The sequence below is a fragment of the Phaseolus vulgaris genome, chromosome 8 (assembly GCF_000499845.2).
Source record: "Phaseolus vulgaris cultivar G19833 chromosome 8, P. vulgaris v2.0, whole genome shotgun sequence".
NCBI lineage: Eukaryota > Viridiplantae > Streptophyta > Magnoliopsida > Fabales > Fabaceae > Phaseolus > Phaseolus vulgaris.
The window spans coordinates 52,819,941-52,875,061 of NC_023752.2; the positions used below are offsets into that span (position 1 = coordinate 52,819,941).

General features: G+C 33.1%; 3 protein-coding genes across 8 annotated transcripts; 2 read left to right on the forward strand and 1 right to left on the reverse strand.

Moving 5' to 3' along the window:
• Positions 1-6,367: 6,367 nt before the first annotated feature.
• On the forward strand, positions 6,368-8,979 carry LOC137823505 (uncharacterized). 4 transcript variants are annotated; one of them, XM_068628675.1, is made up of 2 exons: positions 6,368-6,782; positions 7,035-8,979. In XM_068628675.1, exon 2 carries the CDS (start codon positions 7,072-7,074, stop codon positions 8,779-8,781), a length of 1,710 nt encoding a protein of 569 aa, XP_068484776.1. In that variant the 5' UTR covers positions 6,368-6,782; positions 7,035-7,071; the 3' UTR covers positions 8,782-8,979. The 4 variants fall into 4 exon arrangements, with proteins under 4 accessions (XP_068484776.1, XP_068484779.1, XP_068484778.1 ...); XM_068628678.1 differs by having other exon boundaries at positions 6,425-6,496; XM_068628677.1 differs by having other exon boundaries at positions 6,437-6,527.
• A 935-nt stretch (positions 8,980-9,914) lies between these two features.
• LOC137823736 (ribonuclease E/G-like protein, chloroplastic) lies at positions 9,915-33,394 on the reverse strand. 3 transcript variants are annotated; one of them, XM_068628984.1, is made up of 14 exons: positions 33,058-33,394; positions 31,930-32,033; positions 22,602-22,783; positions 21,866-22,118; positions 20,753-21,777; positions 20,330-20,647; positions 20,156-20,197; positions 19,590-19,714; positions 18,575-18,722; positions 12,965-13,037; positions 12,004-12,116; positions 11,523-11,642; positions 11,068-11,223; positions 9,915-10,653 (listed from the first exon to the last, which is right to left on the reverse strand). In XM_068628984.1, the coding sequence occupies exons 1-14, from the start codon at positions 33,129-33,131 to the stop codon at positions 10,471-10,473; spliced, it is 2,916 nt and encodes a 971-aa protein (XP_068485085.1). In that variant the 5' UTR covers positions 33,132-33,394; the 3' UTR covers positions 9,915-10,470. The 3 variants fall into 3 exon arrangements, 2 of the variants coding, with proteins under 2 accessions (XP_068485085.1, XP_068485086.1); XM_068628985.1 differs by having other exon boundaries at positions 31,930-32,073; positions 33,058-33,379; XR_011083158.1 differs by lacking the exon at positions 12,004-12,116 and having other exon boundaries at positions 33,058-33,377.
• A 1,357-nt stretch (positions 33,395-34,751) lies between these two features.
• Positions 34,752-36,041, forward strand: LOC137825341 (uncharacterized). The gene has a single exon (XM_068631013.1). The coding sequence runs from the start codon at positions 34,752-34,754 to the stop codon at positions 36,039-36,041; it is 1,290 nt and encodes a 429-aa protein (XP_068487114.1).
• Positions 36,042-55,121: the final 19,080 nt, after the last annotated feature.

Genomic DNA, 55,121 nt, shown 5'->3' on the forward strand with positions numbered 1-55,121 from the left:
GAGGCATCCCAAATTTACGTAATTTCCTATCATGGGATACCAATTTAAGTTCTCCCCGATCCTAATATAAAATTTGTATATATTAAATACAATTAAATAAATTTAAACAATAATTAACAAAGACCATTTAATTGAAGGTTTTTTCATTCTTACCTCACCCTCCCAAAGCTTAACAACAACATGGTCAACAAAATTTACCAGTCAAGACAAATTAGAAGGTCCTCTAGGAAACCCTTCTCCCTAGTCTACTTGGTCATCTCTAGAAAACCCTTCTCCCTAGTCTACTTGGTCATCATCCCGTAATCCTTGTTCATTATCTTTATCAATATGAAAATCATCATCAATCATTTTCTCGACACCACCTCAGTCTTTTCTACGGATGGATGTCGTTGGTCTTCTGCGATCATAACCCTGAGATCCATCACCTCTTGTTTTAGCCATATCTGTCCATAACACAATTTGAATTTCAATTATTTACAAATAATGAATAATATAATCATGAAGTTGGGTACATAATATAAGATATAAAAAATGTTTTTACCCAAGTGGGTAGGAAACTCAAAATACTTTAAACACCTAAACCGGATTATGTAATCTGGAATTACTTTAAACACTGAAACCGTATCGGATTTCATAATTCGGTACCTATTTCTGCGAAGGAACAAACAAACACACAAACGCTTTCAAATACTTGCGCAAGAATGAAGAATGAAAACCAATACCAGTGAAATTACTAACCTGTGAATGAAAAGGGCAGTGGTGAATGATGGAAAAGGAGAGATTTAGAAGGGATGACAACTTTAAGAGAAGAAGAGTTTGAGAGAAGGAGACTTTGAGAGAAGAAGAAAGCTTGGAAGGAGGTGGGAGGGGGTGGGTTGCGGCGCTGGAGACTTAAAGAGGCACCGGGAAAGAGAATTACAATTAGGTTAAAGTAGGTTAAAAATATTTTTTCATTTTTTAATATTTTTTTACTGAAGGGTGTAATAGTAAATGTGCTTTTAATATGGGGGTAGTGAAAGAAGTCATGGAGGTGCAAGAAGAAGTTGTCTTCACATCCACCTCACGGCTTTTGCTTCCTGCACCCCCCATTTCTCAAACTGCTCCCCCGATTTTTCAGCCTGCACCCCACAATTAGGTGAAATGACCAAATAATCTTCCATTTGTTTCAACCTCACTACACCCATCACCGCTAATTGTCGCCGCCACTACACCATTAACGTTGTAGAAGAAGAAGAGAAGGAAAGAGCCAAAGAAGAAGAGCGAAAAAAAATTTGTTCTAGAATTTTTATTCTAGATAATGTATCTGAAATGTATTATTTTTCTAGAAAGTTTGTTCCAGAAAGTTTGTCTATACATTCGAGAAATTCCATTATGAAAATTGTTCCAAAAAAACATGTTTCAAAATCTATTTTATAAATTCAAGAAAACATGTTATGGAAAAAAATTCAAAATACATAATCCAAAAGTCACTTTTAAGAAAGGTAAATAGGCCATTTTAGAAATTATGGGGTGCAAATACAAATTAAGAGGGTGAAGGAAGAAAAAGCTCCACATACTTTAGCATGACTAGGCAACGATAAAACATAAAGGCTTTTGGTTTCTGCACTAGATCATTTGTAAGTTGCACTATATCATTGAATTAAAATTATAGAAACACCTTCATAAGGTTTCTAAAATCTTTTAGGATTTTGGATCTTTTTCCTTATGCGTTGAAGAACATTGTTCCAATGGTTTTGGGGTGCAAATCCTGAGCGTTTTGAGTGTTTTGAGTGCTTTGTGCGAGTTTTGAGTGTTGTTGGTCGTTAATCAGTGCATTTGCAGTTGTTTTCTGATGGTTCTCCGATGTTTTCTCATACGGGTTTCGTGGGAGAATCTTAAGGTCATATTTTCCCTTTTGAAATTCATATTTTGAAATTCATAATTAACATTCCAAATTTTTATGTCTAGAATACATTTTCCTTTACAAAAATCTATTCCAGATTTACAGTTCCAAAAAGTAAATAACCCTCTTTCTGATTAGAGTTTCTGGAATGATTATCTCTCTATTTTGGATTTAAAAATCTAAAACCAAAAACATAATACCCACAAAATGTTTCTTATTTTGAAAGGTCTTTCCATAACCTGGTTTTCGAAAGTACTACCTTCGTCATTTCATCCCAAACTCATATTCAATCACCTATTCTTACCTCAATCCTCTAACCCAAGCTTTCAATCGCAACCACAACTTCCAATGCACCTTGTCGGAGCTCACCTCCACCTCCATTGTAATCCACCAGTACTAAAAACCAACCTTCACACTACTTCTTTTTAAATCAAAATTCCAAGAGTGGTTTGGACATTTAAAATAATTATACTAACCAAGTTCCAAATGATTTAATTCAAGAAGCAAAAGTTAAACATAGATATTTCCATGTCCCATTGAGAAATATTTCGCCATGTATGTAACCATTTTTCATCAACTAAAATTAACTGTGATTCTTAAAAGAAATCTATATATGAAAGTGAGTAATGTTGATCAAGTGTGATCAAGTTCTTTAAAGAAACCAAATCCAAAGTGTTTGATGAAAGGCTGGTGTTGCTGCTGTGTTTGGGTGGGATCTGGGTAGACTAAAGTATGATCCACTCCTTTGTTGAATCTAAAACTGATGTGAATTAAAACCTTTTTGAAATTAAGTGTTTTTCTAACTAAGTGAAAAATAACCTGTTGTTTTGTCGAATCAACCGGTTGTTTTACTCTTAGGTTGTTAAAGGTTGAAAGGTGTTTGGTTTGGTTGACTTAACTGTCAAGCCAAAACAATCGGTTGTTTCGTGATTTCAACCGATTGTTTCTTTGAAAATCCTAACAGAATTCAGTTTTGAATGGTGAATTTGTTTTAAATGTTTTCTAACTGAATACGCTCCTTCATTAATTGTTTTGACGAATCTTTGGAAAATATAAATGGTTTGTTTATGTTTTCAAATAAGTAAGAAACAGCTTTGAGAAATTCAGTTTGACAGATTTGATTATAAGATTTCAAGATTCACATCAAGCTTTGGATTTTCAAAGAGAGTGGAATAGGATTGCAATTGTATTCAAATGAGATTGTACTGTGATCAGGTGTAATCCTTTTTAAACCTACTGTATTTCTGGTGTTGTGTTGCCAAGGAGTATTGTATGTTCTTGAGGTGTTCAAGATCAATACTCTTGGTGTGGTTTGCCAAAGGTAGTTGGTTTCTTCAAGGGTTCAAGGTCACTACTTTGGTGGTTTGTGTTTTGTAATCTGGTTTGATTGCTTAGTGGATTACCCAGTGGTATACTGGGGACTGGATGTAGCTCTTGGTTTAAGAGTGAACCAGTATAAGCTGTTTGTGTGATTCTCTCTTACCCTGAAATCTTTTTAACTCTATTTTTAGCTTAACTGATATAAACAACTGATTGTTTTTTTGTGTATTGCTGCATAACTGCTTGAGTTCTTGGCTAACTTGATTCCTGTTCTGGATCTATACAAAGAATTTCATTAAACCTGGAAAAGTTTTCAAAAACCCCTTTTAAACAATTCACCCCCCCTCCCATCAAACCCTTGCTCTAAGTTTAGGATTAGTCTTTGTTAGTTTAAGGTCATAGTGATGTGTTCAGATAATTGATCAGGACATTATGGTATAGGTTAGGTTATCCCTGCTTTCTTTAAGAGTTGAAGCTCTTTGTGAGTGTTCATCCTTTTAATCAGGTAAGGAAAACTAGTTTTATCTTTCTATATAACTCTAAGCTAGAGGATTTTGATGTGAATTTGACGTCAAAAGTTCTAAAATTTTATTGCAGGGCTTGCTTTATTAATTAAAATAGATATTATTTGATGAAAATGGTTGTAATTTTAAACAATTGGATAAGTGGTAGATGATTTAAATTGACTATGATATGTGTTTTAAAGTTAAGTCTTGGTTTTTACATGTCAAATTGTGATTTTGAATGAGAAAGTGGTTTTTAGGGTGTTCTCTGCCTAAAATTCGCTTAGCACAATTTCCTTACACTTAAGAAGATTTGAGTTAAGTTTTTTGAGTGCTCTCGACCTCAAATCCAACGCAATTTTTTTGCACTTAACTGGATTGAGCTTCAATTTTTTGAGTGCTCTAGATCTCAAATTCGCTCAGCGCCAACACCCTGTGCTTAACGCATTTCCCTGAGCTCAAGCCTCAGCCTCCTAAGCTTGAGCTGTTTTCACAACATTTGTCATTTTTCTTAGATACTTTTTTGTTTCTTTTCTATAGGCCATGAAATTGAATTAAATCTTATGAAAGTTTATCATGTTGTAAATTGTAAGTGATTTTTAAAGACTAATAGTTTATTCAACTCATGCAACTTAATGTTTAAAACAAATAAATTTAACACTTATCAAAATTTAAAGTAAATACTAGTTACATATTCAATTGATTTGTGAAATTTTGAAAGTTGTGTGATTGAATTGTATGTTGACGAGTGAGATGAACTGTGAATCATGTGGATGTAAATTGATACATAATATTTTCAGGAAAGAAAATACCGTGTTGAAATGTTTAGGTGGTATTAATTTTGAGACTTTATGAAAGAGATGATTCTGACTCTACAGGTATACTGGAATCATATAGATGAAGATTATCAAGTGATGAGAGTCGAAATAAGTCCATTAACTAAGTCTAGAATTTGAAAAATAACTAGTCAGAGCAAATCATATGGTTGAATGGATTCATATCTATATGTGGTTGTGTGGAGATCTCTAAGCAGGAGTAGTATGACAAGTACAAATCTAAGAGTCTAATTTCAATATACAAGTATTTTGAAAGTATAGTCAAGTGTCTATGTATGGATGTCAGTGAATTTCTTACATGAGTGATATTAAACATGAGATATTTAAAGACACTTGGTTATTTAGTACATGGAAATGGATGAAATGTGATGACTCATAGGTTCATGATTGTATTTATTAAATTAGACACTATATCACTACAAGAAAATTATTAAATAACAATTAATTTAAAGACAAAGAAATAATTAGTCATTATATTGACTAAGTTAGATGTTATTTTATAAACTAAAAAATTATTGGTATCTAAAGTAGTTCTATTATTAATATAAGTTTATAAAGTAGTTTCCAAATATATATCTAACATTAGCTACTAATATTTTAGCTACTAACTATTTTAAATTATAAATTATTCATTAATTTATAATTAAAGGCTAATTTAGAATCTAAAGTAACTAGTAGTTAAAATTTCGATAACTAATGTTAGATATCAATTTAAAATCTACTTTATAAATTTTCATTAATAATAAAAACTATTTTAGAAATCAATAATTTTTTAATTTATAAAATAATATTTAACTTAGTCAATATAATAACTAATTATTTTTTATATCTAAATTAGTTCTTATTTAATGATTTTTTTTTAATCGATAGAGTTATTGTATTTATTGAAAGTCTTACTAGTTTACCATGTCTTCTTCTTCATGTTACTGATTTAAAAAATTTGCGATGATTGTATTTTACATCAAGGTTATATTTGATAAATTTTAGTAGTAAATAGCATAGAAAACTAGAAAGATCTTTTGTTTTTAGTTGTAATCAATATTAACTTTTAAACTTGTTTCTCTATTAAAAAATTTTGTTCTAATATCAAGCAAAAATATTAATGGATGACGTTGATAACTCAGTAACTTGTTACACTGTCTAAAAATTTGATGGGGCAATGTTGCTGCTCCATTATGGGTTAATGTGTTTCTTAACAACAGAGACCAAGAATAATAATACAAATTCAAAAAATCAAGACTAGTCAAAATTTTCTTTAAGAACTAAAATGAAATAAAGTTTTAATACATTATATTTTTTATCTTTCAAAAGTTTTAAAAGTTCGATTTTCGTCCTCTAATTATTTTTTAGCTCTAATTTTGAAATGAATTCCTCTAAATAATATTTTACAAATAAAAAGAACTAGACGGTGCATTTCAAAATTAGAAAATTAAAACAATAATTTTATTAAAACCAAACTTTGACTTGATGAAAAACAATATTTTATTTAAAATAATTAAAGACTAATATCAAATAATTCCAAATCCTGAATATCGATATAAAATATATGTCAACGAATTTTGCTTTATTTAATAAGAGTTCTATAAATGGCATTCATTTTATTATAATTTTCAAATATTTATTTTTAACCAAAAATATAAAATAGTTTCATAAAATGTTATTTTAAAATGAAATTAATAAATTATTTTTGTAAAAAAAAAAGTTAATACAGTTAAATACTAGTTTCTAATTTTTGAATATGTAAGATTTAGTTTTTCTTTTATCAGAAATTTAACTGTCCAAAAAGGAAAGGTTTGGAACTACGTGGCAGAGTAGAGTGGCGTGTCACAATTACCTTTTTGCCATTGTCGGTGACCAAGTTCTACTCTTTCCATCTTCTTGTCACCGAAAACCCATTTAATTGTGAAAATATCAAACAAATAATTTTCTTCCAAAAATTTACTTTATTTAAAAGGGTAAATTATTAATTTTAAATTTGTGAATTAAGTAAGGATTTCATCTTTTCATTCATTCATTCATTAATTATCGTTGTTCTGGGTGCGCAATCCGCTCATAATCTTATATTTTTATACTTTTATCCTTTTTTCTTTTAATATTTTAATTATCATAATTCGATTTTGTGTTGACAATTTTCATATATGCACAGCACCGAAAGATTCGGTGAGTTAGTGTGTGTGTGTGAGAGAGAGAGAGGGTGTCAGTGATGCTCTTTGCTTGATCCCTCTTTTTCCAAGATAAAAGGTTTGTTATCAATTGAATTCTGAATTCTGAATTCAGATCTTGCAATTTGGATAAATGGGTATTTGTATTTGTACATGTTCAATCTCATAAGATTTAGTTTCTTCTGGTTCCGTTCGTTTCAGATCTTCAAATTACACTGCTTGTTCAATTCATCATTTATTCTCTCTATTAGAAAATGACTTCTTTAAACCCTTTTTGCTGTCTTAATCCGTTTTAGTTTACTGGGTATCATTGTTTTTGATGTTCTTGTAGGATACATATCTCGGGGGTGATTTGATACACAATAAGAATGATGGGTCGGTCTGCATTTTCAAGAACTGGGACATTCCGGCCTGAGAATTTAGGTCAGAATGCAATGGCCATGATTGGGAACGTTTGCTTCTCATTTTTTGTTATTGGGGTTTTGGTTTTCACCATTATGGCTGCCACTTATGAACCCGAGGATCCCTTGTTTCACCCTTCAACCAAGATCACCACATTCCTCACTTCCAAATCCAATGCCACTTTTAAGGCTGATAACAGTGTTGTTAGAACTGGGGAGGATTTCATGGCCGCTAATGAAACCGTCTTTGGCTCCATTATCAACTCAACTGATGTTGATAACTTGGTTAGTGCCGAAACTATTGATGGCGGCGATGCTGCCTCAGCTTCTCAGTGTGATGTGAGTGGCCCCATTGATTGTAAGGACCCTGAGGTGTTTCATTTGATGATGAGGGCGACCATTGACAAGTTTCAGGATATCCATTTTTACCGATTTGGAAAACCAGTTGCCGGTTCCAATGACAGCACTTGCGATATGGCTTGGCGATTTAGGCCTAAGGAAGGGAAAGCTGCTGCATTTTATAAGGATTATAGGAGGTTTGTGATTGATAGGTTTGAGAATTGTACACTTAGTATTGTTAGCATTGGGGAGTACCATACTGGTCTAAATGCCAGGAAGAGGAAGAAGCATCAGAAAGCTGGGCTAGAGAAGACGCCTCCTAATCTGGACCAGGCCAACGCATTACCTGTTGTTGGAGAGTTTGTCAATGACAGTCTCCCTGTGGTAGAATCTGAAAGTTCATTTAGTCATGGTAAATACTTGATTTATGAAGGAGGTGGTGACAGGTGTAAGAGCATGAATCATTACTTATGGAGTTTCTTGTGTGCTCTTGGGGAAGCTCAGTACCTGAACCGAACGTTGATTATGGATTTGAGCATATGTCTGTCTTCGATTTACACATCATCAAGGCTGGATGAGGAGGGCAAAGATTTCAGGTTCTACTTTGATTTTGAGCATTTAAAGGAGGCGGCATCTGTATTGGACAAGGAGCAGTTTTGGGTAGATTGGAACAAGTGGCAACATAAAGATGGGATGAATCTTCATCTTGTGGAGGATTTTAGGGTTACACCCATGAAGCTTAGGGATGTGAAGGATGCCTTGATCATGAGGAAGTTTGGATCTGTCGAGCCAGATAACTACTGGTATAGAGTCTGTGAAGGAGAGACAGAATCCGCAGTTCAAAGGCCTTGGCATTTGTTATGGAAATCAAGGAGGTTGATGGATATAGTGTCTGCAATAGCTTCAAAGATGAATTGGGACTACGATTCTGTTCATGTTGTGAGAGGGGAAAAGGCAAGGAACAAGGAGCTGTGGCCTAATCTTGATGCACATACTTCTCCTGATGCACTTCTTTCAACCTTGGGTGACAAGATTGAGGAAGGAAGGAATCTCTACATAGCAACAAATGAACCTGATGCATCTTTCTTCGACCCTCTAAAAGATAAGTATACGACTCATTTTCTTGACGAGTATAAAGAACTTTGGGATGAAACTAGTGAGTGGTACTCTGAGACAACAAAACTCAATAAGGGAGTTGGAGTTGAATTCGATGGTTACATGAGGGTGTCCATTGATACAGAAGTGTTCTTGAGAGGTAAAAAGCAGCTTGAAACTTTCAATGATTTGACCAGTGATTGCAAGGATGGCATTAACACCTGTAATCTAGCAGCAAACTAATGTGAGAATTGAAACTCCAATGTCTGATATATTGAAATGTATCTCATGTACTTTTAGCTGTTATATGTGTTGCATTTGAGAATTTGTATCCTTTAGCCTTAGCAGTGAGGAGTAAAATCGTTATAGTTCTTGTATTGTAAGAGTAGTGACTACTTTGAAGTTTTGATGTTCTTAATTTAAATTTGTTTCGTTCTTAAACCCCTTATATTCATTAGCCATGTGGATGACTGAAGCACAATTTCTTAAGTTGATCTATTTTTTATTCTGTGCTTTTCCTTTTTGCATTGAGCTTAATTTCTATGCATTATCAGTATAATAATTAAATAATCAGAAATCACGTTTTCTATTATTTTTAAGAGAACTATTGTAAAAATTAATAAACTTACAGATATGATTGACGACCATGTAATACTCCTTTTCCGCCCTTTCAATGTGAACGTCATTTTCTTTTATCAGTGTTAGGCAACTGGGATGACACTTAGTATTGTGATGTTACAAATTCATTTATTTTCCTTAAAAGTTTGTTATGGTGTTACAGGTTCTTTTGTTCATTGTTTTTATACTTGGACTGGTCGGTTTAACCAATTACATAATTAGGAACTAGCTTTAACTTTATCTACTTCATTAATTTTTAGCTACATCCCATGGTTTTCCTGAATATATTTTACACCTGAAAAGTCTATTCTGGAATGAATAAGAGGTGGTTATTATCAGTTGGATTCAACTCAGACTAATCAATGAATCATGAACCGGTGATTTTTCAAGTTCAATAATTTTTCTGATCTTAAAAGCATTGCATTTTGACAAACTGTATCCTTAACTCACATCAAACTTTGCTTTTAAAAATGTAACAAATAGTTGAGGGACTAAATGGCAATTCAAGGACAAAAAGGCTAAGTATTTTTTCCATATCATTTTAGTTAAAGGACTAAAGGCTAGCTTTTTCCAGTTACAATTATAAGTAATAACAGTAATATTATAATATTGAAATTTAATTATTATATTTATAAGTTATATACTTATTAGTCTATTTAAAAACTTGTTGACTTGCATATAAATATAAACTCATTAGTCTATTCCAAGATATGTTCTTGTTTAATAAATAAAGTAGATTTTCAAATTAGAGACCTACATTGAATAATAAATCAAACTTAGAGCATATAATTTGCAAAGCAAGTCAAGCTGGGGCCTTGTACAGCACAATCTAGCTCAACCTAACTCATTTTCACCAAACTATAAGTGACCGTAAAATATTGAGAAATTATAATATAAAAAAATGATGTACAAGAATAAAACTCATGGGGGTAGCCACTGCAACATTCACTTGGACAGGAAGTAAAATTTTCAATCTTTGTAGATTTTATTTCTGTAGATAATGCCAAATGGTGTACCCCGGTTTCTCTTTATTATCCTTCCATGGCACAGTTCTTTGGTATGTCAAATGGTGTGAAAACTGCTACCTGTAATCACTTGATAAAATTACGAACAAAATTGATCGTAGAGATTAGTTTGGGGGTGGCATTTACCTGCCTAAAAGCTGTACCTACAAGAGTCAATTTCTAACTTACTCCCAAAAGTGAACTCAATATTTTTGCCCTTCCAACCTGGGACCCTTGTTTTACTCCCTGAGTATGGCAAAAACAAAATTCATGTAGAACAAGATCAAATAATGTTTCAAGGAAGAACTGTTTATTTTCCCCTAGCCTTTTTTGATTTTTTCACTTGAACAAGAGTCACATTCTGGCCAGGCTTTTTGGTTCTGGCCTCCGAGGATCTTAACATTGAAATGGCAACTTGATGCTGGTTTTTTTCCACCTTGTCATCTGTAAATGGTTTGACCTCGAACGATCCTCTGGTCAACCCTCTGGCAACCTGAAGTATTACAAACAGCTAATCAGTGCTAAGCAATGCAGGACTTGCTTATAAACGTGTGAGAATTAACTTAAACACAATTATTTCATAGCAGTACTTTATCAATCCAAAATCAATTTTAATAGAGGCTGACACTGAAATCTAGTACGACAAAAAATTACACCATAAAAATAAAATCTAGGAAGCATTCCTAAAATAGAGGATTCAAAATATTAGGATTATCATGATGATGATAGCCATGGCAACGATAATTTGCCCCACACTTCACAATATAAATCCAACATTTCCAGTACTTCCCTTGAGTAATGGAAGGTATTTCATTCTAAAAGTAACCCGAGTTGATAAATACAAAGCATGGTAAAAGTGTACAATCATAGCAACAATTATTGAAATTTATCTGGTGATCAGTTATACCTTCAGAAGAATCCAGACTTTGAGATAACTGCTCAATGTCGCCAGTCTTGTCTTTTTCCCTGAAGTCAGGTACTCACACATACGATGATCAACCCTCAGAATAAATTTTGGCCACGACTTGGGTTTTTCAGGGTCTGGCTTATGGTCCATTGTTGCCTGGGATGTGCATGATAACAAACAAGAAATCACACTCACTAGTCATCCGATGAGTATCAACACTATGATAAGTGAACGGAATATTATTATGATCTAGAGATACCAACTATCAACAACTAAGAAAAGAAGAGAAATATATTGCAGCAGCAACTAGGACAAGCCAATAAGGAATTATTGGTTCTAGGTGCTTAGGAAATCTCAAATATAACTTCAATTATCCCACTATTGCGTTCGAGGGGTTTTTCTCCTGATGATTTTAGGGCTGAAACAAAATTCTGGGATTGAAAGTTTCTACTTACAAGAAGCCGGCAGATTTGCTGTTCAATTTTTGAGAAGGACGTTTCTAAAGCTTCCACCCTGCCTGTGGCATGGCAACAAGCACATGGTTCACTAATCATGAATGTCACACTTGGCCGTACCTGTCAAGCAATTGTAAGGCATTGGTAATTCATTTTAATAAATCTAACTAAACTAAGTGCAGTGCCAAGAATTATCAGAGGAGAATGCAAGCTAAAAAAAATGCAGTTCAAGCATTATTTTTTTTTTAGTCAATAGACATTTCACTGCGTCTTTGTTGAAGCAAGCATGAAATATGGTGATCAGTAAATTTGGCATACTACTTAAGTTATGCTTGAATAAAACAACAGGAAAACTATATACAAAAGAAAAATAGGGAAGGTCACATAATGTTTCATATGAAACACATCTTCTTATTTCAACGCTTGTCTCTGATACATGGGATAACAAATAGCTAATATTCACCATAGACAAGCAACCTACCCTCTTTCGAGTTATTTCCATAAGTCCATGTCTAGACAATTCAGAGACCTTCACCATTGATTTATCTCTCTCAATGGCTTTCTTGACTTCTTCATAGACCAATCTTTTATTAGCTGATATAGAAGAATCCAAATTTAATAAATAAATATATTGATAAGGACTTCAAGAATAAGAACACCGAGAGAGAAGTTATATTAGAGTGGCATAAAAAACGAATATTTCATACTTAAATATCATAATCAAACTTAAACTTGAGAACATTATAAAATTCATGACATTGTTTACACTGAGCCCTTCTTGAGGCACAGCCTCAATCAGTCAGATGGAGAATAGTTCACAGGAAAAAACATTTTAATAAGTGAAAATACTGTTTTAGCAAGAAGAACACTAACAATAAACTCTCTCAACCACACTCCTTCTAGCACACTTCATTATTGGTTAAAATTTCTTGGAAATTACAAAAGCATTGGTGGAAATAAGTGGAACCCACAATTTTGTGTTTTACAAAAATTTTCATAAAAAACAAAAAATGTGTTAAAAGTGTAGAAAGAATGTTACAAGCACTTCTCTCGAGAGCAAATTTAATGTGCCAAATTCAAGCTAAATAATCCATCAATGATAAACCTTTGTTGCCATTGATAACTTAATTTGTAATCATACACATCATACCATGCATGCATAAAAGTTAGGTTGACAAAATTCTGCATGGTGATAGTCATGAATACTGAGCTTATGAGGTGAAGATTAAAAGCTATGCATTCATAAATATGTCCCCCCCCCCACTAAAAGTAACAAAATATTTCCGTCCAAACTACCAAGTAGGATTAGTTAAAGTTTTAGTCAGGTGATTTTGAAACTGCAATCAGTAGTACGAAAATATTTTAAAAGTATGTCTGAGAGATGCCTTCTTCAAGTAACTAAATACTTGAAATGCTCAAACAAGTGGAAGATTTCCATTTACCTTCATCTGACATATCAATGAAATCTACTACAATAATACCGCCAATATCCCGTAGTCGCAACTCCCTTGCAATCTGTAATACATTGTTTCTAATAAAAAGATTGTACTGCTTTACATGAAATAATATTGCAACACAAAAACAAAAGCATGTATACTTGTACTTCAAATAAAAAGAGTACTGCAATCATGTCACAAGTATTAATATTCAGTCTATTCTCTTATTTATTTAGATTAAATTAATCAGTAGGTCCCTAAACTATGAAATTCTTAATTAAAATCATTTTAATTGGTCCTTGATCAAGTAAAATTTTTGTATAAGTTAATATGTGACGACTTGAAACCACCAAAAAATAAATATTTGCGGCAATTGTAGAAACCCTAGGCGTGTGCTTGTTTCTTACAAAATAATTCCTAGTAATAGTACTCCCAAGAATATAAATTCTGAGAATATAATTTAATCCAAAAAACAAATGCCCCCTAGAACTTAATTAAAAAGAATTATAAAGATCAAGGATCCAATTACAAATTTTAAGTTTGGAGACCTACTGATTAATTTAACCATTTTTTTATATGTATTCTCTCGTGTTTATGTAAGAGGTGGGTTTAAGCCCCTAATTGAACTCCAAAAGCTAGCTCTACAGTGGTTATATTTAAAGTCGTTGTGGGATCTCAATAGACCTCTTCATGTTTAGGATTGGAAGTCCGAAACGTGAAGATTGTAGGTCTGATTTGTTATATACTAGAAAGTTACATGGCCAAGTAGATTGCATTGGGAAAGCTGGCTGGCCAGTCCAGGTAGTTTTTGGATATTTGAGGGTAACCCAACATCAAATATATGATAGTCTCAAGCAACATCTTATATTTAGGGTGGGGCCTAAATCTCAAAAGCTAGTTCATGAGATGAGGATGGCCCAAAACCGCTTAGGCTCCACTTTGGTCGTATTTGTAGTCAATGTGGGATCATAACAAAGGAATTGAACTAGAAAGGGCAATACTTTTCTTTTTGTTTTGGTTTGTTGGGCTTCAGTTTAAGTCCAGTTTAGCTTCTCTTATTTTATTTTTTTAAAATATTTACATATAGTATATTAAAAATATATGTAATAACTAAATAAATAAAAGTAATAAAATATATAAAAAATCATTTAAAGAATAATATAATATAATAAACTAAAGGACAATGGTAATTAAAATTTAATAAAACATAACATATAATATAATAAATTAAATAATAGTAGTAATAAAAAATTCAGAAGAGCAACTATCTGACTTTAGCAGTTTTGGCCCCTATATGCTGGTGCTGCTATCCAGAGTTGACTACTTAGATATATATTTTATAAGGTAATTTGCTACCTTTTAGGATGTTGAAAACTTGAAATTGTAGAAGAAACTCTTGTCCGTTATTAAAAGACTTGGAAGCATAGTATAACTTATTTTGGAAAATAAGTTTGCAAAGTATGCTTTTTTATTAGTTAGGCTTGCCAAGCTAAGGGGTGTTGTAACTTAGCTTGTGCACCTGTAAAGGCTTCGGTTTTGGGTGATGACAAATAAAAGCTTAAGCTGACAAGGGAAGGTTCATTAATGGTTTTATCTTCATTCAACCCATTGTGTAAGAGCCTTCTAGGCTTTAATCATGGACAATAATGAGTAAGGAGGTTTATTTTTCTTTATGCTGAAATTCAACTGTATTTAAAGAATGGGGAGGCTCAACTATTGACCACTTGATCAAAAAGGCTCTAATTGCATGCTCGTGACCAACTATCCTAAAAGCTTAAGTTGTTTGCTGAAGGCTCATTAATGACTTAATATCTAACTGATAGTAAGCATCAACATGTTAAACATTTTATTCACAGAAAGCTTCTAAGCTTATCACCAAATGAGAGGTTATGGCTGCTACATTGATTAACAAAAAAGTTATAAACAGTGTCAATGTAAATCACTCAAGACTGCCATGGCCGAATATACCACTACCTATTAGTACTCCTGAAAGTAAAATATCATCATTTCAAATCTCCTGTTTGAAGTGGATAATCAAGCTAAGGAAATGTCCCCTTCAGGTTTCTTTCTATGTGATCCAAACATCAAGATTTTCGAAAGGAGATTTCGATGCTTGCAGATTAGGAGGTATGGTTGTCCTGTTCATTCTCTCTCAAAAGCTTAAGGAGGTAGAGATTGAACTTATCCAATGGAATAGAGATGTCTTTGGCAATGTTCACTCTAAGGGTGCTGCTGCTTTGAATAAAATTGACCAGGTTCAACAAAACATTGATAAAATTGGTTCTATACAAAATCTTCTGGATGCTGAAGATCTGCTCTTCTGGAATTAGATAAAGCTCTCATGTTTGAAGAGGAATTTCAGAAGGAAAAATCCAAAATTAAATGGCATTTACACGGAGACAGAAATACTAAATATTTTCATCAGGTTCCCAAGGTTAAGAACGGTTTCACAAAGATTCTTTTCTTGAGAAATGGTGCACATATTCTTGCAGAGCAGAAGAACATTCAGAATCATACTTCAATATCATAATTTGTTTAACGGAGCTTTGCCTAGTGTCAATTCTGATTTGATTAGCAGAACTATTCCTTGCCTGGTTAATGATGCTGACAATGCAGCTTTAACTCAGTTACCTACCTTTAGAGAGGTTGAGTAGGTAGTGTTCCTGGGCCAGGTATTGGTGGCTTCTTTTATCAAACCTATTGGGCAATTATCTCTCATGATGTGTATAGTGCCTTGATTCAGCTTTTCAAAGGCAATTGGATGACCCCTAACTTTAATTCCACCTTGCTGATTTTGATTCCCAGGGGTACTGGTGCTGACTGTGTGGAAAATTACAGACCTGTTGCTTTGTCCAATTGAAGTTTAAATTTGACAAATATCCTTGCTGACAGAATCAGTTCATAGGTGATAAACTTATTTCTACTCAGCAAAGAGCTTTTCTCAAGGATAGGAACATTTTTTATTGTAGTGTACTTTCCAAAGGGATTAACTTGCTTAGGAAAAGACATTATGCTGGTAATCTTGCCATAAAAGTGGTATCGAAAAAGCTTTTGACACTCTTTAAGTGGGATTTCACTCTGCATGTTCTGCATCAGTTTGGCTTCTGTCCTCAGCTATGTTTATGGGTCAAGTTGGTGCTGCAATCTGCCAAGATTTTTATGTCTGTCAATGGAAAAGCTGTTGGTTTCTTTCCTGCTCTAGAGAAGTTGGACAGGGGGATCCTTTATCCCCTATTCTCTTGTCTCGCAAAAAAGTTTTTTAGTCTTGCCATTACTCTTCTGTCTCCACAGCAAATTCTGCTCCCTGTGACAAGATCTTCTGGTATGTGTTTTCCAACTCACTTTATATGCTACTGATGTTATCATTTTTCATAGGGCAACCAAGTGAAACTTGCAGCAGCTGGTGCACCTTTTCCAATCTTATAAAGATAATGCTGGTAAGGAACTCAGTATTACCAAGTCCAAGTTCCATACTTCTGGTTGGACACATTCTAGAAAGAAAGTTGTGGCTGATACTCTTGGTTTCTCAGAAAATTCATTGGCTTTTTATTTGGGTGTTCCTATTTTTGTTGATAAACCTCCTAGAATTCATTTTCCAGGCTTGGCTGATAGAATTAAGGAAAACCTTCTTGCTTGGAAAGGTTCTTTGCTGTCATATACGGGCATGATAAGTCTCTCTTCTGTTATCGACAACTTTTTGCACTACTTTAGTTTACTTGTAGCCCAAGGGATTGAGTATAACCATGGAATTCAGGATCAGAAACTTTATGTGAACTTTGCAATGTTAACAATGTTAAGTTGGTAACTGTTTCTTGGAAGCAATCTTGTCGGTCTATCAAGGATGCTGGTTTGGGCCTTAAATCCTTGTATTCTCTTAATAAAGCTCCTTTGATGAAACTTGGCATGGATTTTCTTGATTTTGACTTTGAAATGGCCAGAATTCTTAAGTTGAGAGCTGTGTGTGGGAATTCTTTCAACAATTTATATTGTCAGTCATCTGTTTAGCATGGTATTAAGCAGAATGTTGCTTTGATTATTGATAACTCGACTTGGCATATTGGTAATGGTCAGAGGGTTAATTTTTGGCTAGATAAATGGCTAACTATTCCAATAGTTGATTGGATGAGATTCCTAAGCATTTGCACAATAAGTTGGAGGCTAAGAATGCACACTTTAATATCAAATAGATCCTGGTCTATACCTGATGCTATTAGTTCTTAAGATCCCACACTCACTGTTGAAATCTGTTTTAATTTTACCTCAGTTTGATATTGAGGACCATCTTAGATGGAATGGTTCTTCTGACGGTATTCTCAGCCTCAAAACTGCACATAATTTCCTTTTGAATCAGACAACTCTCTAATTGGTTCAACACAGGTTTGGAGCAAATTATTCCTCCTTCTATCTCTTCTTGTTTGACATATTTATCACAATAGGTTTCCTACAGATGATAACTTAATCAAGTGCAGTATGGTCATTGTTTCTTGTTATCATTTTTGTGGCGGTGCTGCTGAAACTGCTCAATACTTGTTCTTTGAATGCACATTTGCTTCACATCTATGGGCTTGGCTTACCAGCTATTTCCACTGCCACTTTGCTACTTATTCCATCTCTTCCATTCTTTGTTTCTTTCAAAGATCCTTGAGTGCTCAAGTCAAGACTGTAATGCAGGCCTCCTGTTTGGTGTCATGAAAGCTATATGCATAACCAGAAACAATTTCTACTTTGGTAACCACATACCATCCTAAGACAGAATTAAAAATATGATTAATGTTGCTACTTATTGTTCAGAGTTTTTCAGGAATAGATTTTATTTACCCTTATATAAGGTTAGGGATTAGTTGTGGATCAGATGTGGTCCCCCCACTCTTTTTCGACCTTTTCCTCCTTTTTATGATATTCTGAGATGCTGCATATGATTGATATTGCTTGTGCCAACATAGTTTGTATGACAAGCAACATGGTGATGCCTTAGCACTCACTTCTATTAAAATAAATAAATAAAAACAGTGTACTTTTTACTTGATACTTGAGTGTAAAAATTTATATTAATAACAAGTCAAGGTTTAACTCCAAATTAAATATTAAATTTCTTGAAACATCTGTGAAGAGGAATTCATTGACTATTCTGAAATATACTAGGAATTACTCCACTTTAATGGATGTTCTGAATCTATATTATAAGATAGAAATAAACTAATGTAGATTGAAGAATAAACAGTTCTGTAGGATAAGAAAAAAATAGCAGTGTTGAAAGGATTGGTTACAAAACAGGCCACAAAGGATGGTAATGCTCTGGTACTAAATTGAGAAGAGAGAAACTAAATGTAATGAATTTCGTGCGTTGGGTACACATGAATATTCTTATTTATAATAAAAAGATAATATACTAAGGAACAAAACCAATATCTAACAAAAAGAAATATTTGAAAAGATATTTCTCTATCAAATCATATCACATCATAACTCCATATTGAATGTGATCAAATATAATCAAATCATAACATAGTAACAAGCAGTATTTGTCAGCAAAAAAAAAAAGAAAAAAGAAAACAGGAGACTAAAGCCTATGTGACACATAAATAACTGATAATGGTGTTGCATCTAACAACATACTTGTTTTGCAGCGGCAAGATTGACATCTAGAATAGCTTGCTGTTGTGAATTTCCATGACCAAGCATCCCATGTCCTCCATTTACATCAATAGAAACTAACGCCTCAGTTTGTTCAATGATTAGAGAACCTCCATTGGCAAGAGGAACTCTATAAAGTGATCAACATAAAGAAAGATATCACGTTAAGAATTTAATACCGTGTTCAGGAAGGACAGATCAATTGACATTTTACACAAAAATATCAGGGGGGGAAACTCCTATTTACAGTTTTCCCTTTTTCTATAATTTTTAACAATGTTCTGATTTTTAATTACACTGAACAATTAGGTATGTTATGAAAACTGAACTGTTTGATATCAGGAGAGGAAGATATGATTAAGAATTTGCTTAATTTAATAAAGTCTTTGCATTGAAAAACTCCATTATGATTTGTTGAATGTAGATTTATCCCAAATAACCAAGAACTACATGATTAAAAACCAAATGATTTCTGCCATTAGCTTAAAAAGGTTGAGAAATAATAATCATCTACCTACCTACTACAGTTTATATCAGGCTACGCAATAAAACAGTTTAGCTAAGAAAGTAATAAAATAGAGACACAAGCCATGGAGTAATCTGATATTGATATTAAGTTGTTGTGTTGCATCATGATACAAAATACTAATCCATCATTACTCGTTATACTGATATATAAATATATATATATATAAAATAATTTAAGTACTAGTGTAGTATACTAGTATTACTATCACTATCACAAACCTACCAATACATTAAGACTAACAACCCTAAATAAATTCTGGAACAAAAAGTGATGACTAAGATTGCCTCCTCAATTAGACAGCTAACTGATTCCATGAAATGCTCTAAGATCTTTTAACATATTCTCAAACACTGTAAGATGAGGATATTATAACACAATCTAAGAAAATAACTATAAGAAAAGGAAGATAATAAGGACAAGGATAATACACACTAAAAGTAGTTATAAAAAGAAGTAACGACATATCACCTTTTGCTGAGGATATTGCCTATCTCTCCTTCAATGTTGAATTCATCAAACAAGGGAACTTTTTTATCATATAATTCAACTCGATCACAAAGATCAGGGGCAATTTCTTGAAGGTAACTGGTCACCTGAAGATTAAATAAAAAGGTTGAAATCACCAAAATGAGAAGTGCCAGTTTGTATATTGAACCTTAAATTAATTAGTGAAACTAGTTCTTCGATTACGTAAAACAATTATACCATTCACATTGCACTATTTGACTACAAATAACTTGATCAGCATGCTAACCTAGCACCATAATTTAAATAAAGTTTTGAACACATGTAATATGTAAGATTCAGTTCTTCACTTCGAGCTTTGATAGAGTTTGCTAATCGAAAATGGTAAACTGCAATGTGACAGCCTGCTATGCTACAGTTAGGTTCACAAACCAATTCTCACAATGAGTTACTCTTTTTGATTAAAATTATTGACGGGGAAAAAATGGCAATATTTGTTCACATTAAAAACAGACATCCTCCAGTCCTAGTATTGCAACTTAGCCCTCTGTAATTAGCTAATGCCTTACCTCATGGAATGTCCTTGGGGAATCGACCACCATTTTCTTAACCTGAAGTATATCATGATAAAATGAAATCAGGAGAAGCAGAATGTAAACTGGATTTTCTTTTTAATATAGATAGATATCATTAAGTTAAACACTTGTAATCAATAGTGACTCTAAACTAGTAACAGAACTAACATTTTCATTGAAATAATCCTGGACCACTGAGAGAGTTTGACCCATTGCCCTGTGCAAAAGTATAGGAACAGCTCCATCCACCCCTTCATCAGCAGCAAGAGCAGCAGACTTTGCATGTTCCATTATATTTTTCCATGTTGAAAGCAAACCTTCTAAATCTTTCTGCAGTTCCTCAAAAGATTGACAAGCAGCAACAGTTCTTACAGTGAGGCCAAAACCCTCAGGCTGCAATGTCTTTGCTATAACCTTCAACCTTGTGCGCTCAACACCAGAAATCTTTTTGGAGACTCCAACTTTATCACAGCATGCAAGCAACACCTGCAAGTCACAGTCGGATTCAGATGAAACACAGTATGGATAATTTACATAAGATAAGAATGATATACAATCAAACTTTGTCTAAGATGCAATCATAGCACATACCCAGAATCTACTTCTTAGTTTAGGATATGCAGTCAGAGTGGGACCCTTTGTACCAAGGTCCTCTTTGACAACTTGGACAATTATTTTGGTTCCCTTGCGAACTTGGATCCATTTGTTTTCTCTAGAAGCCACCTGGCTAGCTCTTTTTGTATCTTTTGTTTGCAAAACAGGAGAGCTGACAGACCCATTCATACCAAGTGCAAGAGCACAGTTATTTGTTTCTCCTTCTACTTGGACATCACTTCCCTCTATATCATCTTCAAAGTCAGCTTCTACTTCATCATCAACCATGCTACCATTTACGTTCCCCTTAAGAACTTCAGAAATATAAAAGTCATCCTCTCCGTCATGCTCATCACAGTCATTGTGTACAGATTTTAAATAACCATCCTCTCCTTCACGGGACGTGTGATCATTTTTTCTCTCAAGATCCTCTTGTTTCTTTGTCCTTTGACGAAATGGGGGGAATATAAATGGCTTCTTATTTTGTTTAATATCCATAAAGGCAAATCTAGAATTCCCAATATCAACAAAGGCCCCTCCCATATGAGGAACAAGCTTTGTGACCACCCCAACATATACACTATCACATTGCACGTTACTCTTGACTGGTTGCAATAATAATTCAACCAATTTTTCATCCTCCAGTACTGCAATTCTTTGCATGGTACATATTGATGAGTTAATAAGAATAGTGGTTGAAATAGATTCTTTTGACATTATATTACTACTTTCTTCAAGTAACAACTGTTCTCTATCTACCAGCTTCACCTTCTCTTCTACAGTGTCACCGGTTTCAGATTTGTTTGATTCTATTTTTTCCTTAGAGACAATGGAAAGTAATGAATGTAGCCAGGGTTCCTCAACAGGCTGGTAATTCTCAAAAAGAATATCAGTAGACTGGAAATCCTTGTCATTTGCAATCACCAAGCCATCAACATTGTCGTAAAATAATTGATCCTCCAAACCAAGTGTCTCAAAATTTAGGATGTCATTTTCAAGGAGACTCTCAATCCTTCCATCATCTGTCAAATCACTGGAAGCATTTGAGTGTTCAGAAACATATTAGGAAAATAAATATTTCAATAATAGTGTAAAAACACTAAGTAATACCTTTGCTCAGGAAAGAAATAGAGGGTTGCTCTAGAAGATATGTTTCCTCTGTGAAGGGGCTCAGTGAATGAGTTGAAGACATCTGGGAATACGATCTAATCCATGAATCCCTGACCACTATTTTATTGTCTTCAATGACTTTTAGAGGTACTGACAGCGAAAAGGATGGTCCAGGCCTCCAAAGAACGTCACTTGAGGACTTCACTTTACCCTTAATGAAATAATTATATTTAAAGTTCAAGCCAAAAGCAATCTGCAATCACAAAATTAGAACTGAGTCACTTAATAAAAATGCATATTTTGATCTTCATACAGTATTACAAGCAATTGAAGCTTCATATAATAATCTAACTAAATTTTAATGGAAGATTTTTTTAAGGGGAGGATGCAAAATTAGTTGCAATGTCTCCTGTCATTTATTATAAGAATATAAACTATAGTCATATTGACAGGGACTGCAGAATCTTCAACACACAAGATTAGCTTATCAAGGGTAGTTGGTTAAGGATTCCAAATTTGAAGCAGTGTCTTTCTAATATTCGCAATACACTATGAATTTGCTTTATATTTTTATTTGTTTGTATGAGAAACACATAAGTGGGCTCAGGTCTTGGGCAAGATGAATAAAAAACTCAATGTTAATGTAGAAACATCTCTTTTAAACTTGTTCATAAGTATTATTTCTTTACAAAAAAATAAACATATAAGTTTAGATTTGACAGCCCAGCCAAATTACCGGAAATTCAGCTTTCCATATGTTAGCATGCTCTGTAGGAGAGAATAGTACAGCCATGTTTGGTTTCCAGCAGCCTAATACAGCAGGATCACCAGTTAGATACAGGAGGTGACCATCTTCTAAATCTGCTTCCACAGTCCAAATGATCTTGCATAACTCGTCAACATTAGTGGCTGACTTTCCTGCAAAATCAGACAGCCCAGGTTTATTATTCATTCTAAACTGGAGTAAAATATATTAAGACAGCATGATTTTGAACATTAATCACCAAAAGGTAGATTTTGTACCCATGCAAAAAGTATATTACTGAGAGGAGTTATTTAATAGTAAAAATGAAGAATGAGAAACTATCCTTAGATTATATAAAAAGATGAAGAGAAGCACGAACACAATTCCAAGTATTTTTTTTCTTTAAAATCAAAATATCAGGAATAGTGTAGCAAACATCAAGAACAGGGGTTGTTATGGTTGTATGCAGCATTAACTTCTGCAATAGATCTGGGTCAACTTTCTTGGCTTTTTCCTCCATTTCATAAAAAAAAACTGCTCTTATTCATGAAGTTTGTTTCCAATTATTTTACAATCGCTTGAAATTTTAAGAGACTACTCCATTGCTGCTTACGAACATATTTACAGATGTTTATTAAATACTTCCTCCGTTCCACTTTGTATTATTAAGATTTTGACACAAATACTAAGGAATGCAATCAATATTTTGTATTTCATAAGAACATTATGTAACTTCCTAATATACCCTTAATCCTTCTAATTAATTATTCATTAACTCCTACCACTACACAATACTTCCACTAAGGGTAGTTCTGGAAAAATATTTAACGCAGCATTAGTCTTATAAAATGACAATTACCTTAAAACATATTTTTTTCTCTAATATGTCAAAAAGTGGATAGAAGGAAGTAGTATTTATCAACTTATTAATCCATCAAGCTAATTCTTTACTTTTCTTAATCAGCAAAGGAAAGGACATAAGAAGTATAATTCTAACACAATTTAAGGATGAAGCACATGATCTAACTCCTAAGTCCTAACTGTTAGGAAATGACTTGATTCAAAATCCCAACATTGAAAATTTAGAATATGATCCCGGGATATATAAAAAGCAAACATAATCAATAAAAAAAGGAAATTGCAAAACTGCCTTACTTATACACACCCTTAGCCCACCTTAGTTGCACCACCTTGGGGTTGCCTTACTAGCAACCTCAAGGTGGTGGTTTAGTCCATATTGACTATAAATATGACTTTATATAGAATTTATATAGTTTGGATAGTCATCACCTTAAAAGTTGGTTTTATGGGGTTCAATTAAGTCCAAAATCTAAGAAGTAATTTCCTATTTAGCTCAAAATAAATCCCTTTATTTAAGGAATTGAAGGTTGATTGTCTTATGTTGGAAAGTTGTCTTAATTGCAATCAACCAGACCTGCCTTAAATGCATAGCGTGGAAGGGGGTATGTTTAAAAATATTCCTTAAGCTGGTAGCCCTAGTCATGAGAAGGAGTGTATGAAAGTCACCTTAATTGTGGTCACCCTTGGGTATGCCTTAGTTGCAGCATGAAGGACCTATCTTGTGGGTTGAGTCAACCTTCAAACTCAAATTCTAAGATCTTAATAATTTTGTTATATCAAATATTTTTATAATAATTATATGTAATGCAAATGTGTAAATTATTGCTCAATATTCCACCTCAAACTCATGAATAGATGTCATCCATTCCCAACTTGGCTATGAAAAATTGAACTGATCAACCCCTTTGTAAGAACATCATCCAATTGTTGTTGTAATGTAACATAGGACATACACACTATACCTTCCTCCAAGTTATCTTTAATGAAATTATCAATTTCCATATGTTGTGTCCTATCATGCTGCAGAAAGTATAAGCAATATTGGTAGCTGACTTGTTGCACTAGAGACTCCTTGACCTTTCGATTGCTTCTTCTCAGCCCTGCCTCACAGCCAGCCCTTTTCTCTCGGTATTCTCAGACGCTGACAGGGGATCAGGGCTAGATGACAGAAGATCCACTGTTGGATCCTCTATATATCTTGGCACAAACCTTACGACCTAGTGGTCCAAGAAACAAACAGTTTTTGCCAGATCTAGTACAGAAGTCTGACCAATAAGCAGCTGAAATACTGTGGATTCAGTCTCTTTCGTCAGAATTAAGATTGCCTTTCTACCACTCCTGTTCTGCTATGTTACAATCTAAGCACAATTTCAGTCTCAATCCTATTCTACATGCCAAAAAGAAATACGGAACTTGAGATTTTCTTTCTCGGAGAAAGTCCTAGAAAAATTCTCATGCTCCAGCATATTCCAACTCCTTCCTAAAATGCAGACATTTCACCAAGCTGCTTTCTTCTCAGATTTTTGGCCTTGTGAGATAAACTCAGGCTAGTTGACAGGTTCTCCCTCACTTACCCACCCAGAGTTTGAGTGGGGAATATTAAGATATGCACATATATTCATTTCATTTCACTGTAATTTCATTATTAGTATTATATTCTGTTATGTTTCTGTTATAGATCATTTACTTGCTGACTCAGCAGTTAGTCATTTGCACAGCTATATATATCAGGTTTCTTTGTACATTCTGTATTAAGAAAGATTGATATCCTTTCTCTCATCTCTTGAAACTTTCTCTCTCTCAGTTTCTCTTAATTGTATTAAAAATCAGTTTTAGCCACAATAGATGATACAGTTCTTCTATCTTGATAGTGTGCTTGTAGCTAATGAGACAATAGAAGAGATAAGACAGAAGAAGAGTAGTGCGGTAATCATGAAGGTTGACTTTGAAAAGGCTTATAACTCTGTTAGATGAGATTTTATACAGTATATGCTAGAAAAACTTGGTTTCTGTAAAACAAATGGATCAATTGTGTTGCATAATCAGGATAATTATGTTATAATTAAGTGCAGATTCCATTTTATATTTATTATGACAGATTTGTTAGTGATTTGATTTTATTTGATTTGTACAGCTTTAAACACCCATTATTTCTGGCTTTCATTGCCTATTATTTCTTTCTTTAATTAGGTTGTAAAACAGTCTATAAATAGAGACTGTAATCACATTTGTAAGACATCTCAGAAATATATTTCATCTATTTCTTTCCACTTGGTATCAGAGCTCCTGATCTGGGAGACTCTGCTTCTGCAATTTTTATTTTTTTTAGCCGCCTTCATTCATTGCTGTAATCATTTTCCTTGACAGCCTTCATTGTTGTAATCATTTTCCTTGGCAGCCTTCATTGCTGTAATCATTTTCCTTGGACAGCCTTCATTGCTACAACTTTCTATTTTCCTTATCTTTTCTCCATTGACCACCACCACCACCTTGCATCATTGACCGTTACTGCCACCACCGACCACCACTACCGTCACTCGCCGGAAACTGCCGCCGACTGCCGGAAACCGCCACCGGAAAATTTTTCCGGCGGATTTTTTTTTGTGAACAAGATCAAATTTTGCCAATCTGAAAAACTCAGTTGGTCTTGAGCTCTAATGGACTCCCTTAGTAAGCCATCTAGCTATTGTTCCTTTACTATGAGTGGTAAGAGTTCTAGTTTTTTATCCTTTAATGCTTCTAGTACTGAAAATATCTGGATTATAGACTCTGGTGCTACTGATCATATGACACCTCATTTCTCTTCTTTTTCATCCTACACTGCTTTATCCGGTAACCCATATATTACTGTTGCTAATGGTTCCACTACCCCCATTAATGGTCGTGGTAACATTCACCTTCAACCTTCATTTCCTTTAAAAAATGTGCTTCATGTTCCCAAACTATCCAATAATCTCTTGTCTATTCAAAAGATTACCCAAGATTTAAATTGTGCAGTGGTATTTTTCCCTTCCCATTGTGTTTTTCAGGATCTTGCCACGGGGAAGACTATTGGAATTGCTAAAGAGCAGGGCGGGTTATATTATTTACAACATGAAGAAAGTAAAAAGTGTGCTAGACTACAGGCACACACTTCTAATCTTCAACAAGGTCGTGAATCTTGGTCATCCTCTCAGATATGGCTTCAACACAGACGTCTTGGTCATCCTTCATTTAGTACCCTAAAGTCCTTATTTCCTGTTTTATTTACAAAAGTGTCTGCTGAGTCATTTCATTGTGATGTTTGTCAGTTTGCTAAACACCATCGAACAACTTTTCCTCCCAATGGTAATAAAAGTTCTAAACCTTTTGATCTTATTCATTCAGATGTATGGGGACCTTCACCTATTCCTAATATCTCGGGTGCAAAATGGTTTGTTTCATTTATTGATAATTGTACTCGGGTTACTTGGATATTCCTCATGAAAGATAAGTCTGAAGTTTTTCACTTATTTGTAATGTTTTACAGAATGATTCAAACACAATTTGAAAGTCCAATTAAGAGATTGCATTTTGATAATGCAAGAGAATATGTGAATCAAAACCTTTCCAAGTTCCTTCAAGAAAATGTAGTTGTTCATGAATTAATCTGTGTGGACACTCCTCAAGAAAATGGGGTTGCTGAAAGGAAAAATCGTCATCTCCTTGAGGTTACTCGAGCTTTACTTTTCCAAACATCTGTTCCTAGATCTTACTGGGGGAAGCAATCCTGACTGCCACTTATTTGATTAATAGATTACCCTCTCGGGTTCTAGAGGGTGTTACTCCTATTCAGGTTATGACCACATTCTATCCTTCTATTCCCATGTTGAATAGTCTTCAGAATCGTGTCTTTGGTTGTCCTGCTTTTGTCCATGTTCATAGTCCTTATCGGAGTAAGTAAGATCCTCGTGCCATCAAATGTGTCTTCATCGGTTATGCCCCCAACAAAAAGGGGTACAAATGTTATCATCCTCAAAGTCGTAAAGTTTATATTTCCAAAGATGTCACCTTCCATGAAACAGAGTCTTTCTTTCCCAGTTCTCAGCTTCAGAGGGAGAGTATTCAAGAAGTTGAGGATCTTGAGTTGCCACCTTTTCCTTTGTTGCAGGATTTCGTTCTTAGGGAGAATGACAAAGACCCTGTGCCAACATCATTGCCAGAGAAGAATAATGAGGAAAAATACTTTGGGAAACAATATCAATGAAGGCAACAAGAACCCGTCCTGATTGAACAGCAACTTCAATTGTCCGAACCGGAGGTAAGAACTCATACCTTTGAGACCTTTGAGGACACCTTAAATGAAACTAACCTAGATGATTTACCTATTGCCTTGAGAAAAGAAAAAAGATCTTGTGCCAAATATCTTATATCCCAATTTGTGTCTACAGAAAAACTTTCTATGCAGCACCAGAGTTTTCTTTCAGTTATTGATTCTATCAGAATCCCTACATCGGTACAAGAAGCCTTAAAAGATGAGAACTGGATTCGAGCCATGAATGAAGAAATGAGCGCATTAGAAAGGAATGAGACTTGGGAGATTGTAGAGAGACCAAAAGATAAGAAAGCAGTGAGTTGTAGGTGGATATACACAGTTAAGTATAAGTCTGATGGCACTCTGGATCGGTATAAAGCAAGGTTGGTTGCAAAAGGGTACACTCAAACCTATAGGATCGATTATGAAGAGACTTTTGCTCCAGTGGCAAAAATGAATACAATCAGGATTATTCTCTCCCTGGCAGCACACTTTGGTTGGGCAATGCATCAATTTGATGTTAAAAATGCCTTCTTGCATAGAAGCTTGGAGGAAGAAGTATACATAGAGATTCCACCTAGTTATGGTGTTGTTAATGACGGGAATAAGGCGTGCAGACTTAAGAAGGCCCTATATGCTCTTAAACAATCACCTCGTGCTTGGTTTGGAAGGTTTTCTCAAGCTATGGTATCTTTGGGGTACCGACAAAGCCAAGGTGACCATACTCTGTTTATAAAACATTCTCAGAATGGTAAACTCACTCTACTTTTGGTCTATGTAGATGATATGATTATTACAGATGATGATGAGATGAAAAACAAAATTTGAGGGAGAGACTAGCTGCTCAATTTGAAATGAAGGATCTTGGGAAGCTGAAGTACTTCCTTGGGATAGAGGTTGCTTACTCGAGACAGGGCATCTTTATTTCTCAAAGGAAATACATCATTGATCTTCTCAAAGAGACTGGTAAGTTGGGTTGTAAGCCCACTGGAGTGTCAATAGAGCAAAATCATAGGATTGGGAATGATGAGGAAAACCCAAAAGTGGAGAAGACACAATATCAAAGACTTGTGGGAAAACTCATTTATCTATCACACACTAGGCCAGACATAGCCTATGCAGTTAGTGTGGTTAGCCAATTTATGCATGATCCAAGAGAAAGACACTTGCAGGCTATAGATAAAATTATTCAGTACTTAAAAGCCTATCCAGGAAAAGGATTGCTATTCAAAAAGGGGAAAAACTTATCCATGAAAGTATATACTGATGCTGACTATGCAGGATCAATTGTTGATAGGAGATCCACCACAGGCTACTGCATGTTCTTGGGTGGAAATCTAGTGACATGGAGGAGCAAGAAGCAAAATGTAGTTGCAAGATCAAGTGCAGAGGCAGAATTTAGAGCCATGGCTCAAGGGGTGTGTGAACTCTTATGGATGAAGATCATACTTGATGACCTAAAAATAAAATATGAAGCTCCTATGGGTTTGGCATGTGATAATAAGTCCGCTATCAGTATTGCACACAATCCGGTTCAACATGATCGAACAAAGCACGTAGAGATAGATCGACATTTTATTAAAGAGAAGTTGGATGATGGTCTTATAGCCACTGAGTACATCCCTTCAAGACAGATATGTTTACTAAGGGACTTCCCACAAAACAATTCGAAGATCTTACTTGCAAGTTGGGAATGATAGATATACATTCACCAACTTGAGGGGGAGTGTTGCATAATCAGGAGAATTATGTTATAATTAAGTGCAGATTCCATTTTATATTTATTATGACAGATTTGTTAGTGATTTTATTTTATTTGATTTGTACAACTTTAAACACTCATTATTTCTGGTTTTCATTGCCTATTATTTCTTTCTTTAATTAGGTTGCAAAACAGTCTATAAATAGAGACTGTAATCACATTTGTAAGACATCTCAGAAATATATTTCATCTATTTCTTTCCACTTTGGATTTTAGCATGCCTAACATCGACCTCTATATCAGTTTTAGTTAATGAAAGTCCCACGGATGAATTCAGGCCCACTAAGGGTATTAGGAAAAGGGATCATCTGGCACCCTTCCTTTTTATTATTGTAGCGGATGTTCTAGCTGGAATAATAAGACAAGCCAAGAGGTTAAAAGTAATATTTGGTGTGAAAGTGGGGAGAAGAGAGGTAGAAGTATGCATGTTACAGTACGATACACTCTTCATATGTGACAGTATTATTAAAAATATATTCACCTTGAAGACTGTCTTGAGGTGTTTCGAAGTCATATCAGTCTAAAGATTAATTTCCACAAGAGTATGTTGGGAGGGTGTGGGGTAAATGAATATCAATTAAAGCAGTTTGCTGCTATACTAAATTGTTCAATTATGTCAAACTCGTTTTCTTATTTAGGAATTCCAATAGGGGAGAATCCGAGAAAGACTAGGATGTGGGAAATTGTGATGAACAAAATTAGGAAGGGGTTATCAAAGTGGAAAGAGAAACATACTTTTGCTGGAAGAGTTTGCTTAGTTAAGTCTGTAATTTCTGCTCTTCCTATTTTCTTCGTATCATTCTTTAAGGCCCCGAAGTTGATTGTAAATGAGATCACTAAATTACAAAGAAAATTCGTGTGGGGATGGGGTGCTGAACAGAATAAGATTTCATGGGTGAAGTGGGATAGGATATGCCAACCAAAGGATAGAGGTGGGTTAGACATAAGAGACTTTAAAAAGTTTAATGAGGCACTAGCAAAGTGGAAGTGGAGGTTTGCAACAGAAGAAAAAAGGTTATGGAGAGATGTACTAATGTCTAAATATGGTGACTGGAGGGAGTTAAATACTATGCAAAAATTGAGGTATGAATCAATATGGTGGAGAGACCTGATGTTGATGTGTGGAGAAGGTAATGGTCAAAACTGGTTCGACCAGAATATAACATGGAGGTTAGGATCGGGTAGTAACATTAGGTTCTGGATAGACAGGTGGAATAATTAGATAATTTTGGCTGACAAGTACCCAAGGCAATACACCAATTCAGAATTTAAGTCAGCATGTGTATCTGATTTTGGAAAATGGATAAATAATAGACGGGAATGGAAGGTGAGATGGAGGAGAGGATGGTTTGTGTAGGAAACAGATCAAGTAGATGCTTTCATGATGGATTTAAGAAATGTTAAGCCAAATTCATCTGGGAATTATATGTGGATATGGAAAGGGAGATAAGTCAAAAACTTACACTGTAAAATCTCCATATAGAATTCTGAATAATAATTTGGGATGTCTAGAAGATATGTTTTTCACACAATTATGGGTTACAACAACTTCACCAGATGCAAAGCATTTCATATGGAGGCTTGGCAGGAATAGGATTGCTACTATGGTAAATCTGGAGAATAGGGGTATTTTGTTAAGTTCAGTGTTATGCCAATTATGTCAGCAACAGGAAGAGTCCACACAACACCCTTTTATTGAATCCAAAATAGCCTCTACAGTGTGGAATTGGTAAAACAAATGTGTTGGAGATCTCACATCGACTAGAGACTAGGACATTTCATTGTATATAAATGGGTGTCCTTGCAAGCAAAATTACAACCGACTTTGTCAGTTCCAGAGAACAACTTGCTACATGTTCACCAAATACCTCAGGGTCCAAAGTTGAAAATATTTGTAACAAGCTTTGTGCCTATGATCTATATGCTCCACCAATAGGGGAGTGTTAATATAGCATAGGTAACAAATGTATCACATGTCTAATTAATTTCGGAACATAAACATATGTAACGAATAACGATACATAACATATTATAAGGACTTTATTAGTATTTATTATTGTATCCTACTCATGTAAGTATAACTACAATACAGTGTGGTCTGCATTAGACACAAAATCTTTAACAGAAAAATTCTTCTAATAATTATATGTATAGCCGATATTTCATGTTTATAGCTCAACACTAACCATGTGTAACCTTGCAACAAAACCAAGGTTGAATCATACTATCATATTTTACTAATATATTAAAAGCAATTATATGATTTGGACTTCAACAATATTGTTGTCATGAGTATCCAACAATTCAAAAGCAAATCAAAGCAAGAAACCAGTAGCCAAGAGAAAGGAGATAACCATATACTTAAAAATGAAGTTATAGACAGATAAATTATCAAGAGCTTACAAAAAATATGTTCTAATTACCTTTATCAGTCGATAATGCAGCTAAAGTTCTGACTGATTTATGGTTCTTCATACTGTAGATGAAGCGAAATACACTGTGCAGTGGTACATGATGGCATATGTGTCTGTTCCAACATTTGAATATGTAAGCTCAAGCAATTAACCCTAAAGAAAGTGTATCCATCAAGACATCAACGTAATTTATCACCAACCGTTCTTGTTGTATCATTCATCATTCTTTCTATCCATCGTTATGATATCTTTCAAATATGAAGGCATAAATAATAATGACTCGATATCTTTAATCATTCTATCAATACAATTTTAGATGCACGACATAATAACCATCCGTCAGTATGACAACCCATTACCATTTGTTAATGTTTGCTAGAAAAAATGAGTGCAAAGTACAGCAATAAAATTAAAAATGTCTCATTAAGCAAGAACACTGCTCCGTTTTAACACATAACTCAAGAGTCCAGACATTCTAGTTGAGCAAATTATGAGAAACCAACTATAATCGTGTAGCATCTAAAAGCTTCAACCAAGCTAGTCTTTGTTCACAAGGTGAAGAAACTAGCAAAGCTAGCCATTCGGTTATCAGACACAACTGCAGACAACTACACAAGAAAGTCTCTATTAAAATATATCCAAGACATCTTTGTTTAAGTAGGCGCAAATCACCTCACGTGTGCTTCGTACTACAAAAATGTGAGAAGGATGAAAGAAAAGCACAAGCCATCAACACTCCACCCAACATATCTTCCCCATCACTAAACCATAAAACTGAGTCCAAACTTCAGAGTGACTCCCCACTCTCTACCAAGCAAAAAAAAAAAACTTTCCTTTTCCATCTATAGCGAAAATCAATACTTTTTTCATCTAAACTCCATTTCCATTCCCTCCCCTTCTGCTAACAAAGGGGTTGAAATTGAAATGGAAGAACTTTCCTTCCCAAAAAAGAGAATTCCATAATCCCTAACCACGTTGGCCAACATAACAGCATACACGAATTGGGTACACAATGATTCGTGAATTCAAGCAAACAACCTTGGTGGGTGGTAGAGCACCCAATAAAGAATAAAGGGCAAATAACGAATAAAGGAATTGGGATATAGAGGAAATGTGAAAAGACACGTGAGTAGATACCTCTTGGGTGGGATAATGAAGGGGGTGTTGGGGCGAAAAAGGTGATGGGGGTGCGTAAAAGCAAGTTCAGCCATTAAGAAGAAGAAGCAGCAATTGCAGATGAAGTTGGGGAAAAGTGGTAACCTATTCTATGGAGGGTATCTGATAGTGTAAAGGTTGAAGGAGTTCATGGGTGGATTGAGAGGGTGGTGATGAGTGTGAGTGTGAGAGTGAGTGTGAGTGAGAAAGGAAATGGTTATGGATAGAAGAAGGAGAAGTGGTGTGGTGTGGTGGTGAATGGGGACTGCACACACACAAGATAATGAGTTCACTTGGCGCCTTCTGTAATTACAACACTATGCAATTTGTTTATACACATCAATAAATAAACTCTTTTATAAATAAAAATAAGGGATAAATTAATATCTAATTATAAAAAATATTTCACAGTTTTAAATTTAATTTGGTTTTTCCTTCTAATTTTTTATTAGAATATTTAATTACGTACACTTAATTAAAACACAATAACAAGTCATATATTCAATTCAACAAAATTATTTGAAACCGGATTAAAATACTTTAAATGGTTTAAAGTAATTCACAGATTGTTTTCACAATACTCCTTTAGCTTTTGTATATTACATTTGAAATTATTATGGGCACCTTTAAATTGAGTTTTCTTACCTATGATATTAGTATTGTAACCCCCTATATGTTGTTTTGCATGAAAAATGCTGATCAATGTTTTCAAACTCCAAAAGCATAAGTGTGCTAATATATTGAGTTCTTTGTAAGCATACCTAATATATTTTCTTTGAATGAATTTTTTAATTAAGTAATATCTTTTGTTTGATTTTTAATTTACTTATAAGTTCTTTTTAAACATATTTAATATGTATTTTTTGAATATTTTTTTAATTATGTGTTATTTTTTAAATTTTAGATTAGTTATAAATTATTCAGATTGTTAACTATTAAAATATGTATTGTTCTGATTGAGCCGAAAGGTCCCATAAGCCCAATTGGATGTTAGTGTACTGATTGAGAATAAGCCCAATTGGATGCTAGTGTACTGATTGAGCCGAGAGGTCCCATAAGCCTAATTGGGTCGAAAGGTCCAATTAGGCCGAAAGTGTCCATTGGGCAAAAAATTCAACCGGAAGGTTAAGCTTTGAATCAGAAAAGGTAAATTGAGAGAATTCAAAGAAAAAGATAAAATAAAATGGAATTTGTTATTAAACAAAAGCCCATGAAAAAAGGCCCAAATATGTAGGTGTGTATAGTAAATATTGAGTATAAAGAGAAAAAGCCCAAATAACTTTGGGGCCCAATAAAAGAGTAGTATAAATAAAGGGTCGTCCTGAGAGGTAAGCATAGTGAATTCATTCTAATATCTTGTAAAACTGAATCTAACTTTGGCATCGGAGCACCTTTCAGATACACACACCCATCTGTGAGAGGGAGGCGAGACTAAAAACCGAAAGATCAAATGGAGTAAATTAAGTTTGACTGGAAGGTGTCCATCAAGCAATTCGATGAGACAAGAAAGATTTATGAACCAAGTACAAACCAAGAACAAATAAGCCGAAAGTTTGAGTCGAGAAGGGAGTCTGGAAGTGAAGGCCGAGAAGTAAATGGGTGGAAGGCAAAGAATGAGTTTGTTTCTAGGTCCTTGTAAGAACATTTTGGCGCCCACCGTGGGACCGAGAGACAAAATGAGCGAAAGAGGAGAGCATTCCAGAGAACAAGAAGATTGTCAGAACGCCATGACCATGGCCATGTTAATACAATTGCAAGAGGAATTTGAGACACTGAAGAAGAGTAATGAAGAAGAGTTGAGTATGTTGAGAGCCGAGAATGCTTACATGAGACAAAGATTAAATGAAGAAATCGTGTTGAATGCTTCCCTTGAAACTTTTCAGCTGAGAACACATGTTAATCAAAGAGAGAATAAGGAAGAGAGTTTCGGGGTCACACAAAGGAAGTTACCTGAGATTTCTGGTATTGTTGTGGGAACGCCAGCCAGAAGACACCCGTTTTCTGAGACTGTAATAGATACCCCATTACCTGACAACTGGAAAAGTCTAACAATAGAGAAATATGAGGGGAGTACAAATCCAGATGAACATGTTGCCATATACACAACTCAAATAAGTTTGTACACATGGAACGACGCCATCCTATGCAGAGTGTTTCCAACTACTTTGAAAGGAGCAACTTTAAGTTGGTTTACCCGGTTACCAGCATTATCTATTGACTGTTTTGACACTTTGATAGAAAAGTTTGGAGCTCAATTTGCTACAAGTAGACCACATCAATTAACATCAATAGCTCTTGTAAACATAAGACAAGAAAAAAATGAGTCGTTGCGAGCTTTTATGGAGCGCTTTGGAAGAGTGGCTTTAAGTATTAGAAACCTCAGTCCGGAAGTCTTTATGACTCATATGATAACTGCGTTGAGGCTGGGACCATTTGCCGACAGTTTGTGCAAAAAACCGACAGTAAGCCTTGATGAACTAAGACAGCATGCAGCAAAGTTTATGCAAATGGAGGAGTTAAGGAACTTCAGGAATCAGGCAAGGATGGACGTGAAGAACGAGAAGAAAACAAATGAAAGAGAGGGAGGATATCAAAGCAGACATTTCAGAGAGGATCCTCGTGGCCGAAAGTTTCAACAATACACACCATTGAGTGCAACTCAGGCTCGAATACTTCAAGAGGCGATGGCAACTGAAGTAATACCGCCACTAAGGAAAACACGAACCCCAGATCGAGCTTATCATAGCAAACATTGCCAATACCATAAAAATCATGGTCATCACACTGAAGAATGCATAGCGCTGAAAGACCGAATTGAAGAGTTGATCCAAATAGGGCAATTAAAACGCTTTGTTAGAGGCGGAAGAATGAAGGCCAGTCAAAGTCCAGAACAAGATGTCCGGAGTAGAGGAGAAAAATTTGGAAGAATGACTGATATACAAAATGACCGAAATGAGAGAAGATGAGGAAGAGATGAAAAAAGAGATCTAACAGATGGAGGAGGCCACCTCCATTCTCTATAGAGAAGGAGATGACAACGCAGTTTGGGAAGGCCGATTAGGGGGTTCATTAATACTATCTATGGAGGCTTTGCGGAAAAGGAAACGTATAATACGATGGGAAAAAAATATTTCAGAAGTGCCATAACCGTGAATCATGTTTTCAAAAGAAGAAGTTTGCCACCAATTTTATTTACTGATGAAGATTTCCAAGATATTGATCCTGATCAACGAGACCCAAAGGTGATAACAGTTGAAATTGGCAAGTATGCGGTAATGAAAACTCTAATAGATCAAGGGAGCTCAGTCGATATTCTATTCTGGGAAACTTTCAAAAAGTTACATTTGAAGGAACAGGACATGATCCTTTTGAAGGAACAAATAATTGGGTTTTCAGGTGAAAAGGTTGACACCAAAGGATACATTGATTTGCTGACAACCTTTGGAAGAGGAAATGCAACGAAAACAATTACAATAATATACTTGGTGGTAGATACTCATACTTCTTATAATGCTTTGTTAGGAAGATCTTCATTGAATAAGCTGGGAGCTATAGTGTCAACACCACATTTGGCAATGAAATTTCCAACAGAACGAGGAGACATAGCGACCATATATGTCGATCAAAAAGCAACCAAAGAGTGTTATCCGACCGGATTGAAGATGGTCCAGGAGCCAAAAGTGGCGACCGGAAGTATGGAAGCCAAAAACATGGTAGCAATGGTGGATTTGGATCCTAGAATGAATGATGATGAAAGGATAGAGCCAAGAGAAGAAATTACATCGGTTCGATTAGGCGAAGATGAAACGCAGTGTACATATGTTGGGGGTAGTATGCTTGAGGAAATGATTGATGACTTAATGGCAGTAATAAGAATGAACAAAGATTTGTTCGCTTGGAAGGCATCGGACATAGCGGAAATTGATCCTAACATCATCTCTCACAAATTATTTGTTTGTCGAGAAGCGAAACCGGTAGCTCAAAAACGAAGGAAGTTGGGGGAAGAGAAACGAAAAGCTGCCCTTGAAGAAACAGAAAAATTGTTACAGGCAGGTTTCATCAAAGAAATTCAGTATACGACTTGGTTGGCGAATGTAGTTATAGTCAAGAAGGCAAATGGAAAATGGAGAATGTGCACTGATTATACATATTTGAATAAGGCATGTCCGAAAGATTCATATCCCTTGCCGAGTATTGACAGGTTGGTTGATGGGGCATCTGGTCAAGCCATGATGAGTTTCTTGGATGCTTATTCCGGCTACAATCAAATACAAATGTATAAACCTGACATCCCGAAGACCGCTTTCACTACCGATATGGCAAACTATTGCTATCAGGTCATGCCATTCGGTTTAAAAATTGTCGGAGCTACATATCAAAGATTGATGGATACGGTGTTTAAAAAGTAGATTGGAAGGAATATGGAGGTGTATGTGGATGATATGATTGTCAAGTCACATGCGGTAGGTGACCATGTGAAAGATCTTGAAGAAGTATTTGCACAGATAAGGAAGTATAACTTGCGATTAAATCCAGAAAAATGTGTTTTTGGAGTCAAAGGTGGGAAGTTTCTCGATTTCATGTTGACCAATAGAGGAATTGAGGCAAATCCGAATAAATGTGAAGCAATAATGAATATGAGGAATCCGATAAATTTGAAAGAAGTTCAAAGGTTAATAGAAAGGTTGAATGCTTTGGCAAGGATTTTACCAATACTTGCCGAGAAGTCAAAACCGATAATGAAGTTGTTAAGGAAGACTGAAACGTTCAAGTGGAATGAACAATGTGAACAAGCTTTTACAACAATTAAAAAGACGATAGCTGAACTTCCCACCCTGGTCAAACCCGTGTCAACTCAGCCTATTATTGTCTACCTTGCCACTTCTCATGAAGCCATAAGAGTAGCCTTGATACAAGAAAATCCAAAAAACAAAAGCCTATATACTTCGTGAGCAGGGTCCTCCAAAGTGTCGAAACCAGATACCAACTGGTTGAAAAAAATTGCCTTAACACTTGTTTACACAGCAAGGCGACTCCGACCATACTTTCATAATCATCAGGTAATTGTCAAAATCGATTGCCCGATAGCCAAAATCTTGAGAAAACCTGAACTTGCGGGAAGAATGGTATCATGGTCAATAAAGTTATCAGAATTTGGAATCAAATATGAACCACGAGGATCGATCAAAGCACAAGTATTAGTGGACTTTGTTATCCAAATGCCGACAACAGAAGCTGATAAGGAAGCTTGGATCGTATTTGTTGATGGATCATCCAGCAAGAAAGGGAGTGGAGCGGGAATTGTGCTAGAAGGACCAGAGATTTTTCATTTGGAAATGGCTTTGAAATTTGAATTCAAAACTTCAAATAATCAAGCCGAGTATGAGGCTTTAATTGCAGGATTGATTTTGGCCAAAGACATGGGAGCACAAAATGTTGAATGTCGAAGTGATTCTCAATTAATGGTTGGGCACATGAAAGGTGAATATCAGGTAAAAGATCCCTTATTATTGAGGTATTATCACGAAGTCTTGAACATTATGGAAAATTTTATCACGACCGAGATCATACATATTCCAAGAGAACAAAACACAAAAGCAGATTCTTTATCCAAGTTAGCGAATCAACGAAGACAACAAACCTTGCACAATCCGACAGTTGGAGTGGAAGAATGTTTAATTGCTATCACAAAGAAAGATGATTGGATTCAAACATACAAAGAAAGATGATTGGATTCAAACATACAAAGAAGTGATTAAAAATCAAGAATAAGGAATTGAAACTGATGTTAGAATGGCTAGAAAAGTCGCTAACTTTATCCTCATAGGAGATGAATTGTACAAAAGAGGGTTTTCAACTCCTTTGTTAAAGTGCCTTTCTCATGAGCAATCTGAACATGTAATCCGAGAACTTCATGAAGGACTATGTGGATTGCATTGCGGTGCGCAAACAATGGCAAGAAGAATCTGCTGTGCCGGATATTATTGGCCGACAATACGAGAAGACTGCAATCAATACGTCAAAACCTGTAAGAAGTGTTAGGAATTTGGAAGCCTCAACCATATACCGTCATAAGAATTGCAAGGAATTGCTTCTCCTTGGCCATTTGCTAAATGGGGAATGGATATCCTTGGCCCATTCCCTTTAGGCCGAGGACAAACAAAATTCATGATCGTTGCGGTTGATTATTTCACAAAATGGATAGAAGCTGAAGCGTTGAAAAAAATAACAGCTCAACAAGTTCAAACATTTGTGTGGAAGAACATAATTTTTAGATTCGGTATTCCACATTCTATTATAACTGACAATGGCCGACAATTCACTGATAAAAATCTTTTGGAATTATATGCGGATTTGGGAATCAAATCTACAACCACTTCAGTTGAACATCCGCAAACAAATGGACAAGCAGAGTCAGCTAACAAAGTCATCCTCAGTCAACTAAAGAGGAGATTGGGAAGCGCGAAAGGATTGTGGGCCGAGAAGTTACCTGAAATATTGTGGGCATATAGATGCACACCGCATACATCAACTGGAGAAACACCATTTAACCTAACATATGGAACAGACGCTATGTTGCCAATAGACGTCAGTGAACCAACATTACAGAGACAAATAGAGGATTGGAGTGTTAATAATGAATGCTTAAAGGCAAAACTAGACTTAATTGAAGAACTCTGAGAGAAAGCCAGATTCAGAGAAGAGGCAGTAAAAAGAAGAGCATGTAAGAGGTTCAATGCAAAGGTAAGACCAAGGACTTTTAGTGAAGGAGATTTAGTATGGAGAATGAGGACTGATGCAAGAAAAGACCCTGCACACGGGAAGTTAGCACCAAACTGGGAAGGACCGTTCAGAGTAATAGAAAACTTGAAGAATGGGGCCTATAGGTTGGAAATGTTAGGCGAAAAGTTAATACCCAGAACATGGAATGCGAGTCACTTGAAGTTTTATTTCAGTTAAGGCTTGTATGTAGGAACACCAACTATTGTATATTAAGTCCTTTTGTAGAACAGTGAATGAAGAAAATGTTGAAATTTCTAAGTGTTAAGTCAAAACTCTTGGTTTTGGATGCTTTCACTCTAGGTGAAATCCTTCCCGAGAGAACATTTACTAATAATTCTTTCGATCTTGGATGCTTTCACTCCAGGTGAAATCCTTCCCGAGAGAACATTTATTTACTATTAATTCTTTCGGTCTTGGATGCTTTCACTCCAGGTGAAATCCCTCATGAGAGAACATTTACTTATAATCCTTTCGGTCTTGGATGCTTTCACTCCAGGTGAAATCCCTCCCGAGAGAACATTTACTTATAATCCTTTCGGTCTTGGATACTTTCACTCCAGGTGAAATCCCTCCCGAGAGAACACCTACTTATAATTTTTTCAGACTCAGACGCTTTCAAGATGAGCCTAAAACTTCCCGAAAGAATGATTTCATATGAATCTTTCGGCATAAGCTTCTTTCACTTAAACTTTTTTCCAGAGAATATTATGTATAGTTCTCGTGGTCAAGGATGCCTTCTCGAAAGTACATCGAAAACTAACCGAATACTAATGTCCAAAGACCGAAAGATGAGATTCAACGTGTTTATAATATTAGATGAGTTAAACTAAGATATATCTATCTTTTAAGCATAGCTGGCCGAATACTAAACCGGATACTGAAGCCGAAAAGGTGAGATGCCTTTATCTTAGCTTGGAAAAATTTAAGGTCGAAAGGTTATATGTTTCCATCTTAGTTTGAAAAAATTAGGATTAATACCGAAAGGTATTATGCGTTCATTTTAACTAGGAAAAGTAAATAAAAAAAGGTTAATGATGAAAGGTGAAGCCGAATACATTTGTCATATTAAATTAATTAAGTTGGTAGGTAACTCGTACTGATCAAGTAAAATAGATGCAAAGTAAATAAAATATTATATATATAGTTTGATGTCATACATCCAAAATTACCATCAAATGGCTAAGACAAGACATGCTAAGAACCCGAGAGTTTTTACTGGGGAACTGTTACAAAAGCAAATAACTAAATACTATTCAGTGTCATCATGCCCATTATCATCTTCCCTTTCATTTTCCCTTTCATCTTTTGGAGATCCGTCATAAGGAATTTCACCAACCGGAATTAATTCACCCTTATAAAAGTCTTTGCCGACATCAAAGTTTCCGGCATCTAAAGGGATCTTGTAAAAGTATTCGGCCTGTTGGAGAGCTTTCTCAATACCCAAGCCCAAGGCATAATCTTTGTTCGGCTATTTCTTGTCTTTCCTCGGCTTCAAGATCCACGACATCTTTGCTTGATGAATTCATACACGAGAGTGTTTCAGATGACAAAGCGGATTTGGCATTCTTGTTGGTCTCAATCACTCTCCCAGTAGTTCATTGCTCGTGCTCGAAAATCCCGTAAACTCAGAAGAAACGAAAACAGAGCTCGATGAAGACATTATACCTTCCGTGAATATTTGCGTAACAAGATGAATGGAGTTGAAGATTTATAATGGTGGAAGAGTGATGACATATGAAGAGTCATGGCATTGTAACCATTAGATTTAGTTACATACAGTGGTTGGGAACTTCTAGCTTGTCACGTCAAGCAATACAATCAAGAGGATGCGCGCAAAACGAAAAAATCTTTTCGCAATTAATACACCATTAAAGTCATTTTTTTTTCAAAATCTGTTTTCCCTCTCAAAATACAAAAGGGTGACGTTTCGCTTCTTAATAGGCATTTCGTCTCCTAAGTCTCCTTATGCCCGGGGGCTAGTGTACTGATTGAGCCGAGAGGTCCCATAAGCCCAATTGGACCGAAAGGTCCAATTAGGCCGAAAGGGTCCATTGGGCAAAAAGTTCAATTGGAAGGTTAAGCTATGGATTTAAATAAAAAAAAGGTAAATTGAGAGAATTAAAAGAAAAAGATAAAATAAAATAGAATTTCTTATTAAACAAAAGCCCATGAAAAAGGGCCCAAATATGTAGGTGTGTGTAGTAAATATTAAGTATAAAGAGAAAAAGCCCAAATAACTTCAGGGTCCAATAAAAGAGTAGTATAAATAGAGAGTCTTCCTGAGAGGTAAGCAGAGTGAATTCATTCTAATATCTTGTAAAACTGAATCTAACTTTGACATCGAAGCACCTTTTAGGTACACACACCCATCTGTGAGAGGGAGCCGAGACTAAAAACCGAAAGATCAAATGGAGTAAATTAAGTTTGACTGGAAGGTGTCCATCAAGCAATTCGATGAGACAAGAAAGATTTATGAACCAAGTACAAACCAAGAACAAATAAGCCGAAAGTTTGAGTCGAGAAGGGAGTCCGGAAGTGAAGGCCGAGAAGTAAACGGGTGGAAGGCAAAGAAAGAGTTTGTTTCTAGGTCCTTGTAAGAACATGTATAATTTAGATATACAATAATTTTTCATTTGGATTGTGAACGTGTATTTATTTATTAATTAGGTTATTATGTTAATTTTTGTAGTGTGTGTTTGATATGATTATTCGAATTGTAGTGGAAAATGGATTAGATTATAATGATTCACTTAATACAAATGATTATAAATTATTTGTCACTTTATCTATTTATTTGTCAGTTGATCTATTTTTTTTATCCTTATTGTTAAAAGAAGTAGTGAGTATAAACTCACCTATATTTTAGCTTTTGTGGAGGAACCTTATGGTAATGTATTTATTAGGTAAACTTTGTAACTTAGTGTTTGGATTGAAATTGGATTGTTTTGTGTCTTTAGGTAAATGATGTGGTTTGATTAATTTTTATAAAACTATCGATATTAACATGTTATTTCATTATAAATTTTTGATAAAAGTAGATTAATGATATAATGAAACACAATTTCCATCAATAATAATGTATAACAATGGTGGAATATAGAATAATTTTGTTTGTATTTCACAATATTTAGATGTGTTTTAGACCTTAATCTATTATCCTCTTTTAATATAATCAATTATGTAATTTATTAAATATAAGTATTTATGTAATTTCTTTAACATAATTATGTTTTACTACAAAATCTATTATGGAGACTTTTGGTTTAAAACATTTGATGATGATGTGGGACTAAATTTTACATGATGATGTGACATTTTTTTTTATACCAAGTGGATGTTATCTATGTAGTCACAAAATGTTTCAATTCTTGATGTCAAGTGCCCACTCTTAATTGATTGTATTGGTCATCAAAGAGTAAATTATATAGTCATGGGTTATAATTAATTATGTTAGCAACAAAATTTAAGAGTGATTGTTAATTGACAATGCATAATATAATACCATAATTGAATATGTGTGTGATTATACACTCATCCATACTACTAGCCAACACCAAATTTTGAAAGACAAGGATTTTTAATTTTAAAATTAAAATAATATTATACACTCAAGTATAAATTTAATTTTATAACAATTCACACTTGCTATATTTTCTCTCTTTCTAATGAAACACATAAACATTCAAGAAAAATTACTAATTTTTTCTCACTTTCCACTCTTTTCCACTCTAATTCATTTTATTCAAACAATCCTATTTTTCACTTTAATTCTCTCTTTTTTTTTTCTTTTTTTTTCTTTTTTTTTCATTCCCTCGTTTTTTTACACCATCCACAAAAAAGTAAAATAGATAAACGAAAAGAAAATTAAAAAAAAAAATTTAAGGATCTAATTGAAAAAAAATGTTAACAACCTAATAAAATTTGACAAACTTAACATTTAGAGTAAAAGTAGTAATCAAAGTCTATTTGACACTCTTTTAGGATACAACTCCTCTTACTAGTATTAAATGTACCGAAAAGTTGACTTTACGGTATCAATGCAAACAACATGTTTTAAATTAGAATAGCTAACCACCTGCAAATTTTCAATATGTTTATACATAAGCATGTAATATTTTGTTCCTTAAAGATATCTCATTAACATTTTTTTAGTTTTTCAATGGTTAACACATATATCATTTTGATATCTTCCCGAGATTCCAATAGCTTATGCAATGTCAAGTCTAGTGTAAACCTAAACATACATAAGGCTCCCAACAACTAAAGCATATAGATATTCTTCATGTGTTCATGCTCAAAATTATTTTTAGGGCATTCATTCAAGTTAAGTTTATCACCTTTTACAACAATAACTACATTGGATGAATAATTCTTCATGTTAAACTTTTCAAAACTTTGTTGATTTAAGTCTTTTGAGACATAAATAAAATGTCTCAATACCATTTTTTAAGGATTTTAATGACTATAATATGAGATTATCTCTCTTATCTTTCATGTCAAATTTCTTAGAAATAAATTGTCTCACCTCAAATAACCTTCTAGTATATACATTAATTCATAATCTTCTATTCAAAACCAAATGAAGAGATACCTTAATAATATTTTAAATACCATTTATGTAATGTTTGTTTCAATCCATAGATGGAATTATTAAGGTTGCATACTTAGTCTTTATCATCACTAGAGAAGAACTCTTCATGTTGTTTCTTGGAAATAGAATGTTTTTTAATTACAGGAAAATTTCTCCTTGTACTTGATTTCTTATTTTAATTGAACTCTTATGTAACAATTGTCTACTCTCATGTCTCTTAATGTTTCCATGTGAATCTTTGTTTGTTTTAAATGCTCATTTACATCCAATGACTTTTACACAACCAAGTAAATCACCAAGATTCCAAACTCTCTTAGATGTCATAAAATTCATCTCTTCTTTCATGGTGATGTACCATAAATTTGATTTCTTAAAATTCATGACTAGTGAAAATGTTTCAAAACCGTGACTTTAAAATCTTCTTAGTGTTATTTCATCACCTTCTTGAAGAACTTGTTGTTTAACCGGATATTGACCAAATTGTACATTATTATCTTGTTGTTCCTTGCTAACAACTTAAGCTACATGATCATTTCCAAAAATATTAGAAAACTTCAATCACAAGTTGTCTAACATGCTTTTAGACTATAGGGTCTTTAATGACTACCAATTTATGACTTAATTTAGAGGGTTGAGCTTCACAGTGATTTTTTCCAAGGGGGTTTTACAATTAATCATTTTCACTAATAAAGACGTTCTTAATGAATTTTGCATTTGTTCATTCCACTAGTAGACTAGTACCATGACATGAACAATAAAACTTATACTCTTTGGAATTTTCAATGTATTTAATCAAATATTTAGTAATAGTTCTAGGTTTTAATTTATTCTCTTTTGGGTTATAAATTACCACTTTAAATGGAAATTCCTAAATATGTATATGACAACCTAAATTTTCAATATTTGAATAACTTAAAAGATATCCTCAAAACAAAATTGGTTGGAATTCTATTAATTATATATATATATATATATTTTATTTTTTTTTATTTTTTTGTGGTTGTTGTTTCAACCCATAAGAATTAATAAAGTTTTGCATTACTCCTCCTACTTCTCATCATGTCAATTAAAGTTTAATTTATTCTTTTTGTTATACTATTATGATCTAAAGCACCATAAACAGTATATTAGATAATAATCCTATGTTCCTAAAGAAATTTTGCAAATAGATTGAGTGATTTTCCACTCTTTGTGTAACTACCATAGTATTTTTCACCTTTATTTGATCTCACAATCTTAATTTGTTTTCATAGATTTTCTCTACTTACACTTTAAAAACTTTATAAACATATGAAGTTCCCTCCTTAAAATAAGCAAGTAGAGATACATATATTGTGAGTAATTATCTATAAAGGTGATAAAAGTATTTCGAACCAGTTGCATCCATATCTAAACAAAAAAAATTGTATAAGTGATCTTTAACAAGTTTGAACTCCTTTTTACACCAACTTTAGATTTATTGGTTTGTTTTCCCTTAATACAACTCATACAAGTCTCCAAGTTACACCACAACATTTTAACCTAGCATAACATGCATAAAATTATAAGCGATATATTTTTGCAAAATAATGGAATAAAGATTGTCATGTATGTAACACCCCATTTATATTATATATAATTATTATTTAATTATAAATTGGAAGTATATTTTTTTAATATTTTTTTTGCAATAAGATTTGCTTAGAGAGAAAATTAATCATAACATAATCCCATGTAAGTCAACATTTTACATTTTTGGTAATTATTAACAATATATTCTAAAAATATATAAATTTTACAATAATAAGAATTCTCCACCAAGATAGGGAACTATCCATTTATTTTATACATTCTAGAGATATTAAGACTAAGTTCTCCATGAGCCAACATTCTATAGAAGATCTCCTGAAATCTTCTTGAACAACTTTTAATGAGCAAATCCTACTTCTACTCGTACAACAAGTGCATATAAAAAAATAGGAAAATGAATGAGTTCTTTGTAAGCCTTAAATATCAATTTTAATAAACTTAACACACATTGCATAGAATGAGGGCCTATGACTTGTCCTACAATAAGACCCAATTTCACTTTATCAACCATATGGATTTATATTCCACTTTTGATGATCTACTTTGAGCATCAAAATTTACTTGGGAAGTGATTAGGTAGTTGAATATTTCTCATAAACATATTAGTACAATCATAAATTTTTTCTCGAGAATTTTGGTCATCTGCTAATAAAAAAGAGATATATACTAACTACCTAACTTTGTCGATGTTTAGCAAGTATCAGACAATCACTGCCTTTCATCCCTCAGTGTATCAAACTCTGGTTTTTCAAATACAAAAACTCATATATTAACATAGTCTTAATTCAGTGTAATGAACTTTTATGATTATTTCTCAACTAACATATTCTTTTACACTTTCAAGAATCGCATAACAAGATGACTATTAAGTTATATCATATTTGTCTTGCCAATAATTTATACACACAATTCAAACAAATAAAAAAATATAAAATAATAATAAAGCATGTAGATAACTTTCTTTTATCAAAGCTCATTAAATAAAAATAATAGTTATTTTTACTTTTTTTTATTATTACTTCATATTTTTTTATTATAAAAATATTATATTTTAAATAAAATAGGAATTAAAGAAAGAACTTTAAATAATTAGATATGGATAAATATATTATAAGAAAATAAAAAAACAAAAATATAAATTAATAAATAGGACTAGTACGTAATTATAGATAAATAAAATAAATAAATAAATATGACCAATGCGTAATTAGAGATAAATAAAAAGGATCACTACATATCTAAAGATAAATAAAATAAATAAAACTAATGCTTAATTGTATATTGGATATTAATAAAAATAATAAAAATAAAGAGAATAAAATAAATAAAATAATAATAAAACACACATAATTTTGTTAAAATTAATATAAAAGATTTTAATCACACTCTCCTTACCTTTAATTGGAAAGATATACTTGAAATAAAATTATAAATACTTTTATAAAGTTCAAAAGTTTTCATCTTCTAAATCTTTTTTTCCTCCCTTTCTTACGCGCACGCATGCACATAATGTTATAGGTAATATTTTGGATAATGTTATAGATAATGTTTGGATAATTTTTTTAATTAATTATTATTATTATTATTTTAATAATTAAATATTTTTTTATAATTAATTAATTATTTTATTTTCTTATTATTATTTATTTTTATTATTATTCATTTTATTTATTCACAATATTTCCTAAAAAGTACATAATTTATTTTTTAATGTTTCAACTTTATCTAGAATACAAAATACTTTTAAAATGAGAATATAATCATATGAATTAGAGAATAAGATTTGCTAACTCTTATTTTAAAGTGAAGATAAAAATTAATATAATTATTTAAAAGTATGGATGTTACACTACTCCCCTCCTTCTAGAAATTGTGCCCCCGAAATTCACTTGGTTATAAAGAGGTGATACATTTCTTGCATATTACTTTCCAATTCCTAAGTTGCATCACTTTCTTCTTGTTGACTCCACAATATATTTACTAAAGGTATGTCCTTTCCTTGAAATTGTTTAATCCTTCGATCTCCAATCCTCATAGGAAACACGTAAGACTTTCTCGTATTTGTAGTACATCAGGGTTTATCACATGAAGAAGGTCATGAATATATTTACAAAGTTGTGACAAATGAAAGATATTGTGAAATGTTCATAGGTAAAGTAATTTGGTATGCAATAGAACCAATATGTTTAAGGATTTGATAAGGACCAATGAATTTGGTTGAAATTTTTCTATATTTGAGACTTCTACCAACATTGATTTCTTGCGTTTGTCATGATATCTTTTCTGTCTATCTTGATAATTTTTCATCTTTTCCCTAATTATTTTAATTTATCCAATTGCTTGTTGAATTATCTCTGGACTAAAGTTAAAGAATTTTCATTTTCATACCAACATAACAATGTCCTACATATTCTCCTATATAGAGCCTCAAATGGAGTCATTCCTATGCTTGAGTGAAAACTGTTGTTATAAGTAAACTCTATCAATAGTATAAATTGATCCAAACTTCCAATTTGTTCTAAGACATAGGCTTTCAACAAGTCCCCTAAAGATTGGATAGTTCTTTTATACTTTCCATCAATATGTGGGTGATAAGCTGAAATATGCCTAATTTTTTTTCTTAAGGCTCTTTCTAAACTATCCCAAACTCTAAAGGTGAAACGAGGGTTCTTATATGAAAATATACTAGAAGGTACACCATGAAGCTTAATAATTTCTTTTATGGACAAACAAACTAATTTTTTTAAGGAAAATCTAGTGTTGATAGGTATGAAGTGAGTAGATTTTGTTAATCTATCCACAATTACCCAAATTGCACCACGACTAAATACAGTCCTTGGTAAACCTGTCACAAAAATCATGGATATGTTTTCCCATTTTTATTTTAGAACATATAAGGATTGTAGTTCTCCATAAGGCTTTTTATGTTCCACTTTTTTACAAAGTGCAACAAACTTCACTGCTACCTTCTTCATCCTATACCACCAAAACATTTTCTTCAAGTCTTGATACGTTACCTGGATAAATACTTAAGCTACTCCTATAAGCTTCTCCATTACTAGTTTTCTTTATCTTCTTTTGGATATATGCAAATTTTATCTCTAATTTTTTATGCTGTCACTAGAATTCTTGTGGAATTTAGATTTCTTTCCTTTTATTCCTACTGCCAAATCTTCTTGCAAAAGTTTGTCCCTTTCTCGAGCTCCCCTTTATTTCTTCCAAGAATCCACTTGATATTTTTAACATTTCCAAGCATAGACTATTGGGTTTTTTTTTCTATATCTAAGTTCAAGTCTCTGAATGATTCTATTAAATCTAATTCTTTCACCATCATCATAAATGCATGTATAAATTTTCGACTCAAAGCATTTGCCACTATGTTTGTTTTCCCATGATGATACCTTATACTCAAGAAGTTTTTGTATGCAAAAAAAATGTTGATATCAATAACTAATTAACCTCCATCAAAACTTTAGAAAATTTTCCTCTTATTTATTCATCCAAGCAAAAACCTTAATCATTGCAATTTAGCCTATATCAAATTAGAGTTCACATCACCCGCCTTGAACAAATAAAGTAGGAGGCGTGGACATCGTTACTATCATAGAAAACTCTTACAACAACCTCTTGTAACAATCAACTAGGTTCAAATAATTTTTGGTCCTCATGAATTTCTTATGAAATTCCACAAAAAACATTTCCTCTAATTTGATTGAATTCACTAGATTCTCTAAGTTGATTTGACATACCCTAAAATTTGCATATTCACCAACCAAAGCTTCTGCTTATATTATTTTGTTTCAAGAATGTTGTCATTACCCCTAAATGTTCTTCGTTGGCTTCCAAATTACATGATAGATAAACGTGTCATCTATATAAACTATGATAAACTTTTCTAATAAGACATGAAAGGTCATATTCATGAAATCCATGAATATATTTGGAAAAAATTTCACACCCAACAATATCATTACATACTCATAGCGGTCATATAGATCTATAGGTTGCCTTCTACATGTCTTCACTCTTTACTTAAAGTTGTGTCTATTTGGAAAATGTTGAAGCTTCATGCAACTTTATGCATCAAACTGTCACTCCGCAACAATCTCATTTAACTTTTGACAATCTATACATAATCTAGGTCCCTTATCTTTATTCTTTACCAACAAAATTGATGCTCCTCATGAAAACATACTTGATTTGATAAATGATTTTCTACATCTAAATCTTCGATTATTTTTTTTCAACTTTACTACTCTTTGAAGTCATTTTATAAAGTGTCATTAACACTAGTCTCGCCTAAGTATCAAATCAAAGAAAATTTCACCTTTATCTTTGAAGGTAACCAAGACATTTTCCTAATTTAGCCTAACTTATAACTTTCTCCATACCTGTGGTGTAACTATTCACTCCATATTCTTCTAACTTGAAGATACAACTTTCTATTCATTACAACTAAACAAAATGTAATTGACATAAGGTCAATTTATTCCAAAGATTATACCTAGATCCTTTAAAGGTAAAATTCTCAAATTCACTTAGAATTTGGGTTCATCAAGAACAACAAAACACCTAGAGTATTTAAAATTGCTACATTAAAACAAATGTTGGTGTAAAGCTATTAACCTAAAATACAATTTCAAAATCTACAAACAACATTTAATACATTAAAACATATTACACTAGAATAACATATGTTCAACATCAAATTACACACAATATAAAAATAATCATTTAAAATATATCTTTAAAATCTATTATAACTTTTAGAATTAAGATAGAAAATCGTCTTGATTTAGTCATGAGTGTGCACCCTCCCCACTCTATCCAGACTCTTTTCTTTCTTAATACTTTTATCTTCATTCATAACAATCACTTCAACTAGAGTACAAAGAAGATTTCAAAAACATTTTAACTAAGTTTTAAAACTAGACTTAAACAACTTTTATAGGTAGAGGAAACATAACAAACTCACTACCCTCAGGTCATCCTAAGGACAAATCGCTCTAATACCACTAAATGTAACACTCCATCTATATTATATATATATATAATTGTTATTCAATTAGAAATTGGGAGTAAAATTTCTTTTGCAATAAAATTTGCTTAGAGAGAACATTAATCATAACATAACTTTATCCATGTAAGTTAACATTTTATATTTTTGGTAATTATTCACAATATATTCAATATATATATATATATATAAGTTTTACAATAATAAGAGTTCTACATAGGATATAGAATTATCCATATATTTTATACATTCTAAAAATGTTAAAACTAAATTTTGCATGAGTCAACGTTCTATAGAAGATCTTCCGAAATCTTTCTGAACAACTCTTACTGAGCATATTCTACTTCTACTCATACAAGAAGTACATATCAACGAAAAACACTAAAATGAGTGAGGCTTTTGTAAGCCTTAAATATTAATCTTAATAAACTTAACACACAATGTAGACAGTGAGGGCTTATAACTTTATCTACAACCATAAGACTCAATCTCACTTTATCAACTTATGATTCAATCCCACTTTATCAACCATATGAATCCATATTCCACTTTTGATTATCCACTCTAAACATCAAAAGTTACTTGGAAAGTGATTAGATAGTTGAATATTTCTCATTAAAAAATATTAATATAATCATAATTATTTTTCTCAAGAATTCTGGGCATCTACCAATGAAAGGAAATATATATTGAGTAGGTTTTGGATAGTCCCAAGTTTGGCCCATGAATATCCTAGTCCAGTGCGTTATTCTGATATTCACCTACTTGGTAACTTTCTTATACCTCACCCAATCCTTTTCTTTCATTGCGTGTACCAAACTGTGACTTATCGAATACAAAGGCTCATACATTAACATAGTCTTAACAAAATGCAATGATTTTTTATGACTCTTTCTCAAGTGACATATTATTTGACACTTTCAAGAATCACATAATATAATAACTATTAAGATATTACTACTAGAAAAACTTTATATAGAAACCAATTTTAGAGAAGAAACATAATTAATTGCTATACTAACTAAATTAAATACTATTTTATAGACTAAAAAAATTATTAATATTTATCTAGGTAGAATTTAAGCAATTGGTAGCTAAAATCTAGGTAGCTAATTAGATATCAATTTAGAAACTATTTATCAATAATAGAAACTAATTTAGATACTAATATTTTTTTAATTTTTGAAATAGTATCTAACTTAGTTAATACATTAACTAATTGTTTTTTATTTTTAAAATTGATTCCTATTTAATGATTTTCTTGTAGTGTATGTAATTATTTTTATCATTAAAAAGTTAAGATATGTCATATTGGTCTTCCAAATAATCTATACACACCATCCATACACATACAAAAAGTATAAAGTAATAATAAAGCATACAAATAACTTTCTTTTATCCAAACTCATCAAATAAAAATAATTATTATGTTTACTTTATTTTTATTATTACTTCATATATTTCTTTGAATTATAAAAATATTACATTTCAAATAAAAATAAAAATAAAATAAATATAATATAAATTAATAAATAACACTAATGCCTAACTGGAGATAAATAAAATAAATAAATAAATAAAATCAATGTGTAATTAAAAATAAATAATTAGGACCAATACGTAACTGAAGAGAAATGATATAAATAAATAGGATGAGACTTAATTGGATATTAAAAGAAATAATACAAATAAAGAGAATAAAAAATATATAGTTTAAAATAAATAAAAGATTAATAAAACACACATAAGTTTGTTAAGATTAATACTAAAAGAGCTTAACTATACTCCCTTATCTTTAATGGAGAGATACATTAGAAGTAGAGTTATAAATGCTTCTAGAAAGTTCAAAATTTCCCTTTCTCCAAATCTCCTCTCTCTCCCTCCATCTCTCACTCACTCATAATTCTTATTGGGTATAAAAAAATCTCATAATTCTTATTGTGTATATATTTTATGGAAAGAGGCTAAGGACTAAGTTGATTTCTGAATAGTCGATGTTTGCATCACATGTCAAGTGTAAAATTTACGTTCCTAGATCTTAGAAGACATGATGGAGGCAAGGTTGTCTTCGGGCAAGTGCAAGATCTCCATAAATTGTTATTATAGGTATTTCTATCCTTGTTTCAATTAAAAATATTTTGTATATTGAAGTACTCATATGTTCCTAAGCATAAGATAATAATGTGGTAGTGGTTATGTTGTCTTCTCTAACCAGAATACATGTATAATGATCAAGCTCTTTTTACTACTAGACAAAAAAAAGCAATCAAGATTGAGTAAGAAGAATTTGTTTCCTAAAAAGGATGAAAGATGTTATTAAAAAAAAAAACTAGGACATTAAATCTAAAATATATTTCAATTTTTTCTAAAATAAAAAATGAGTAAAATAACGTAACATCATCTTAATAGTCTTTGACCTTAATTTGTATCACTTTAATCTAGGTGTGACTTGAGAACCATAGTTTTTTAACCTTTTTAAATACTAAAAAAAAGTCCATTTTAATAATAGAAATCTTAGAAAAGTTTTTTTTTTTTAAAAAAAGTTTTAATTTAAATTAAGTGGTTAAAAGCATAATGGCAATATAATAATAAAAAAATCCAAACATGTATTTGTTGTTTAGATGTGTGATCCAAAACTCACATACTTCATACATAAATGATATTTATGCTAAACCTTAATAAAAAAAAACCTCACTTTCTTCACACTTTTTTCTCAAATTCTCATACATCTATTCCATCAAATTCTTATAAATCTACTACTTAAGTACATAAAGAGAAAGACATATTTAATGTCGATAATGAGTTGAACCTGCCAATCAATGGATAATATTTAGAATAAAGTTTCCATAAAATAGGAAACATTTTAAAACTTAAAATCTACCCTTGATGAGAGCAAAATTGCCCTTAAAATTTGAAATGCACACCTGCACAACATTGTTCTCATAATGGAGGGTGATTAACAACCTTTATAAGATGATCTTTTGATGAAACAAATATAACTAGATAAAAATATAATGTTCATCTTCATCTCCATGCATGCATCTAAGTTTGATGATAAAAAATAAAAGGGCTTCTCAAACTGAGCAAACGGCTAATGTCATTCTCTATGAACCAAGTATGTTATACATTGAAGGCAAAAGAAAGAAAAAGTAGCATAAGTATATTTTTTTTACAAAATTTTACAATTTTTTACTAATGAACCATAAAACTACACTTCGTATAATATCAATTATGCAGCAGTATATAAGATGTAGTCACACTCTTCATTTAAAAATTCTGGCTAAACTTTTATTTTATTTTTAACATTAAGAAATTAAACATTTAGCTTTCTTCGGTTCAAACAATAAAAAAAGTATACAGATTCCGTAACCGTGTGTGTTGATTAGAACAGATTGTGATGAATAAACAATTTTTGTGGAGGCAAGAGTGATGTACTTTCCTCATCCCCATGTTCAACAGTGGCATATTATGAGAAAAGATTTGAGTCAAAAGAGAAAAAAAAAGGATGATGACAGTAATAATTGGTAAATTAGGTGGCTAATAAGCAGAAAACAAGTATTGTGTTTGTCTGTGCTGAGTGTCGGTGTCAAGAAGTTGATTGAATTGTTAATTGTTGGGTTGTGTTGTGTGGCTACAACCACCACAAATGTGGCATCTTTCCACTAACAACATAATATTCAATTATGCTCCAACTCAATGCATCTTTCCCTTTTCTTGCCATTATTCACACCCCTTTTGCTTCTCTTGCTATTCCACACCTTCTCACTTTCACTTTTCACATTCAACTCCTCCATCATTAATCATTAACTTCTGCACGTCAGTGTCAACAATTTTACTGTTAACTAAATCAAAATTCATAGTATGACTTTCAAAATAAATACCATGAAGGTCAATTAAGCATATTATGTTTCTCAGCAGTAACATTCAGACAATTCCTTTCATAGTGTTGGAAGATCCAATTCTTTGGGCATCATTTCTCTATTCTCAAAGCTTGTAAATAAACAATTCAATAAAATATTTTGAAACACACAGTTATTTATAAACTTAACTATAAACTTCAAATATAACTTATTTGAATGAGTTCCT

Coding starts and splice junctions, on each gene's coding strand:
- LOC137823736 (XM_068628984.1), bottom strand. CDS start 33,131: ATGGCTGAACTTGCTTTTACGCACCCCCATCACCTTTTTCGCCCCAAC. Junction 21,778..21,865: donor TATTTCTTTCCTGAGCAAAG/GTATTACTTAGT, acceptor GTGATTTGACAG/ATGATGGAAGGATTGAGAGT. Junction 11,643..12,003: donor TGGAAATAACTCGAAAGAGG/GTAGGTTGCTTG, acceptor ATTGCTTGACAG/GTACGGCCAAGTGTGACATT.
- LOC137825341 (XM_068631013.1), top strand. CDS start 34,752: ATGAGCGAAAGAGGAGAGCATTCCAGAGAACAAGAAGATTGTCAGAAC.
- LOC137823505 (XM_068628675.1), top strand. CDS start 7,072: ATGATGGGTCGGTCTGCATTTTCAAGAACTGGGACATTCCGGCCTGAG.